This window comes from Echeneis naucrates, chromosome 5 (assembly GCF_900963305.1).
Source record: "Echeneis naucrates chromosome 5, fEcheNa1.1, whole genome shotgun sequence".
NCBI classification, from domain to species: Eukaryota; Metazoa; Chordata; class Actinopteri; order Carangiformes; family Echeneidae; genus Echeneis; species Echeneis naucrates.
The window spans coordinates 13,379,487-13,449,663 of record NC_042515.1 but is presented as its reverse complement, the minus strand read 5'-3'; the positions used below and the strand labels follow the sequence as shown (position 1 = coordinate 13,449,663).

At 40.4% G+C, this 70,177-nt stretch overlaps 2 protein-coding genes across 3 annotated transcripts; both read right to left on the bottom strand.

Moving 5' to 3' along the window:
* Nucleotides 1-17,281: 17,281 nt before the first annotated feature.
* On the bottom strand, nucleotides 17,282-19,960 carry LOC115043781 (PAK4-inhibitor inka2-like). 2 transcript variants are annotated; one of them, XM_029502478.1, is made up of 2 exons: nucleotides 19,815-19,960; nucleotides 17,282-18,416 (listed from the first exon to the last, which is right to left on the bottom strand). In XM_029502478.1, the coding sequence occupies exons 1-2, from the start codon at nucleotides 19,830-19,832 to the stop codon at nucleotides 17,421-17,423; spliced, it is 1,014 nt and encodes a 337-aa protein (XP_029358338.1). In that variant the 5' UTR covers nucleotides 19,833-19,960; the 3' UTR covers nucleotides 17,282-17,420. The 2 variants fall into 2 exon arrangements, with proteins under 2 accessions (XP_029358338.1, XP_029358339.1); XM_029502479.1 differs by lacking the exon at nucleotides 19,815-19,960 and adding an exon at nucleotides 18,917-19,146.
* A 3,870-nt stretch (nucleotides 19,961-23,830) lies between these two features.
* Nucleotides 23,831-67,624, bottom strand: LOC115044287 (guanine nucleotide-binding protein G(i) subunit alpha-2). Its single transcript, XM_029503275.1, has 9 exons — nucleotides 66,724-67,624; nucleotides 35,791-35,833; nucleotides 32,886-33,027; nucleotides 30,081-30,241; nucleotides 27,354-27,482; nucleotides 25,348-25,477; nucleotides 25,065-25,218; nucleotides 24,570-24,784; nucleotides 23,831-24,473 (listed from the first exon to the last, which is right to left on the bottom strand). The coding sequence occupies exons 1-8, from the start codon at nucleotides 66,839-66,841 to the stop codon at nucleotides 24,594-24,596; spliced, it is 1,068 nt and encodes a 355-aa protein (XP_029359135.1). The 5' UTR covers nucleotides 66,842-67,624; the 3' UTR covers nucleotides 23,831-24,473; nucleotides 24,570-24,593.
* Nucleotides 67,625-70,177: the final 2,553 nt, after the last annotated feature.

Sequence of the window (70,177 nt, the reverse complement as noted above, 5' to 3'; positions counted from 1 at the left end):
TTTGAATACATTCAAATTACAACTTTCTAATGAGAGAATAATTCCAGTTTGTTTGAGCAATTTTTTTTCAAAATTACTATCTCTACTTCAATGAATGTCTTTATTGGTAAAACTTTTAAATATATATGTATATGATTAGCAATACCTCAACCTGAGAGTGGCTCAAGTAGTTCCGTTTGCATTGATGCAGAAAATGACTCCACAGTGAGAGCAACATTTGCTGTCCAGGTATCACCCAGTAGCCACCATCATTCCTTATGGGTGCTGTAACCAGGATTACCATGGTGATAACCCACAGGTCAAGGGAAGTGTGCCAGGGCTGGGACCCCCCACGCTGCTGGCCGGGTCCTCAGGGGCCACACTATTGTTTACCTCATGTCATGTTAAAGTGGCTAAATGGACCAAACAGAATGCAAATTCAAACAAGACAAAGTCGGTAAAAATTCCTGAAGTCACATGACTGTGTGGGAAGAAATTGGCACAAAATACTGGTCCAATGGATGATGAGTACAGTGCAGCCACTGTCACTGTGTAGCAGTAGATATAGTGGCTCACCTTGAATAACGATAGTGCCAGCTTCTGATGCAGCAACCTATAATTCATTTTTGCACAGATTATTTGCAGCATTTAGCAAAAAAGACCTCTATAATTTGACTCTGTTATGATTTTCTACTCACAGCTAAGTATTCTTCCGTGCTGCTTTTCTTACTTTGACTTAACTGAAGACACTGAAAACACTTTAGACTGATATTTAATCTCTTGTCTCCACCATCTACATGTGATTGTCCATTGCCATTGTGGCACTGTCTTTCTCTATCGCCAATTCTCATCAGAGCTGTTTGCTGCAGTTCAGTTCAGTTGTATACATATCTTTTCTGCAGCCATGCAGGTGGGTGCAGCCTCACCTTACAAGATGCTCTTAGAGCCAGGTATCATGAGGTGCATCTTGGAGAACCAAGGCAGATGTGGGTGCACTGTAAACTGCAGTTAAATCACTCAAACCAACTATCCTGGTGTGTTTCTATACTTGAATCATGACACAATACTGTAATCATGGCACACACACACAGACACACACGCACTGTAACCCAACAAGTACAGGGAGAACCACAGGAAAGAGGAGAGAACACATCTGCTGCAGGCTATGAAAGAGAAGGCTTCTCCAGCTCTTTATGTGCAAGAGGGAGTCTGTGTTCACAAAGCCGCTAACATGTAGTCATGGAGCTCTAAATAGAGGTTAGTGGAAGAGAGGTTTCCCTTCCATCATTTTTTATTCACAAGAATGCCACACTGCCAAACAATATGTTGATTTTTGGCTGGGGCCTAAGGGTGTGTGCTGCAAACCTCTGGTGGGAAAGAATGTGCCCTCTGTGTCGTTCTGCATCTCGGCTCTTCTCTATATTTGAACATGAGAATCTGCACTGTGGTGAACCAGATGCTTTGTTCTCAGTTCAGATAGGGAGGCTCTGCTTGGTGTGGCTTGGTGTTTAAATCTGTGGGAGAGAGTAGCAAAGCCGAGTGGGATCTTTCAGACTATGAAAGTATGCTATACTTTTCCTGCAGAATTAGTTTTAGTCAGGATAAGAGATGGAAAAACAACATCTCATTGTCCCTTATCTAAACCAATATTGCAAACACTGATGCATTTGTATCAGTTACAGAGCCCTTTATAAATAAGATACATCTGTTTAAAATAACAGTGTAAATGCCAGCAAAACATTCAGTTCAGTTTAGCAAAGTGTGTTTATGTAAAAGTTACTGAACAGAAATCCCGATTTACTGCACTTCCTATTTTCATTCCATATATTCTCTATCATGTATTTACAGCTATCTCCAGCAGCATCCCTGTGTGGACATGCCAGTGGATACGACTGTGATTTTGCACATAGTGCCAAGGAGAGCGGCACAGTGCCTCACTGCATTCAAAAGCTTTTCACACCTGGGTGTTGGAGAAGGGGCAGGTTGTCACACAGCTCAGTGCAACACAACAATGAACAGCTAATGAACTGTTCAGCCTAATGTAGTTCTGCACCGGGCCTTATCAGAAGAAAAGATCAATAAACAATTAGAGATACTATTTTTTTTCCCCCACAGGGTTAAGGTTTATTTCACTGAAAAGTCAGTTTGGAAAAATGCCTGGATCTTTCCAAAGATTAAATAATAAAAAACTAAAAATAAACAATGTGTAACTAAATTGCATAATAGTTGTCAAGATGGCAGGTTTTGCTGGTTCTGTAATTTTTGCATCCTCTTTTAGATTACAGACTAAGGAAATTTGATAATATTTTATATATTAAAGTGGATTCATTGGTCCCTCTTTATAAGTGTACTTCCAAAGGATATGGAATGTATCCATGTAACAGTGTGACCTGGAATTATATGTCTTTGTGGTCACATTTCTTACCACATACTATTATTGTTTAGTAAAAAGGAGTAAAAGGATCTCCAGCTGAAACTGTAAAGTCAATTAGAAGTTTTCTCAGGTCGGTTTAAGGTCACATGTTCAGCTCTTTCAACAGTGGACAACCTAAATCGTAATCATGGATGCCAAACGATGGCTGGGAACGCCTCGGGATCCCCCAGTGAGAGCTGGTTGGTGTGGACGAGGAGAAGGAAGTCTGGGGCTCCCTGCTGAAGCTGCTCCCCCCGCGACCCGACCCCGGCGATGGATGGATGGATGCCAAAAGGTAGAAACAGATGGTACAATATACTGATATAGGGCAATTATACTTAAAGTTCGGAGTAATTGAGCTTTAATTTAATGGATGCCAGCATGATATTTTGACCTGGACTCTCTCCTAATAAACACATGAACACAAAAGCCAAGGAAAAACACCAAGCTGAAACCTTCCTTTGTAGGTTGCAGTCTGGTGCCAATTATCCTGATTGCAGCAAGCCTGCTGTGTGAAGGTGATTACATCCCAACGCCGAAGCCACACACCATCAGCTATGGGACCACATGAAAAACCTGAAATCAGAGATGGGTAATGAGGGAGGTAAAGGGAGCTGGGCACTGGTGTGGTCCGGCTGTGATTCACTCAACAAAATAAGACTTCAGGGTTCAGACTACTGAAATCTGATTCCTTCTCTAAATGGTCCACCACTTCCAGCAGCGGAAAAGCTGAGTACTCTCATTTCCCTGATGGTTGTACGAAAGTTGTTTTTGTGAGGAGGTTGGAGTTACAAACTATGTGGAATGTGTTACTCCTGTCAAGGAAAAGTCTAGTCATCTAGAAAAATAACTATGGGAACACAGACGTTTAAGCTGAAGCCAGTGTAAGAATAAAAGTGGCTCCAGAGGCAGCTGCATTAACAACTCAATAATAACCAAGAAGAAGATCTCCAGCCAAGGGGCGAGTGCTAAGTAAAGGGCTTGCTGTCATGCTGTTACAACTGTTGTGTATAGCAGCTTTAACTGAGTGTTAAAAAATAGGCGTTTCTTTACATACTTTTAATTATATGGACAGTTTGGGACCCCGCTGGTGGTGCTGAGGTACACTCTTTTTAATAAACCCCTTGATAAACCACAGCTGTCACGATCATCCAAATACAGCCTTGGAAACATAGAATAAAATATGACACACTTGCTATTGTTTGGACAAGTTGCTGTAAACAAGTGCCCATATAGAGGACCATCAGAAGTTCACTGTGCTGTTTACACGTGGCAGCTTTCTTTAGTTCTCTCCTTATATAGACTTGGCTCATCAGCTTCTTCTGCTGCAGCGTCTCATTCCGCCCTGAGCAGCAGGCAGTTCACTGGCCTGACAGGGCAGCTTTCAGGGTCCACAGGGTCACTGGATGCAGGCACCTTTTAGCTCGATTGAGCCACTTTGAGCGAGCCTCTGTTCTGTGTAATTAATATTGCCACACTTTCTTCTCACATTATTAGCAGCTCAAGTCAACGCTGCCTGCAGAGGACTGTGTTGTAAAATGCCAAGCCACAGTGGGGACCAGTCTGTCACAACTGACCCTATTGATCTTCTCCCAATTACTGCGACATCTGCTCATCACTAATTGAGAGAAGTTTCATGCATACAACCGTCAGCTGGTATTGTGCCAGAGTGTTGTAAAACTAATTCTCTCAACAGCATTAACAAGGCAGCAGTGTTTACTAACAGCCAGCATGGACGGGGTTATATTACTCTTGTCCATATGGAAACTCAAATGGACTGTTAATTTTCTTACCCATCATTTCATTCATAATACACCAGATTCATTGAATTCACCAAACTGAGAATCCACTAACTTTTATTTCAGAAAATACACCTGAGCATATGGCGTACGACCGGTCTACTGTACTGTGTAGCACGCGGTTGTTGGAGATCCCAGAGAGCAGACTGAATGGCACACATCACCTCGGGGTTCGGGGGTCAAGAGGAGCCACACTTCCTGTAGTCTGCACGGTCAAACCCCTGCTGACTGCTTTACTGGCTCTCTCATTGTTCAGATTTATCATCCTTGCCAGTGATGTGGCCTCTCACAGAGGCCATTAAAGACCAAAGAGCATCACCCTAAACCAGATGTTTCACCCAGCGAAGCCCTCAGTGCAGACTGTCACTGCAAAATACAAAATGCATCAAAGAATGATGGGTTCATGAACAAGGGTTGGAAGTCACTTGCCAACAGTAAAACACGTCCAGGTATATAACATTCTTGCTCTGCTTTTCATTTGTAGCCAAGTCCTTCATCAGAAAAATTCTGAATAATGTAAATTATAAACTAGTACATGAGGTGTGCTTTAAATCCCACCATCATGACCTCATTGCTGAACAAAGCTTTTAAGTGGTTCGGTGATATTTTCCCCGTGGTGGTAACATTTTTGAATAGCTGATGAACCATAATATGTTAATCACAACATTGTGAACAGGCAATAAATGAGCAGTGGCAGCATGCTGGAGAAAACTACAATTAGTAAGGTTGGGTAAATTTGAGAAACAGACATTACTGCATTATTCTCATCTTAGGCAGCAAAATTCTTAAAACTCACCAAATATAATATGTTTTCCAAACCATGGAGCTCAACTTTTTTCTTAAACTAATTTAAGCACTTTGGAATGCCATGTATAAATGTATAAATCAATACTCTTTATACTTAGAGTTGTGTGTGAAATCATAATCCTGTTGACCACATTCAAACCATGCAGGGGCCACCCAAAAAAATCACTGAATCCAAGTCACATTGCCTAAATGAACACAGTTCCATATTACTGTGCTTCAGGTTTTATATAATAGGAGAGCAGTTTGCAGGATGCTAAAGATAGGGGCTTAATTCTTGAGTATGAGATGCTTAAAAAAGCAATCCACACCTCAACAGAGCCAACAAGCTTTAAGGAAATATTTTTTCAACCTTAGTAGCTCATCAGCTTCATGAAGTAACATCACCTCCCCATCAGGACACAGTATAGATGAGCATGCATGCTACACATAATTTAGCTGTCAGAATCCCGTGTTCATTCTGTGGAGCAGCTTTTTGTTTGTTGTGGCTGAGACAGAGTCAGAGGAAACAGTGATAGAAAGACGATGAAAGAGAAGGTTATAGCATGACGGAGTGGGAAAAAGAGTTTTGAGTCTGGTGTGGTCTGGTGATGTGACATGAAAGCTTTGTGTTTCTCTGGATTCAGGGCCAGAGCATCACAGCGCCATCGCTGCCTGCTGGGATGCATAGGCAGAGTGAGACGGAGTCTTCTAATGTGATCACATCAACACTATTAGGAGAGTGCATGTGGAGAAAAGTAGCAGCACACAAAGCACCATAGTATTCACCGCTTGAGCCTGACAGAAGAGTCTTCATGCCACATGGTCATGTGATAATTACATTAGCATCTAATCAAAGGAAGCATGTGCTCTGCTGCCAGAGCAGAAGATGGGCATTTATGCCTGTGATGACAGCGTGGTTTCTCATTTTTTCCCCACGCAGGAAGTGAAGAGGTGCAGTAAACAAGCAGCATCATCCATGTTCTTTGAATTTAGATGTAAAACAGATTTTTGGTTCCTCTCTGGAAAAGTAAGAAACCAAGAGAGATAGGTTTCCAATGAGTCAACATTTTACTGAGATGATGACATTTCCCAAGTGAAAATCCACAACGAGAACCAGCTCAATTAACACTTTTGTGTTCCACAGCTGCTGTCTGATGCAGAGTGTGACTGACTAACCATATGTGTGCAAACGGACAAACAACAAAGCATATCGGAACAAACTACCGCCTCAAACCTGTATGTTCTGAGATGAATTATTTCAGAGTTGGCAACAATGTAGGAAAAGGCTTCCCTTCTTGCCAAAACACGTTTGATTGTTTTATCTGTCCAAATACCAGGTTATTGTGTTATGGGGGATTATGTGCTGTAATTTTCCCCCATTGTTCACAGTCTTAACATGAAACTAACTGGCTTCTGGTCAACGCCATGCTTCTATAATATGCATCAGAGCAGTGTCAACCTTCTCATCTAACTCTTGGCAAGGAAATTAATGAATGCGAAATCATTCTTTTGTAGAAACACAGGGGTAATAGCAAAAATTGCAGGTTTAGTAAAAATATCCAACTGTTGAAATATAATTAAGACTGCAAACGCTCATCTGGAGCTGTGAGAAAATCCACTCCTGGTGTATCCAGCTGAACTTGCAGTAAAAACATCAAACACAGCATGCTTGTGGGTTTACCACTCAGTAAGAATGTAAAAGTTAATTGCAGCTGAGCCAGTCTATTTGATCTGCACCAACTGACATGCGTTGCTCAGCCTTTCAGGGTGTCTGCATCACTGAATGTCAGCCAAGAGCACGGCCTGACTGAACTGTGTAAACACAAGCATTATCTCAGGTTTATTTGCACTAGTTTGGCCGATGTGTGTGGTTGTGTTAAATACAGAAGGTAAAAAGGCAGAGTAGATAACAAAAATGGAACATAAATCAACTCCTGATTAGATCACACTGAGTTTATGTGATTAATAATGCTGATAATATGATGCAGGGAGCGACGAGGGCTGTTATTTGAGCTCGTTCGGTGCTGAGTAGACCCCAATGGGAAAATCAATTGTCATTTATACTATGCAGTGTCTAGATGAAGACCAAGAGGCCTTTTTCCTCGCATATTTTATCATGCCTCAGGTCTGAGTCAGAGCTCCACTTCCCCTGTCAAGACAAATACATTCACTTTTGTCATTTTTGTTGTTATGGGTCAGGTCACTCGCTGTGTTAGGGGGAGGGTTGATGGCTGTATGGTGGGTGGGGGGTGACAAGTCACAAGGGGCCATGAGGTGACAGAGCTCAACAACAGAGTAATTAGCAACACAGTGGCCAGTCTGTGTTGTCAGACGTAAAAAGCTGCTGTACTGTTCGACCCTGCAGCTACACAGACACTGAGGTGCCATGTGTGACCCTGGCTGCTGCGGTCATAAAGTGAAGAGGTCTCAGCGTCATTGATCACACGCAAAAGTCAGCGATGTCTGTCACGGAGTCTTCAGTGTCTTTCATGTGTTTGATTTTCATTCTGTAATTTTTTTTTTGCATGACACAAAATAATTTATCGTTTTTAGTGTTCCTCCATCAATCTGTAAGTAATTTCAAATCTCAGATAGATGTAAATATGTGAAATTCAGTCAAATTGTCTGGTGAAACAATAAGCCCATCAGTGCAAGCAGCTTGTTTTCATTATTAAGGGAACTCTACTGGACAGAGTAATTATGACAAACAGGAAACACTCCTATGGGTATGGCTACCCTGTGAGTACAAAATTGGAGGACTTGGCTTTTAATAGTGCCAGGAAAAGATCAATGTTCTGTAAGGAAATAATGCTTCATCAAATCCATTTGTGATCACAATGTAAACATTAAAACAAGACCAAAAGTCACACAACAGCAGCTCTGTGAGACTCTGCGTTGTTGCATATACCCCAAAGTCACACTTTACTAAATGTAAAGATTGTCTTGCCAACATGCTTACAACACAATGGCACACCATGGATATTGTAGGTGCTGACATTTTGTGTCAAAACTAATAATTAGCATTAAACACAAAATAAAGGTGAGACCAAAGGCTCATCCATTTTGGACAAATCCAAATTTAAACCTGGTCTACTCATTATGACTTACCCTCAGAGGCCCATGAATTTATAATATTTCATGTACTAGTTTTTAGATTTATATTTCAGTGGGAATCCAAGGGTGGGATCAGCTATAATTACTAACCACAGGAATCAGCTTCACTGTGGAACATATCCATCGGATCTCACATTGAAATCCTCAGGTATCATTGAACTTTGAACTTAGTTGCAGAAGTAAAGTCAGATATTTTCCCATGCTGCACGCTGCTTGCTGTTTCCCTCCTTAATGGAGCTGGTTCAGCCAGTCTGAAGTCTGATTGGAGTTCCCACAGTGCTCTGCCTTTGATGGGAAAGTGATCCATCCCGTTTCTTGACTCATCGTCCACACCGTGTTGTCTTTTATCCCGCCATTCACAGTCCTTGGTTGGGGACAGAAGGTGCGGCAACAGCAGGTAGAGGAAGAAGGCAAGTTATTTAAAGACTTGTCTGCAGTGGCAGTTTCAAGTTGAGAAGCCTCAAGGCCAGTGAATATCCAACATGTTTTTTGATTTGAGAGGCACCAGGAAGTTTAACTCCTGTTAATGGCTATGAATGGAAATTAGAGCTTAACTGTTTTCCGCTGAGTAACGAAGGGCTCCATTTCCCAGGAAAATTCTTCCTTTGACACTTCTGGAAAAACAGCATCAATGCATCCTCATGATGTTCAGTTGTGTTGGTCTGTTCTTTCTTTTATGTCAGTTTCAGTTCACATCTAATAAAGGACAATATTACCACTGTCATATGTGCGTCTACTTATGAATGTATGTTAACACGTTGATGTGCTTTTTCCACACAGGGTTTCCCCTGCAGAAGTCATTACTTTAGATCACGCTCAAATGCTGCTGTCAGATGAGACCAGTCAGGGTATCCAGCATCAGTACTCACTTCATTACTGCTTGCAACCATCTGGATCTCTCATTGAAGTAACGTAACTGTAGATGACAAAATTATCAGGAAAATGAAACTAATCATTCAGTTGAGATAGTTCTTTGGGAACATAGTGACTAAGCTGTACAGTTAAAACAATGTTTTTGTGAGATGCCACCCAACCTGTCTTTTGTTGTGTCCTATTAGCTAACTACTAACAGCCAAAGTAAGTTGGTGATGAAGCCCTGAAATTCCTGTTATGACCCTGGAAAACTGGTTGCTTTCCTGGTTTCATTTTTACTTGGTCTATTCGTAGTTACACAAAGTCGTGTTATCCCGATGGCTTGATGCATTAAAACTGGAAGAATATTGTAGTGTATATATTATTCTTCACTGACTTCAGTTTGAATTAAAAAAAAAAAAAACTCAAAAGAAATAAACCTTGAGTTGTGATTGTCTTGTTAAACTTTATCTAACTTGGTATTAAAAACTGATATATCCATCCATCCATCCAACTTCTACCACTTTTCTGTTTCCAGGTTGCGGGGGTGCTGGAGCCAATCCCAGTCAATGTTCTGTGTGAGAGGCGGGGTCACCCTGGTCACCAGTCCATCACAGGGCCAACACACAGAGACAGACAGAGACCAACAGCCACTCAGACCTACTGACAATTTAGAGTCACATGTTAACCTAGACATGCATGTCTTTGGACGGTGGGAGGAAACCCACGCAGGCACAGGGAGAACATGCAGACTCCACACAGAAAGGCCCCAGGCCGGGAACCAAACCCGCAAACTTCTTGTTGTGGGGCGACAACGACAACCGCTACGCTGCTGATAGAATTAAACTTAAAAAAACAAAAAAAAAAAAAAAAAAAAAGAAAAAGGGCCAACCAGCAGAACATCAATCTTCTGCTTATCTTTGCAGTAATCAGTGCTGAATGGACTAAAATGGGCCTAAAACTATCAGAGCAGGACAAGGTGTGCACTCTGAGCGGTGAGTGTCAGCTGAGTGGGAGTGAGAGGTGAAAGGGGGTGAGCTGACAACTCTAAGTTTAATATTTGACTCCATCAGCCGCACGGAGGCAGTCACTCAGCCATGCGGTGTGCATTAGGACCGACAGCTTTGTTTAAAATCAACAGTATTCCAGGTGTGGCAGACAACCATCTGGTGCCTGCAGCGGCGGCCTGACTCCAGAGGGCTGTATGTTGACACAGGGGCCACCAGGAGGATACGTCTGTCTGCCAGCCACTGCCAAACTACTGCTGTGCTGCGGTTGATTTGTAGAGCTGTGATGGAAAGTGATACTTTACGTTTTGGTTCAACACAATGGTGTTATCAATAATTCATTGCATATGTCAACGTTAGTTAGCTAGCAGTCACTTTATAACCACTCACAGTGGTTGATCATCAGTTTGTTTCCTCACCCAGCATACGATGAGCTCCGTCCACAGGAAGTGTGTCCAGCACACAGCTGCAGAGTAATTAAGAGATACAGCAGGTTCATTAACGGTGCTGCTGGGTGAATATTGTTACCGACGATGAAGCTCAGTGAACTTTTGATGAACCTTTGATGAAGATAAAGCTGGGCCAACTGTTTACCTCAGTTTCCAGTCATGCTGTAAAAAGCAGCAGTGCAGCTCTTCTCATTGAGCTCTCAGGCAGAGCCAAAAAAACATTTCACCACAATGTTCACCATTTTCTGTATTCACAGAAAACCGTGAGGCATCTGTGCCCTCACATGAGCACGTTATTACAATTTCTGACCTCCTCTTTACCCACATGATGAAATACAATCAAACTCACATGCAGCCAAGCTCAGCTCCTCTGTTACATGATTTGAGCAGGAACTATACAACACTTGGGGAATTAAAGCACAAATTTACTACGCAAAGCTGAAACTGCTTTAAAGTAATAAGTGAATCTTAATAATGGACTGTATGTGGATCTGTTTTAATGGTTTCTTGGTGTGTCTACACCACAATCTGTGTCCACAATCTTTGGAAGGAGGTTAACAGTGAGGTTAATGCTTGGAGTCGCACTGCAGTCACTCCTGCATATGAGAAATAAGTCTGTAAAACTATAAACAAACAACCCGTGGGGTATCGTTATGTGATATGTGTGACTCCAAGGTCTCAAAAGACATTTTCTGTCATTTTTCTCAACATTTCTATTTACATTTGGGCTGTTCTGGCATCCATCAGGATGAGAGGTCACTAAACAAGTTCAGCCATCATAACAAATTATCCATAGCCAGACACAGTGTGAGAACAAGTCAGCCATGACCAACTGGTTAGACAGCACAGTAAAAAAGCAAAGCTTCTCAAACAAACCGCACATCTTAAATAACAAATACCTGCAGGGGTCTATTCTGCGGGGGACAGTTGAAAATGCAAATGGTTCATCATTTTTATTGCAGTGAATTGAGAAGACATCATACAACAGAGGAGATGAGTTGAGGAGGGGGCAGCAGGAAGTGAAAATGTCAGACAAAAAAAGGCTCGGAGGAAGCGGGAGACTGAGAGATCTTTGAGACCACACAATGTCTGCTTTCTGTCTATCTCCTCAGTGTGGCCATCTTGAGAGGAGAAGGACTCTATTGTGTGAACATGTAGGGAGGATTTTCTGTCAGGAGCAGCAGAGCAATGGATTGCGCCACGAGCATGCTGTGGAAGCACCACAGGAAGGCAACTTATCAAGGTCACTCCACTGACCTTAGTTTCCTGCCCATCGTAAATGAACAACTGTGTGATCAGGCAGCTTGAGGACTTGCATTCTGATCACATATTGCTGATTTTCATGATGGCCTCCTCTGCGAAATGCATCTCCACTCTGGTATTTCAGTCCATTTTTACTTCTTGCCTTACGTCTCCTCGTAGAGCAGGATTTATGTCAGTTCTTTCCACATCTTCTTATCTTTCCACACTTTGAATTCACCCAAACGCAAGCCAGGAAAGTCCACTCTCCCACACCGCTGAAGTCTATGATGCTTCCTGTGTCTGCAAATTTTTGGGAAACAAAGACTTCACCTTGCTTTGAAATGTCACTCACATGAGATACTGTCTGCCAAGAAAGATGGAGCAGATATGAGGGCAAGAAGGGTCAGCTTTCTATCAGTCATTTGCATGCTTCGATAGAAGGTCATACCCAGTGCACTCTGGGTAGAAAGTCTCCCTTATGCCTCAAAAGGCAGTCTGCATTTTTCTGCATTTTTCCGCATGCATTTCTCTAAATAGGGCTACATACCAAATGGCCAAGGTTGCACGAGGTCTTTGCCAAGACATTGGAATGTTTTAACTGAAAATAGTGTGTTTTGGAGACACTGGGTTTATTTTTTACTCTAGAAATACTTCAACATCTAAAACATCTGCACTCTGGTTTTTGGGTTCAAGGAGGTTCCCCAGAGGAGATTGTGGTTTATTGACTGTGTCCCTCTGTGTCAATTGCATCAAGGTTAACTATGTGACAGTGTTTGTGTACGTGCAAGGGTGCGTATTTCTGTTTGGTAGTGAAAATGTGTGTTTGACTTAATCAGGCTGTTGGAGGTGATGCCTCTCCAGTATGACTCTAAACACATGTTGGGCTGTGAAAGGACTGTGAATGGCCAAAGACATTCTCAAACTTACATCCACAAACAGCAGAAGCTTCATGTGGAGAGTTGGTCACCATGTGTGGTTTTGGCATCTTCCTGGCTTTGTATGGAAACCTCCTTTGCGGTAGTTGTGTCAAAGAGTTTCATGAAGATTAAGCTTTATCTTTAGATTGCCTCAAACTGTTTCCTTTTCCAAATGGATCTTGTGGGTTCCACCTTTTTTTAGACAAAGAGGGGGAAATTGCTGTTTTACAGGATTGCTGAAAAACAAGGCGCTGCCAAAAACAGAAATGAGTTGATTGTGCTCAGAAAAGCGGGTCTTTTTTTCCATTCTCTTTTCTCTTTGTTGTCTCTGATGTTCGGCACAATGTGGAGATGCCACATTGGCAGCGAACTACAAGCTCTGCAGAGGCCTGCGCTTGCTCCACTGAGCCAAATGTAGGTGAAGTGGCACATGAAGTGACACAGGTTCAGGCAGGTCCCGAGATACAGCAAATACAGAGTAAGAATAGGAAGCAGTGAATAGTTCCACATTCCAGAAACACTGGCTGTTTATCAAAGCTTAAAAATGTGCAGCCCAGCAGAAGAGCGCTGCACCTCACCTCTTTGCTTTCTGTCACAGAACAGATTCACCAGAGGAAAAGGCTCATGGAATTAGATCAAATGTTAGGACTATAATTATTCTGAATATAATTATTATTTAGTTAGTTTTATGTATTGGTATTCTGTCACAATTACTGTGTAAGCAAAAGTGTGATGTGGTCAAATCCTTCTTTCCTTATGTAGAAACATTTAAGAAAAATGGAACCAGTATTGATCAATTGGTCAAATACCAATTTATATACTAATTTATTACATTTTTAGCCCCTAAGGAGACCTTTTTATTTATATTATAGGTCTCTGGATTTGCTTGTGAAACTGTGTGTTGGACTGAACAGAGGAAGTAGGGTTTGACCTAAGAGGCTCTGTTTAGTCATGAGAACAGAAGCAAAATCTTCTGGGATATTTCGTCCTCGTGTCATCCTGTCTGTTATGATTCCCATGAACCCCCTGTTCCGGTTTATAGTAAGTAGAGAAGGAAAGCAGCTGTGTGGTTTCTAAATAAAGTTGTATGATGATTCTCTGATTGCCGGTTCAAAGCACATCTTGTAAAAGCAACACAGCAAAGAGGAGGGTATTCTGATTTTAGGTGGATTTGAGTAGGATCAAGCACATTACAAAAAGAGATTTACATTGCTGGGGGCTTTTATTATTCTTATTGAAAGGTCCAAATTGTTAATAATAAATCACATTTTGATTATTCCTTTTAATTCACAAAATTTGCATCAGTAGCATACATTAGAACAGGAACAGTTGTGAGTTAATGAAGATGGAAACTCTATTTTAATCTTGACCAGGTTATAAAGGCGAGGGGGGGCGGGGGGGGTTGAGTAAGAGCAGGATCTCTGCAAAAGCAGACAGGCGAAGGTCTCATATTAAATGGTCTTTCTGGTTTTATTTAGCTAGCCATGTCCTTGCCAAAAAGAAAGAGAGAAAGAAAACAAAGAGGGACATTAATCACATTCATGCTTTGTCAGACTGCAGGCTAAAAACCCCCCCACTTCACTTCCTGCCACACTCAGTCCATAGGTTAGCAGCAACAGCCTGTAGTGTGTGTCTGCATGTGAGTGTATATGTCGTCACGCACATCTGAGTCCCTGTTCGGTAAAGACAACAGTTGTGCTCTCTATCTGTGATGTGCAGTAGAGCGACTCTAACTGCTGTCTCCTTCTCTAACAGATCTGGAAGCCAAATGTTGCTTTTAACTTAATTCAGGTCAACTGACCTTTTTTCTACAGAGAAAATCTCCCAACTATCATAGCACAGTGTAACTCTAACAGCCTTGCAGGCCCATTTAAACACAATTCTTTATTTGTGGTTTCTTTACACCGTGCAAGATTGAAAGAAATCAAGAGGATAGAGCAAAGCTTGTCTATTCATTTGTCGTCTACAGGCCAGTATCTCAATATCCGTGTGTCACCATTTCCTTGCTATCACTTTTAAACCAACGTTTCTATCTACAGCCATTTCCTGTGTCTCCAAATTTTTCAGAGGCATTAAACGTAACCACATTGGTTCCAGGAAAATGGCTACTTTATCCCACCTTTCATTGTAATGTTTAAATTCAGCTGCAGATCTGTGTGGTCAGAGCGAACAGCCCTATGACACAAAGAGTGGTTCCAAGATTACACAGCTCCCTGTCGCTGATGCACTTCAGACAATTTTCTCCCACTTCATTCAACAGGAATGAAGAAAAAGAAAGACTTCACAGAGCAGTGAGCTAATTATGGGACATCTTAATTGCCTTATGCTGAAAATTAGATTAGAATGACAGCAGCCTGCACAACATCCTGCAGTGACCTGGGAGAGTCAGCCAACACAGATTTCCACAATATATCGTTCAATAATCCTGCAAGTGGCACAAATTCACAGGTAGAAGCTCTAATCAGAGTTTCAGTGAGGAAGGCTGTCCAAAAACTCAGCCAGATGACTCGTCCTCTGCTTGTGCTTGCTGATAATTAAAAGACGGGTGATGGGAGGGAGGGTTGAGTGAGTTCATGCTCACAGTGGAAGACAGGACTATCAGTGAGGGCTAGAAATAAAATCCTCAGTAACACTTTTAATTAGCAGGAGACTTGTTGTGTGTCCACTGTGTTAGAGGCAGCCACCCTGTAAGTTTGTTATGCCTCATCAGATCTGCTTTAAATCATCTTGGGTGCCAGAGTCAAGGAAACTGTTTATGGCAGCTGCCCTTGAGGGAGTCTGCAAACAGACTGTGGATAGCAGCCATCATTTGTTTTCAGTAGATAGAAAAGTAGATTATTTTGAGTGATTCTTCCACAGTCGCGTGATATCTGCCCCTTGTGAACAACATCTCTCTATAGGCAGTTTGAGATTGGGAAAGGTGACGGACTCAGAGTTATGCCACAGTCATCGTTGCCTAATTATAACAATCAAGGCTTGGTGGGAAGATTAACATTTAAATTTCAGGCCTAAAGCAGTATGGATAAAGCATGCTCCCAAGAGTGCAAGAAAGTGAACTACTAGATTATTCTGCAGGTGGCATGCAGACAAATGTTGGAACTGTCTGAAGACAACGCATGTAATGATCATGTTTGGAGCTGCCATGAATACCACAGACCTACATTGTTATCACAGGGCTAAATCCATGATTTCCCCGGGACAAGCTGTGTGTTGTTGCTTATAAACACGTGAATGCTTATTGGCTCCTGTTCCTCTGCAGCTGTTGTCCAAAAGCTCTATGGTTCGACAAATTACATGCGAACCGCTCCATCACATAACAGGAAGCATTTTGCCTTTCATACCAGGTGTTATTATGTCTTCTTTGGAAGCAATGCAACATGTTGGAGCATCTGCAGTGAATTATGACACCACGATAAGTTTTGAAACTGAATTTTGCTGCAACAAATTACCCATTATTTGCAGCAGTGTAGTGATACTTTCCTACGCTATTATTTAGCACGAAATGATAGCCCCGCTTGCTCACATGTGCAGATCAGTGGACAACAGTCTGCAGACAATTTGATGTCAGTTTGGTGAATAGTTTGAATTATGTGTTGGATCAGCTTCCTCTTTTCTTTTGATTCATTCCTTAAATGGTTCGCTGTCAGCTGGGATAAGTACTGATAAATGTATCCAGCTACACACATCTAGGAACTGCTGTGTTGAGCAGTGTGCTGCAGTGAAACACTTCAGAGGCCCAGATGGGCCACGCGAAGACAAACAACACCCAGTAAGAACCATCGCTCTTCTTTAGTCTCCCGTGTCCTTGATATCAGACATGATTGGTGAGGGTGGCTCCAGGGAGCATGGGAAATCCCTTTTGGAGAAAAGTAGTATCTTTACAATGTCTGGCGGTATTTCTTCCCTGAATTGATGTTGAAGCTGATATGTAAAGGCAAAGGTTAAGTGATCGTTACCTTATCTTGGTGCTTATGTCACCTCTTTGTATCAGCGTGTTTTTTACTTTCCTCAGTAAGCCTAGAACTAATAGTGCCATTAACTGATGTGCACGGTCCCACCTGTGAGCTCAGCCAACAGGAGGTTAAATGAGGCAAAGGCCTCTTAGTGAGCTGCCGTGCTTCATGATGTAGAAAGGAGAGTAAATGCAGGCTCCATCTGCAACCAGATGCTTGGCTCTCTGCGAGGACATATGGGGAATTACCTCAATGGGCGCACAACGCTCTGTGTTGATACAGCCTCTGTTTCTGCCTTGTAAATAGCTTTGTTGACCCAAAGGATTCAGCTTTTTGCTGAGTAAAAGCAGAACTGTTCTCTGAGCCCTTTGCTGTCTGAGGGGCAAAGAGTTTTAAACTGTTCTCCAAAAGTTGAGTTGCTTATCTCAAATGCTCTTATTTTTCCTGAAATGAAAACGTCTGCACTTCTCAGATATTACGATGTTTTCAATTTATTTTTCAGACTATAATCCAACTACTCAATTACCCCAAAACTATGCATTTTGATGTTTTCTAATGAAAACAAATGAACCAACATCTAGTTTGTGTAATGCAGACACCAAAGCCCTCCTTTCCAATCTGCGCCTCCAGTGAAGAGTCATGTAATGAAAGTCAGATGATTGTGGCAGAGGATTCCTTCACATGAAAAGGTGTTCATATTTGTTCCTAGAGGGCAAAATCATATCAATCTAAGTCACATGCAAGACACAAGACACAGATATGAGACTGTGCAGAGTTCAAACAGAGAGAACATTTTATTTCCAATATCTTCATCACAGAATATAAAAAGTGAAAAATTGGTAGAAAAATAAAGTGTCTCTGAGAGTTGTCCATCTGCCTGTACTCTGCTTTACATACAAAAGAGATGCGTCAGATGTAGCCAATGATGTCTTTGCAGATAATTGGCTGTCGGCTGCCTGACTTCATGAGCGCAGCGAAGCGGTAAAAGTCTGTGTCCAGCTCATTAATGCCTGAGAGTGACTGGTGGAAAAAGGGGGCTTTTGGCTGCGATGCCACAACAGGACAGGACAGGCGTTTTGGAGCATTTGCTGTTCTATTTGCATGAGAGGGCTCTGTGGATCTCATCTTCACTCGGTCTTCCACGCTCTTAGAAAACCCAGCTAGTTTCCTTCTCATGTTCATGAGGAAACCCCTCCCCACCCTGTGCCTTGAGCCTGGCTTCAGTTCAGAGGGTTCAGGGCAATCTGGCAAGTCCATCCAGTTCTGTATGAGGTCTGCAAAGCTGTTGTCTCCCAGAACCAGGGGCTGCCGGTTACGCCCCCTGCTCAGTAAAGAGTTTGTCCAGTCCTCTGGGTCGCTGACCTCAAACGATGTCCACGTCTCCAGACAGGCGTCAGAGGTGGATTTAGGTCTCACCCGTCCACTCGGTGCTCTGTTTGTACGGAGGCAGGCCGAGGAGGACACACGCACATTCCTCGTGCGCCTGAGAACCACCGCCTCATCCTGCCATGATGCCTCTGAGTAGCCTGAATCAAAATCCACACTCTTCTGACTGCTGGGAGAGCCCAGGCCCAGTCTGAGCCTCAGGCCCAGCTGACTGACTGAGTCGTCCTCCTCCACCTCTCCTTCCAGAGGACTGGCCAGGCAGCAAGCAGAGTCGTAGGTGCTGGCTGTGCTGGCATCAGAACTCCGAAGCCGCGTCCGCTGCTCTCTCAGCAGTGCGCGCTGCTGACACGCACGTGCCACTGCAGCTGCCCCGGCTAGCTCGGGGAGCTGTTTGTTGATGGGAGCGAGGGGGCGTCTGGCGGCGGGGCAGTTCTTCCGCAGCTGTTTCAGATCTTGCAGTGACCTCATCATATACTGCATGTGCTCCCGTAAGCAGTCGCTTGAGTCACGTAAGCAAAGCTGAGGAGACAAAAGAGAAGAGTCAGTAAATCACCCACTGTGGTACATCAGTGGAAGCAGTGAAATTCAAAGCCTGTTATGAACAAAAGATGATTAAATGCAGAGGGCTTCATGGGCACACTCAGACGAGCTGGAGCGTGAGCTACAGTAGAACCTTTCCATTACAGCCAATGTGCTCAAAGGCTTGTCAATAAACACAATCAGTCTGTTAATTCACTTGACCACACCAACAACATCAGTTAACGCCCTTTTTTCTTTGACTTAGAAGTGATTCAACTGCACGCCCAGACATTTGTTATTACAGTGATCTGCACGACTGCCTAACCTCAACTATTTATCTGCAGTGAGACAACTCCACTGCCAAAGTAAAAACATCTGCTCTGTATCAAGGAGAGACCAGGGTCCTGTGGATCGTGATTTAGTTCCAGGGCCCTGTTTCTTTAAGAGTGCAGCCAACTTCCCTATGAAATTCTCCCATAACATACGAAGGAATATAATACCCCGATTTCCTGCCTGACTCAGTGCTGATTGGTCAGAATCAGCCAGTGAGAGACGGTGGCTCACTCTCAAACTCAAACAGGGCAGAAGAGATCATGTGACGGTCTGCGCGAGAGTTTAAGGGTAGAAACTGAGCAGAGAAAACAAACAAACAAACAAAAATAGAAACACAAGGCCTAAAATTCTTTATAAAAATGGGCATCGTTATGATTAACATACAGAGCAACACAGACATAACACTGATTTCCAGATGAGGCCAAAAAAAAAATAAACAAGTAAAATAAAAATCCTCACAGCAAGTCAGATGCTGCTGTTGATAAAATATGAGAAGGAGCTGACAAAGAGGTGACACATGTAGGAGCATCCATCACAAGCCAACCTAACAGCACACCTCTTTCCTCCACCGAGGCCCCCGAACTCACCTCTGAACCTGTCTGACCTCTCTGCTGAGTCTACTCTGTCCGTTAAAGCATCTGACCCTGCTGTGTCTTCTCATATCGCTGTTAGATGTTGCAAGAGTTTGAGGAAGGGCCCAAAGAGTCACACGGTCATGAACGAAGCAGTGAGTGAGTGTATGAAATAAATATATTAATGAACACAGACTGATGCAGTTTAAAAGAAATCACAGGCATGACTGCTGAACAGTCATCAATGTGCCACATGAGCATGTTTCAGGATTAACTGACATTATTTATGCAGCTAATGTGTAAACTCGTGAACGTATGAGAGCAGCCTCCTGCTGCTCAGCTCCAAAGGCATCTGTTACCTCCATATGTTGGAGAGATCCTCTATTCAAACAAACCGCAGCTCAGATTAAGTTCGGGAAACTGAAGCATGCCGGGCCGATCGAGAATGAAATCAGGAGCAAAGATTGAAGAGAGAGACAGAGGAGGAACTCACCATCTCTTTTCCTCTCATCCGCAAAATTCAGTTCCTGCAAGATAAATCAGAAAGCACTTTGAAAACAGGTCCAGACTGACAGAATCAACTGTGAGAAATCACAGGAAGGTGCCCATGAAGCAGAAGCAGTCCCTGCTGGTGTCTGGGCTCAGTCCGGACTACAGATGTGCTCAGCAGATTTCACTCCTGTCGGACTCGCCTCCTTTTACAGCTGCGACCAATCAGAGCGCAGGAAGCTCCGAGCAGCTGCAGGGACAGCCCTGATTTCACTCCTAAACACTGAAACCCTCAGTGATGCTCAGAGACCCGAGGAGACTCTGGCAGGCAAAAGAAGCAAAGGGCGAAACATGAAATCAGTAATAAATGACCTATCTATGTATAAATGTGGTCTACTGCTGGTTGCACAGTCTTGGAGGAAAGATTCACTGCTCTTTTAGTTTTTTTTGTAAACACAAATTGTCTTTTGAAAGCCAAAACAACTTCATATATAAGATTAAGTGTTTCTGGAGTTTTGCATTTAATTTATGAAGTTATCATCTTGAAATAACTGCAGATGATAATTTGCTAATCAAAACGACATTTTATCCCAAAGGCCACGCTGCTGGCTTCAGATATTTACTTTAGACTGTTAGAGAACAACACTCACATTTTAAAAACACTGCGGTGAATTTTTGCACAGTGAATGAACCGAAAAGTGATTCACCTTATGATCTACAAACTGGCTGCTTGTTATTTTAGTAACCATCGCCTGCTGTGAGCTCATTTGTGAATCACTAGATCAGATGTAAATGCAGTAATCTGCACTCTAACTGGACATTGACTCTGCATTGAGTCTGCAGGCCTGACAGTCAGCGAACACTTCACTTTCCATTCACACCATTCAGTGAATGGGTGTTTATGTAAATTTGATGGGCCAGCAGAATTGTCTGTGTGTTCATTACTGTCAGAGAGTGATCCAGATCTGATAGGTGGCTGTTCAAGTGCAGATTTATCTCCTCAGCAAGTTCAGCATTAACATGTAAGGGCACTTCTGGCATGTCCTAACCTGCTTGACCAACAAGACCAAGTAATATGAGTAGGACCATATGAAACATATGAGTGGATTGAAGACATTTAAGACATTGTTGGCCGGATGCATAAAAAAAAAGATAAAATCACCCAGTGTTTCTTTTCCTGTTGAATTATTTGGATCATCTCATAGCTGTTTTCATACAAAGCCCTCCAGTAAGCAGGATAAGCTGCAGCACAGAGTGCAGTCTGCAGGGTCCTCTGTATTGTGTGCTGCCATTTGTACCCACATCGTGCTTCTAAAAACAAAAGAACAACAACAAAAGGTCCCTTTCAGGATGGAGCCATGCACTCCAATAACCCCCAGCCCACACACTGCAGCATGCATTAAGTAATTACTGCTGCTAATGGAAATGTGATTATTTCAATCTTCCACTCAGTATCTCTGCTTTTCCAAATGCCTGATGGATCAAATCATTGTAGCAGTTTGCGAACACGGTCCATTAAAGTATCCAATCAACTGGCTACTTCACTTCTTCACAGTACAGATTTTCTAATCATGCCAATGTTTTGATATTTGGCTTCTGTGGGAACTTCAGTTCAGCTGCTCAAATGACCCGATCTTAGCCATCGTTTCATTCCCAATCAATTGAAACCAGAACATAATCAGACGGCCCAAACCTCGAGTGTGCAGAAAATCGAATCAAAGAACAGCCTGGTTGAAAGAGCAGAGCTGCACTGCCCTCTAGAGCTGATGGCCTTATCGAAGATGAGTCAAGGAATTTTTGATGGATAAATATATATCCCATTAAAAAATTTCAGTATACAATACATATTATATGTTCCTTCTATTTTTATATAAACCTAAATGTATTTTTATTTCTGTGATCTGTGTGGTAAGATTTGAATAAAACAACTGGACTTTTCTCAGGTTCTAGTTGTAGCAATAAGTCTATAAGACTACAGAACTGGATCTTACAAGTCTCTTTACATATAACACATATTTAATTGGGATATAATATTAGCATTGTATAAATGTTTTCAACATCAGGTGCCTACACTCATTTATTCAGGTCTAAGCTTTGTCCTTGTCTTGGAACTTACTACTTTTGATTTAATTTCACACTTTTATTGGTATTTAAATATAAATGGTGGAGAGTTAATTGTGAAACAAAAGAAAGAAATGATGGGACAAAGTTTTGCAAAAACAACAACAAAAAAGAAGTGAAAACTAGATGCTTTTGTCAAGAACATGAGGTGGATGAATGAGTTTACATCCAGGGTGTTAACAGCTGATACGAACATACAAGTCAATGAAGACATTTGGCCAGTGACATTGATTCTTGACCTTTTATTTTCCATGATTAACATTAACTGTATTTTCGTTTACATAACCTCTGCGCTCCTGTGACCATGGGTTGTTTTAGTCTACACTCGCCTGACCATTCCCACTGTAGAAATGCATAACAACTCTGTGATGTTGCCAGTTTGCCTGATCTACATTTTTGCAGCTCTCTGTTATTCACTCAAAGTTGTTCTTATTGGTCAATCACTATTCTGCAGAGCGTCTGTAGGAGGCCGGCAGGATGAGTCTGGGAGATCCCTGCAGGGCCGACAAGCTGTCATAAAGCTACTATAGTCATCACTGATTAGCCTTCTTCACTGTGTGATGTGGATTAAACCAAGAACAGCCTCTAAAATAAATACTGCAGACTGAGGAAGATGGATCTGATATGCATCTGAGTAAAAATCCTCTCTTTGAAGCTGAAGTTGGTGGGCAAGAACCTGATACAGCTGAAAGGTACAGACCACAGGGTAACTACAACAGACAACTGCAGGGACTGGCACCGAAAAAAATAAATCTGATCTTCCATTTGTTGCTCACTTCCTGCTAAATAGTGAACTCTTGTCATAGTTCTTAAGTAGTTGATGCTGCCCATGTGTCCACTAGATGGCGCCCTACACGTGTCTGAATACAAGGCTTCTGAAAGAGGCTGGAGTATGCTCAATAAACCTGAAGCATCAAGGGAAAAACATTTGATGGCTCCAGTCCAGTCATGCTTATTTGGTCAGACGTACATTTCTCAAAAGCCACAAATTCATGTTATCTGACTGAGAGAACTTCATCCTTCAGTGACAGCAAATGATATTAATGTTCCTGAACAGTCTTCAATTTGACCTTCCAGGGATCGATGATTTATCATAGACCAGCATTTTAAACGTCACCTTACCTGTGTGCAACAACAGCGACTAAACCAGGTGCAACTGACAGTATCCAATTCATTAATTGCAACCTAATACTACAGTAGTTAGTTGGAAAGGCATGTTGCCTCCTGGTTGAGGATGTGGTCATCAACTCCAGTAAAATCTGCTCCCACTCAAGCCCCCTTTGTTAGAAGATTCATTGTGATAGCATCTTTTGCCTCACTTCAACAGCCCAGAAGACCAGCCAGACTCACTTTCAGCACAGTAATCGTGTTTTTTGAAAAGTAAGGATTATTCGAAACCCGAAGTATTTGCGTTGTATTCAAGATTGCAATAAAATTCTCATCTAACAGTGCTGGCAAACACGTGAGGCTGTCACACAAAGTCTAACAATGTCACAATAATACAATAAAGAAGTAAAAAAACAAACAAAAAAAAACAAACAAAAAAAACCAACCGAACAACAGCAAAAAAAAAAAAAAAAAAAAGGGAAAAGCAATGTGCAACATTTGTGTGATCTCTACTTTTATTTAAATTAAACCATATAGGACTTTGAAGCATTTTAATATTTACCAAAAACACTAACTTTTTTCTGAATTAGATTTTCGTCTCTCATTAATAATCACTATATATTCATTGCTGCAAGGCAGAAAAACTGGAAAAGGAAGCAGGTGCACAGTAGGTCAGACAGCACTGAAAGCATATCTAGAAAATGGTTGTAAACAGAACTCAAGGCACACACATACTGCAACAGACATGGTAAAGGTACTATAAAAGTGAGAGGATGTTAGGTACGCACATACTTTAAATATTCGTTAGAATTTCATTTCTGCCTGCACGTGAAGCTGTTTTTTTTTTTTTTTTCCACTTTTATTTTTTTTAATGTTTTGTAGGAATGTTAGATAATTTGTGCAGATTACAGAGCTAATATTTGCCATGTTGAGTCATGCAGAACAATATGTGGATTGGCTATGAATGATGAACTTATGTAAACATTATATAAAAAGCACTTTCCTTTATCAATCATATTTTCTGTCAATGCCTGTGCTTCAAAAATAAGCTTCATGTGATTAAAAGTTTTATAATTTTGCACATCAGAATCTCTAAAAGTAAAATGAATGCATTTATATAAAAAACTTTTCCTTTGCTTCCTCTAGTAATTGAAAACAAACAAGAAATAAAGAACAACAATACAAAATAAATGTAGAATTTTTTTTTTTTTTGTTTGTTTTTGTTTTTTTTTGTGGTCATAGCCCAAAGAGTTAACAATACGAGCAACTGAATCAGAACTGGTTGAAATTCTGCAGCAGGTCTCGTGGCGTTTTCAGTCTCTTAGGTGTCTTTATAAAAAGCTGATCAAAGAAGAAATCATGGTTGGCCAGTGCAGTCATTCATGATGCGAGTATATTCCTCCGTCTGTATGGTCTTCAGGACTGTTCAAGTAATCTAGGGCAGCAACAGAAATACAATGAAATCAGTCATTTCTGTGGACTGGCTGTTACTGAGTCACTGCCTGAGAATTATTCATCTGAACAAACTCACCTTGACCCTTTCTCAAATGTGTATTTAGAAGAGGCCACAGTCCTTCAGGTTGTTCTTGATGATGACATCAGTGACTGCATCAAACACGAACTGCACGTTCTTGGTGTCAGTGGCACAGGTGAAGTGGGTGTAGATTTCCTTGGTGTCCTTCTTCTTGTTCAGGTCCTCAAATTTAGTCTGAATGTAGGCCTGGGCATCCTCGTACTTGTTGGGGCCTGAGGAAAACAACGGAATAAAAAAAAATGTGATACAATCATCTACTGAAAAGGTGAGGCGTTTTCACTTCTGTGATCCACGCAGAGGCTCATAGAATCACAGAAAGGACTTCTTATTTTGCACGAGTCACACAAGCTGATAATTGAGAAGCACAGACTGAGACTGCACATTTTGTTTCAGGAAGACCTACTCATGACATATTCATAGATTTTTTTGTTTCTCAGGTCTACAAATCATACTGCTCTGGTCAGTGTCTACATAAAGCTGTTCATACCGTACCGGAGTACTCAGGGAAGCAGATGGTCAGAGGGCTGTTGGCGATCTTCTCCTCAAACAGATCCTTCTTGTTGAGGAACAGGATGATGGATGTCTCTGTGAACCACTTGTTGTTGCAGATGGAGTCAAACAGCTTCATGCTCTCGTGCATCCGGTTCTGGGTGTGGATATAAGAGAGATTATTAGAGAGCACAACTAGGGCACATAAAGGAAATGAGCTCGCAGAAATCCGCGACCTCCCGGCCCACTTTAAATGATCCTGGGATGGGGTACTGCAGTAACTCACCATCTCCTCGTCCTCAGCCAGGACCAGGTCGTAAGCACTCATGGCGACACAGAAGATGATGGCTGTGACTCCTTCGAAGCAGTGGATCCACTTCTTCCGCTCTGACCGCTGGCCTCCAACATCGAACATCCTGCACAGAAACACACAGTGTAAACAGGCTGTTTTGATAAGCAGATAGGGCTGTGGGCCGGAGACACACTTTTTCCAATGTGACAGACAGGCCTGTGTCCTGCGCTCACTCATCTTCCTCTTCTATTTTCTGGGCAGAACGTTCGACGCGTGACCTTAAACTCTCTTGGCATTTGTTAGGATTTTGGTCCAGTGGGTTGCTGTGGTAACAGCCAGCCTCTAGATAGGTGGAGGCATTATGGCAGCAGATTCTTCAGATTAACCAAGATGGATGCTCAAATGGTCAGAGCCAGTTCTACAATTGGGAGGAAGGTCTTCCGCCTGGAGATTAAGGCCGAGTTTACACATCTATTGCTTGTCACGGTGACACACATTCTTCGTGACACTTCACTCTTCCTGCTAAACTATTTTCACTTTGCAGAATTTGGCTCATTACAGACGAACCTTGACTCTCACAGAGAGCCGGCTTTGGGCTGAGTCAGCAGAGCTCATTATTACAGTGACACACTTTAGACTGTTTACCTCATGTCTTGCACTGCTTACATAAGCTTGATATCTCACAGGAGCGCTGCACTGAACAGACTGCTGAACGTAAATATATGGTGCTTGGATTTGGTTCCTGACTTCCACAAAGAAATAGCATCTATCAAGACATAACGAGACTTGAATATTACAGCCAGACACACAGCAGACACAGAAGCACAGTCCTTCATTTAAAGTGTTTTCACAACATAGTTTGAGTGGGGCCTTTTTCGATATACATCTTTGGCATTTAAAAGCATCTTCCCTTTGTTTTCAAATCCTTTGTGGTGACTATTGTCTCCATCAGATTGGTGTGTGCCTGTGTGTGTTCTAATCTAGTCTAACAACAATAAATATGATTATCTGTCACCATGCACAGAATTATGAACATTTACTCTGAAAGAATAAGACAACTTCTGAGAAACATGGCTGGAAATGGTTGACAGTTAAAGTAACAAAATAAAAGGGCTAATAATGACTTTGTATTTCCCAACAATGGTGATTCAGTTACTAAACTCCCACACATAAGCGTGTTGTTTGCGTGGGGTAACAAAACAGAATACTTTGTGTTTTCACTCATGGGCTCCCCATTACGACGTTATCTGGTTTCTTTCTGTGACATTTATTGACTTTCCAAAAAAAAACCAAAAACATGCATGTACCAAATTTTGTGAAAAATAAATGACTCATACATGCTCACCAACTGTGAGACTGTACAAGCTTCCAATGATGGTAAAATTCTCTGCATAGGCAGCTTAGGTTTTTACAAGAGCAGTTCCACACAGTTTCATGTCTGAGTGTCTTATCTCCTTACAAAATGATTGATGATTCATAGAAAAAGTTTTGCTATTTTTCTCTCTGATGTGTTCATCATTGTGTAAATCCTCATCAGCAACAGATTGCAGAAACTACCAGAACAATGAAGCCAACACTGTGCTGATGATTTTAGGTGCGGAGCCTATTTAAGTAAAAGCTGTCACCTGCTGAGTGGAGGCTGACCTTGACCCCATCCTCATCCGCTCTGATCACTGTAGTTGCTACATGATGGTCTAAACAATTATAGCCTCACTATGTGAAACAGCTCAACTGCTTATTTCTATTTCATGCAAGTGTATAATCAGAGGTTGTTGTTAATCCGATGAAGGTGACCCACCTGGGCCATTACATATAACACTGAGTCAAACCAAACAAGTGAGTGAATTAGTGCTTGTTGCCTTTTGCAAGGCAAGTGAAATGTGGGCTGCACAATATAAAGTGATTAAAAACATTTATTGTTGGTCGGAAATGTAAAATTATAATCTTAGAAATGTTACGATAAAATCAGCTGATTAAAATGTGTGCAGGAGAACTCTTACTTGAAGTGCAGGTCCTTGAAGGTAAAATGTGTCTCCACAATGCCAGTGGTCTTGACGCGAGTACGCAGCACATCTTGCTGTGTGGGGATATAATCTGGTTTGGCTATCCTCTCCAGGTCATTTAAGTAGCTGTCGGGAGACAAAGTGGCACAGAATAAACTTCAAAATAAGGACCTATTCACTCACTGAGCAAAAGGATAAGCTGTTGTCATTAAGATGAAGTGTGTGGGAGGATTGTTTCAGGTTAAAAGTTCATCTGTTCTTTCATACACACACGAGAAAAACAGAGAGACTTGTGACAGCCCAGTAACAGCACTGTGCTGTCGCAACACAGTCGATTTCAAATTCATAATCACATCACATTAGGAGCCAGTTTAGAGCCACAGAAGAACACAGAGCTTCTTTACTTTCCCTGACTCTGTGAAAGTTCAACATGTTACTGCATTTTAAAACATTAAGCAGTCACGAATTATTAACGTAATGCAACTGGCATGTGTGTAAGATCCGGCGACATTTCTTCTCTTGCCAACTGAAACACATAAAGCATGGCAAGTATTAAAACTTTCAATGTTGATCCGTGCTAATAAAGATGAAATGATGTTGCATGGACACTTTTCAAACGTCAACACAGAAGACATTAATTCTGATGATCCCTGATCATCAAGGGAGTGCAAACTGAAGGCAACGAAGCACAACTCACATTTCAGTTATAAGTCATTATTGATGAAGTGTTTTTATTTTAATTATCATATAAAAAAGGTATATGGAAGTTTAATATAGGTCCTTCAATTTCAGTTAGGCAGTACTAAGTACATATTTTGGATTGCTTTGAATCTATATAGAAGATGTGGCTTGTGCATGTGTGCGTGTGTGTGTGTGCGTTCTTGCTTGTACATGCATGTGGGCAAAATAAAAAAATCTTGCTCTTACTTATTACTCTTGGGCCAAGATGCCTCCAGCCTGAAACAAGCACTAAATACATGCTACAGTCTACTGCTACACATTATCATGCAAACCACAGAAAACCATTTTGTTTCTGTCAATCTCTTAACATCATAGTCAAATGTTTAAATAGACTGCTTTATAACAAAGCATTGGTTGGATCTAATCCCTTAAACGCCTCACCCCAAGTGGAGATATTAGAGTGCTCACACCTTCACTTCATGTCATGCGTCACACAGAGGTTTAGTAGTACACCAATCAGATATGGAGACTGCTCGATTTGGCCTTTGGGTTTATAAGACTGGGAGATTAAATGAATTCAGCCTTCTTAAACTATAATAAGAAAAGGTGCTCAAAAGTAGTGTGACAGACTTGGAAAAATTACAGGCACAGCAGAGAGTAGAGTAACAACAGTAGACTGTCTAAAGGCAGCACATATTGCTGCACATAGAACAATTACAGAGCATTGTGTTGTCAAACAAGCAGATGGGAAAATGTCAAGCTTGTTTCCACAAATGATTGGGTCCATTAATTTCAGAGTGGATAATAGACAGTGCATGTTGCCTTTTATCAAACTTAGAAATAAAAGACTAATTTCTGCTAATGTGAGCTGCACTTTCTGTCTCTCCAGCTCTCCCTTCCTGTCGTTGGCTCTCACTAGTGTCAGACTCGTTTCTACAAGGACCTGGTGAAACATTGCACCTCATATACTCCAGGTCCCCGTGCCTTTGGTCATGATTAGTGACGCAAAGGTGCAGATGTTGTGATTACAGAGCACTGGTGAAGGCAAACACAGAACAATCCCAGTGGAAGTTCAATACACTACATACACTACTCTTTATTCTATTTAAACAACACTCCCCTGACAGTTAAGAGACATATTAATGCGTCAAGTTTTCTGTAAAAACCTGGCATATCAGATTGAAATAAATACAATAAATTCCTGTTGCTGCTGTTGCTGTCGCCGCTAGCAGGCGGCTGGTGATGTTGAGGCTGTTTTCTCTGGATTTCCATTTAAGGGCAGTGGGGGTCCCTGAGGGTCAGGGTGATAACCACCTCTCACAATTACCTCTGGCTGTCCCTGCCATTATACCGGTGCATTAGAAAAACACAGCCAGCAAATGGAGCCCTGAGGTAATTAAGAGCTGTACGGAGGGGCTGAGCACTGTGTTGCTGCAGATTGGTGGCACAACAGGTCTTAAAAGCAAAAGACGTTGGGTAAAGAAAGCTGGATCAAATAGTAGCTTCAGGATATTCTGAAGCTCGATATATATATATACTGTAACTCAATAACACGATAATGATTTTTTTTTTTTTTTTTTTTAACTTCAATTGAAAAATAGAACTTCAATAAATATCCCTTTCATTAGCAATGCTGGTTATTTTCCACAAAGAAGAGCAGACACATTTCTGCTTAGCAGGAAAACAGCTCTGCATCATATTCTACCAAGCTCCTGTTGGACCAATGCAGCGACATATGTCTGGCTCCAAAGTGACCCTCAGTCAGTCCACTGCAATCATCTTTTGAGCAGCTGGAAATACTCTATGCATTATAATCCTATTTCATCGTAATCTTTCTCAAATAAAACATTACCCATGAGATTTGCAATTTCGACATTACCTCATCCAAAAGGCAACGTCTCTTTGTAATTCCATAGTACTTCTCTAAAAATGCTGAAAATCCAGCCACCGTGCCATCAGAGGTCAACTCTGTGTAGTTTTATGATGACACACAATACTCCACACTGTAATCTTGATGTTAATTTATGTTATTAAAGCACTCACTAGGCTGCAGAGTCATTGAGCTGGTACTCTCTGGCCCGTGTGAAGCAGCTCTGGACGCCATTGTCGGCCCACAGTCGTTGGATGATGTTGGCCAAGTCTTCTGGCAGGATGCCCTGCTCCTCTGCTGCTGCTGACAGGGCAAACAGTTGGCGGGCATCATCCTGACAAGTAAAGACAGAAACGCACAACACAAACACAGTTGGATATGAGTATGTCTGCTAAAAATGTAATTGTTCTTCACTAGGAAAAACTGTTGATTTAGCATTTCTTTTTCTCCAATGGCCATTATTCTAGTGCTGCTGATTAAAGCTGCTTTAAATGCATTTCATTACCACAAAGTGTGAAATACCAAGAGCTTAGAATAGCAGCAAATGGACTAAAATGATATACTTATAATATTTTTACTGTTTACTTCTAAATGGCAGCTCCACCTACCCTCAAAGGAATAGCAGACAAGAAGTGGAAAATTGTTGTTTCTTTTGTGGATAGAAGAAAGGAACTACCTTTCCATGTTTGCATGTCACAGCCCTACACACAAATCTGATAATGTTTTATGGCCAACTTTTGACAACAGATATGACACAGAACACAGATTGAAATCACATGGATGTCCATTATGTGTATACTTGACTCGTGTGAATGTGTCACTGTGATGAATGCATCCTTTCATGTTTAGGAAAAAAAAAAACACATGAAACAAATAAAATGGCAGATAGTGATATAAATGGCAAAAAGGCAGGGGAAAAATATGGGCGCTATCTGTTTTAAATCTCCAGATTATATTTTCGGAAATTATGTGTAGTTTTACCCAGAGCTGTGATGGGTCAGTACGGAGGTGATTACAGAAACTCACTGCTTTAGGATCTCCTGGTTAGCAATTACTTACTTCACCTACCAGGACTGTCCCTCTTTTACCTATTTCAAGACAAATATCTGCACATTCGCATGGCACAACTAACACAAATTAAAGTTGCAGCTTTACTCACTGACAGCATGAACATGGCATCCTAAATATCTAAAGACACCTTTATTACAAAACTCTTGACGCTGGACAAAGGTTTACATACTTTTTGATACTAACTTCCATGTGTCAGATAACCATCTCTCAATCCTCTAGCACAGTTGGAGGGCAAAAGCAAGCAAGAAGCCTTTTACTGAGTACCATGTGGCTGATTCCACTCTGTGATGCAACACAAACCCGAAGGATGTAAAAATGCTTCTAACCTGAATTGTTGGAGGGGCACTTCTGAAGCTTAAGTTAAGAAAAATAGCAGCAGAGCAGAGCAGAGCAAAGAGTTAACTAAAGTTAATTAAAGTACACTAATATGGAAAATAGTCATGTGATCCTCGTTGAATTATCATCAGCTGATAATTTGGTTAGTTTTTCCTTCATAATCATTCCTGGCAAGTGATGAAAGCAAAATGTTATTTATGTATCAATGAAGAAATCAGATATAATACAATAAACTATTGCTGAATGTTGACTGCTTATCTTCTCGCCAATTTCATTAAATACTTTTTATATAATCAAAGGCATGCAAAGATACCCGAGGATACTGCATTAGGGGAAGATGTAACTCATAAACACTAATTCATGAATCACTGCAATTTGCCCACCGAACCTGTCATACAGAGCTGCCTACCTTGGCTGAGTCACATCTGACATACAGCAGGCATAAAAAACAAAACAAAACAAAACAAAACAAAAACTTAAATTAGAATAAAAAAAAAATTACTTAAAAATTCTCTCCAAAGTAGAGAATATTGGGGTTATAAAAAAATTTCATTGCCATAGAATGTGCCCCCAATCTGACTGTGGCAAGAGAAATACAGTACAGTATGTTGCATTACACTGAACAGCTGGAGTACGTGAAAGGCGTAACAAATCCAATAGCCTAATTTTCTCAGTTTATTGAGTCAAATCTTTTTGGATGCACTACAGCTGCCTCATCCCCCATTAACCAAATATGCTTACTAAGGAATTATCTTTCTTGTGGACTGTGAGAATAGGATATGTAATGAATGCATACACAAAAACAGTCAATTTCTCTTTTCATTAGTAATGCTGAGTTTTCATTTTCTGCAACCTCATTAACTTGTGGTGCCTTGATGAAAACCACTTCAGTTTTCTTTCAAGGCATGCATGCATGCATGCAGCACCCATACTCAGGGACTGACACCCCCCCCCCCCAAAAAAAAAAAAAAAAAAAAAAAACCCAAGCACAAACAAACCAAAAAAAAAAAAAAAAACAGCACTGCAAGAGACTGTCTTAAGCGTCTGCTCCCCAGAGATGATTTCCAAGTAGAATCTGCCACACTGCACCCAAGATATTCATGAGCTACATAAGGTCTACTGCTGCAAACCATCAAAGCGAGATAGGATGATTGGGATGGAGGCAGAGCAGAAGCTCAGTGGTGATTAGTAGAGATGATATCACTGAACTGCATGCAGCTATATTACACTAACCTTTAATGGGTTTTCTGAAGGGTTGAGACGCTTAACAGCTTTCTACTCTGGAATTATGTTACTTTCAAATTGCTTTGGCACAATATGACTCTTCAAAGTGCAATGCATATAAAAGTAACTGTAAAATTTCTCAGATAATGCTCATATACCCATAGAGCATTATAAAATGAAATAAAAAAAAGGAATATTTAGCATGAGTAGAGACACTCCGTAGCTGACTTGTTTTGCTGTGATGACAGCCTTTCAAAATTTATTGCTCTTATTCCCAAAATCAATACACCTTTTGCAAGATACAAGTAAAAGGTGATTTTTGGTGATTTTTACTGTCTGAGACCTACCGCTCTGGCAGTTTCCTCATAGTCGATCTTGAGATTTCCCATGGCTTTGATGATGGCCATGATGGACTGGATTGTGTTGCTGTAGACAACTGCTCTGTATTGTTTACACTCCTCTTCTGAATATCCAGCCTCATGGATAATCCTGAACAGAACAGACGGAGAGAAAATCTTAAAAATAACAAAATAACCAAAAGGCTAATGCACCTCTGTCACTTCTGACAGAGAACCCACAACAAATATAACAACTTATTGAAAACAGTTGCTCGTGTAACATGAAGATTATCTTGGCAAATCATTTTTATGGATATGAAAACTGCTAGGTTGATGTGCTGGGAAAAGAGGTTCTTGTACAAGAGGTTCTTGTATTAAATATTTATGCTCTTTTGGAGCAGTGGAAAGAGAAACAAAGAGAAAGTAGCACATGGGAGAAAAACCATCGGGCAGAGACAAAACGAGAAACCAAACAGAACCACCTCCCCCTCATTGGTAGTCCAATGTCCTGAATGGGACCTTATTGACATGCAAGTGAGCCCACTGTGAGACACAGTAAGTGAAGCACAGCCAAAAGGACTAAAAGTCCACATAGCATAGCAAAATGCAGAGGCAAATACAAACACACAAGGTGCAACCTTTGTGCTATAAGGACATGTTGCATTTTTTTTTTTGGGGGGGGGGAGATAAATCTATTTATCTAGTTCCCCTGGCCTACTGCTATACTTGCACACTTTTGCATCGTTACCCGGTTGGCAGAATTATGAGAAGGAAAATCCCTCTCATCGCAGAAATGAAATCTATAAATTATCCGTTTTACAAAAGGGGATAGGTCATATTGAAAGCCCTATTCAGCAAAGTTTTGTTTGCTCTCTATGTTTTAAATGAGGGTAATTAGTAAAACTACTCAGTCCTTCACCCACATGAACAAAGACAGCGGTGTTGTGTTTTTAAAGAATCATGGGAAAACTACAGGTGCTGCAGCTCTTTGCGGGTAACCAGATCTAGTGCTTCAGTATGCCCTCAGTGGCAAGCCACTGATATTTTGAATGAAATAAATTTATGTGAATTATAGTGACTTAAATTACTAAATGAAAATTAACCATAAAACCATAAATCCTGACAGAAAAATAAACTTGGAATTATTTGTTTATTTGTGTTGCATGTTTAAATTAATGTGTGTGTGTGTGTGTGTGTGTGTGTGTGTGTGTGTGTGTGTGTGTGTGAGAGACAGAGAGGCAGGAAATTGACAGTTCTTTATGTAAAGCTATCAGAATCAGAATCAGAAAGTACTTCCCCAAGGGAAAATGGCTTTCGTCAAAGATGCTCCCATTCAAGAGTCTCAAGAAGTAAGGAAAGTATAAAAATATAACAGCAATAAAAGAAGCATAAAAACAGAGATTTCCCTTCATGTTCACTTAGAGAACGGTATCTGAGTGCACCTGAGTGGGAAATTGATTCAGTGAGCAGAAAAAACACTGAAGGATACAAGAAACTGAACAATGGTCATATTTATTCTCCAATTTGTTCTGTGGAAATGAACATTTAAGGGTTAGGGTCTCTAAGTGGGGAGCGTTTCAGAGAGACAATTACAAAGCCAGGGATGCTTCAGCGCAAACACAGCAGAGCCCACAGGATAAGACAGAGCATGAAACAAGTGCTGGTTCTCATCTTAGTGTCTTGTCTTTTATTTCATTTTCTGTGTTTACTGTTTGGATAGAAACTTATTGGAGAATATTGCAGCTTCACCAGTTGCCACCGACATTGTCAGCTAATGCAATTTCAGCTGTTTCTTAGAATTTCAAACAAAAATTGTTGCAGTTCAGTGATGCGTGAAGGGGAAGTTCATACTGTGGAGAAATGCACTTTCAGTTGGCAGGTACATGTGGAGAGTGCTGTACAGTTTGGCTCAAGACATTCTGCACTCTAACTGGTCTCCCAGACTAATTTAATCAAGTCCTTAACTATTGTTCATTTCCTCCTTAAGGCTGCTGAGAAATGTTTGTGGTCTCATTGCAGCCTTTTGCTTTAGAGCCAAAGAATGGCATCATCATATTAGTTTGCAATTATCTGATGGGGCACATCACTGTATACAGTATGAGCTGGAGTCTAAAGGAAGATGGAAAGGTGTGTGTGTGTGTGTGTGTGTGTTTCTCAGGTGGGTAGAGAAATCTGATATTTTCCCAATAAAAACTACAGTGGAGGGTGACCTAAAAAAAACAAAAGACAAACAAATGGAAAAACCTACAACACAAGTCTTTGCATCTCAGTGTGAAAAATGGCTATTACCTAGCCAATGAGATAACACATTACATGCCAATAAAGTTCTACATTTGACCAGAGCACAAATGTACTTCCACTTTCACAGCAATTTGGCTTAATGATAGACTTTGCATACAGACACATTTTTTGCTCTTCTTCAGCAGAACTTTATCTTTTGCTGCAGCAAAACCATGTCAGTCTTATAAAAGCTGACAGATGAAATCACATACTGGTACTGATGCTGAGCTTTGTCCCAATTTATATAAAAAAAGAAACAAAATCAGCTTGCACGAATATAAGAAAATAAACGTTTCCATCCAGTGCAATTCAAAGGCTAGAAATTGGACTTGTCAGGGGGCACCTAAAGCATTTCTTTATGGGGCAGAACATCGGGATGATGGCGTGTGGAAGGAGTGTGGCATTCATGTTTGTTTCATGTATTCATTTGAAGAGAATTGTCTCATTTGCCTAAAATAGTAATCATCATAAATGTTTACATTTTCTTTATAGTGCTGTAAAAAACACATTTTTATATATATATATATATATATATATATATATATATATATATATATATATATATATATATATATATATATATATATAGGCAAACATGTGGGGAGGAAAAGCAAAACAATTAGCAGCCACTCACTTCATCTGCTTCACAATGGTGCTCTTCCCTGACTCTCCAGCACCTGCAGAGAGAACAAAAACAGGCAGAGGTTAAAAATACGCTCCCGTTAGCTCTGAAATGTAAACAGGCAGCCAGCATGGCCATGTCACATCTGGACCTTTGCACCCCTCCCTTTTACCTCACTGCCTTGGCAGTAGCTCTGCAACATATCTATGTCTCACTTTCATCCAGAGCCAGTCTACTGTTTATGCAGGGATTCTACCCCTTTAGCTACTACGTAGTTAGTTCTTTCTGTAGTATGAAATCACATGCTAATAGAGCGATGTCTTAATTTCCCTGGTGAAACATCCCAGACACTCTCAACCTCTGAAGGAAGGGAAAAAAAAAAAAAAAAAAACCACCTGTCATCCTGTTCCTCTCTTTTTCTTCCAAGACAAGTCACTTTATTGTGGTTAGCATTTTAATGGAAACCTCTTGCACAGACAGGATATGATCTTTTCTTACCCAGTGCTATGTTTACCCCAACAGCCTGGAAAGAGCTCATCTGCCACAAGGAATCTAGCACTACACACAGTGACACACACACATACACCCAGGGGTGCCTGTCAGTGTACTCTCCATTTGAACTTGCCCAGGGTGAAGTGTTTCTGGGATGACCCTGAAAAATACACTTACTACACAGCATGCAGCACACACATGCACAGTGTAGCCCCTGGGTAGGAATGGTCCAAGATAGTTTCCACAGACAGCTGTCAGCTCATACTCCTCCATGATATATGAGCTCAGATGGAGCAATCAGGCCATAAGCAGTTCGCCTTGAAATAAAGACTTCCTACATAATGTGTGACTCTAAAACTGAATATATGGCCATAGCTGTAACTGAACTAAAAGGGTGTGACTGAGTGAGCTTGGACACAGGGGAGCAAATACAAATCGGAAAAATGTAACTTACAGACTAAATTTGATTAAATAGGCGGTGTATAATTGACATTAATCTAATGTTAAGAAAGATATGAATTAACATGCCAACAAATAGTCTAATATAGAGTTCACAAATCTGGTTGACCAGGCCCAAGCTAGCAGGCTGATGTTTCACCACACCCACACCCACACCCACACACACACACCCACACACTCTTTCTACTCTCCCCACCACCCCTCCTGAGGGTACTTGGCACATCCTTTGGAGTGTGTATATTGGACCTGAAGCTGCTAGCAGTTAGAAATGAATGTTGATTAACAAATGGATAGCAGGTATTTTGTAACAGCAATGTGTACCATACTTAATTAACTCAACTCAGCAAGAGTTGGAGATTGTACTGAGATTTTTATGCAGACCTGCAAAAAACAATCAAAGAGCAATAAATGTTATCTTCAGTATTAGTACTTAAGTTTACACAACGTACATACACAAGTCCTACAATGCCCTATTTGTCTTTAATATTTCATACTTAGCAGCTGGCAGTAAACAGCTGCCAACAACTGTACTAGCACATGTACTTTAATAACTTTAATAAGGATGTTTGCAGAATCGCTACAGGACTAGATGTGCTTTGTTTTTGCTAACAAAGCCTTAACTGCATAAAGCACACATACACAAAAGGGCATGACAGCTTGAACTTCTGAGGGATCATAGAGGATTAATTTGTCATCATCATTGATGATACATGGGACAATCACTGAAGATCAGGGTATTAAGCATATGTACCTGTTGGTTCTGTGGGGAGAAGCTGTGGCACGAACTACAGGCCTGAATACAGTCAGATTGATACCACTGATCCTGTTGCTATTACACAACATACTCTGGTCTAATATTGCATTAACGCCACTATCTCCCTTTGACCACTGAGTACGGTGGCTGCCGCCGTGTAAAACAGACTACACACTGACCCTTTTAAAATGCTCTTTTGATGCTTGTACTTTCCAAAAATTGTTGAAAACTTTTTATGACTCAGTCTTGAGCAAGCAGTAAACAAGATCTGTTGGCCTTGGTGAAAGAATAGACTATACAGTCCCCAAGTTGAACAAACCAATTAGCTTCTTTCCTCTGTTTTTCTGTTTCTGAAAAATGTACTGAAGATGGAATGAATCCTGCAGTAAATGTATTTGTATTTTAATATGTTTAAGTGGGATTGGACTTCACAGAGCAGGAGATGAGGAAAAGCTGTGTTTGCAGGAAAATAAATACTGTTCACTGCCTAGCAACCGGGCATCGTGTTCAACAGTTGTGGTCATCTTTGACTCATGGTCGAAAATTAATAGAAAAACTGGAAAGCCAGCCCAATCTCCTAGTCCAATGAATGAGATCAGTTAAAATTCTGTATGCTCCTCTCACACGAAAGATGCAGAAGAGCATCAATGGGTGCATGCTTGCACATCTTTCTGCACGTGTTTTGGTAGAAGAAAGTATTAAAATGCAGATATGTGGCACTGGGAAAAAGAAGCAGGGAAAATCTCCCAGTTAGACTCAGGAAATTGCCTGATTACTGATGGTTTACAATGTGACTGGCAGACAGGGAGGGTGAGAGGTGCCAGGGGGAGGCAGCGCCAGGATTAACTGAGGTCCAGCTGCAGGGAGACAGAGTGGTGGCGTGTGTGACCCATGATGACTATGATAGACTGTATTCACAGGTGGTCTGTCATCATCAGTGACACCATCAGCTCAGCCTACAGATGCACTGAGTGTGTTCAAGTCCACACTCGTGCTTTCCCACTGCACATCACAATGGCAGATGCAAACAGAAATATGAACAGCTTTAATCAAGTCCTGGTTGGTTTAAACAAGAGATTCCAAAGACAAGTGTTCCTGTGTCTAGGTGTACCTGGTGGTTTCATTCATTTAATTGTTAGAGAGCTAATAAAGGAAATTAGTCATGAGACTCATCGATTTTGTGCCTGGTACTTCATGTGAATTCATATAAGCACATCTGTAATTGCGTATTTTAGTTCTTTGGGGATGAGCCGATAGCTGCTCAGGAGCTCCTGGGCATGAACAACAATTATTATTATTATTATGACAAGGGAAACTGTGTATTCCCACTATGCAAACAGGTGGTTTTAGAGGTCGAGTACAATTATCTGGTGTTGGCATGAAGCTAGAAGCTAAAAGCTAAAAGCCCAGCAGTAAACATGGGTCAACATTACAGCTATGGACAACAGCTGGTGTTTCAATGGCACATTGCTTGGAGCAATATACCTTGCTAATACTGACAAATGGCCTCCTTTGCTCACAATACATCAACAATATTTGAGCTACCTGAAGCCACAATTGTCTTTGGAGATAAAAGTGATAAAGTGGACAGAGAATTATCTACCATTTTGGCCCAGTTTTGTGATAGATCTTTAAGTAAAACAGTTGCTCTATTTTCAAAGTTATGATCACAAAATTGAAAAATACTACTGACAGCTGGTTTGCACAACCAGCAAATATAGGACAATCAATTGCAATAGGTATCATTTTCGTTTTAGCTGTGAAATCTACATCCTAAAGAGTTTCACTTTTCTTTTGTAGAAAAAAAGGATCTGTGAGAACTGACAGAGCTTTATCTACTCCCACATGTGACCAGTGATAAAACCCAATGGGAGAAAGAAAAGTGCCAACCAGTCAGTCTGTGAGAATTCCTGGCATGCTCATAACATCTCTAGAGTTTGGCTGTTCAGTGAAGCATGACAAAAATGACAAGTCCAGACATAAAAGGGAGAAAATATAAAGGGAACCTCCCACTTTTTGGGTCAAGAGTGAGGATAAGCAGCTTTAAACACTCTTATTTATTCATCTTTATGCATTGGCCACATATTGCATCAGCATTTTACAGCCACACCCTCATCAAGTCTAAAATGAAACAGTTTAAAATGTCCACCTCCAGTATTAGCATTACTCGGTGTGTGAATAAATGTGCATGTGTTAGCAGCAAGTGTGACCCATTCTGTCAGGACTCGGAGCAGGACACAAAGGCAGCAGTGTGGGCTCCTGCTAGCTGAGAACACAGGCCTGCTGTTGATGTTTAGGCAAGATCCATTTCAATCAGCGCTAAAGCTTCCACAAGTTGCTCACTTTGCCCCGCCTCCTCTCAGTCATGACAACTGCCCTTACCACCCACAGTAAATTGCTTTAGGGCCACCAGTGCGAGAAAATGCTTGACAGGACGTGAAGGAAGTAAAATTTCACTGCTGATGAGAGAACATTTGCTCAACTGTGAAATTAGTTCAGAAAGGAAGCACCTGAAATCAAACAATATTGACAGGTCTGCAGGCCCTGAGGAGCAGGAAAAACTCAGTTTCACAGCTTTGACACAATGATTATGTTATGAGAAGAAGCCCCTGGAGAAAATGAATTCACATTCCATGGCAATGGAAACTTAGAAAATGCCATTTGGGAGTATACGACAGAGTGCACGTGACCGTAATGGTCATTAATAGCGAAACAGCTCTAAGGAGAGAGAGTGAACACATTGCGATGTGACAAACATTTACAGATGCAATCTAGAAAGAAGTTGCGTCCCATTTAGAGTTCTGTCTCCCATTTCGTTTTTCCAACTCCTAATGAGAGTTGCACCAGTGTTAAGAGTCTGTGCATTTTAAAGACCAGCAAAAGTCAATGCAATTGATTTCTGCATGCAAGCCCCTTACAGGCATTCGCTCTTGCAATGCTATAGTCTTGCATACTGCAACTGTGTACTGTAAGTGTTCATGATATTGTGTAGACATTCTGTAAGAGTGGGTATATTGATATTACGTTCATTAACTACTAATTCAAATAGGCTTTTCAGTAATGATCGCAGTGCAATGCTGTAATTGCGGCCATCATTTGTACTGAACTTTTAGAGACGTGCAGACAATTTATTGAAAAATGTATAAAGCACTGGCTGTGAACTGAATTAATGAATTAGCGGCATGACTCGATGAGACAGTTATGTGACTGATTCTTATACTACTACTGAGAAAGTGACAAACCGAAAGTCGAATGACACTGCAGAAAATGAAAGAATATTTTCATCTTAATTCTAGGCTCAGCTATCTGATAAATCTATCATGGGATGGCCTCCCCCTCTTTTCTTTCCCTACTTCAGGGCAGACCTGTTAAATAAATCAATGTCTGACCCCTTGGTTACAGGCTGACCCATGAATATCAAGTGTGCGCAGCCTAACTCTGAAGACAATAAAAGCAAACATTGGATGTCATGGGGTCTTGAATCAATATTCACTTAGAGAAACTGAAACTTAATGCCATTTGGTCAGCTTAAATTAGATTTTTCCTGCTTCCTTGGAGTGTTGATAAATAGTGGTTGCAGTGCACACAAGGCTAGTCCCATAGCAGCTAGAGATACACTGAGATTCAAACAAATAGCAGAATGAAGCCTCATAATCTCTCTGGTAATATGAAAGTAAAAGTGATGAGGCAGCTTGTGCTAATTCAAAGATGATGACCTAAGTGATAAAGGAAGCCATGGGAATTTAAAGAAGAAGGAAAAAAAAAAAAGGTAGAGAAGATGGGGACGAGATCAAGAAAATGGAAAACAACACTAGAAGTGCTGAGGTGGCAACACAGCTGCAGCAGCATAAACAAAACAGCCTCATCATACTGGACTTTTTGACACGCACATCTTCTGTGACAAAATGACCATTATCACATCTCCATCACTACATGGCCGTGCTCTTGCTTTATTTTATAAGTAATTTCCATGTCTCAAACTATTCCTCCCACCGGCCGCCTACTTACCAACCCTGAGTGGTCTAATAGTGCCTGTTCTTCTCAGCTACACATCATGTAATGTGTCAATCTAGACCAGAGACCAGGGGCCCTCAGAGACACATGTGCCACTTCCTGTTCTCAGAACCAATTACGGGGTGGGGTGGGGGTGGAAGACGCTCGGATGGATGTGTGGACACTTGTGAAAGCAACACACATACACACAGATCTGTCTGTTTGAAAGACAGGGACGGAGCGATTCAGTCTCCTCCAACAGATGGTAACAATGCTTCGGGCAAAGAGCAAGTCTGGACAGCACAGTCACAGCTGCTGCCAAAGCAGAAAAGGATAAGAGGCAAGAAGACGAAGTCTGCTTCCCCTATCTGTACTGAGGGAATGTGACGCTAGACTCATTAAGGTGGTGGAAGATATGGACATTATGTGCAATTTATGCTTATTAGATGACTATTAGATGACTATGTGTAAAATGCCAATTTCTTTGACCAGTTAGTATAGTGACAATAAAATATTATCTGTTAAAAGGCTTCTAAAGAAAAACATTATATTGATGTTAAAGCAGCTGGAGTCAGATGAAAAGATAAAGGCTGCTACCAGTTTGGGAGATCTTAAACATTTTGGAATGACCAGCTTCGATCCTGGTTAGGATCAATTAATCATCAATTCTGGATTCATAAAGGGAAAGGAAGAGGAATTATAATTATATATATATAATTCATTACTGAACCATAAACATGCAGAGAAGGAAGCAATAGAGCTTGATGGCAATTGTGTAAATTTATTAGTCACAAGGGGACCACACAGTCAATACTTCTCCCCAGCAATTAGTAGTGTAAACATTAACCAGTATAAATGAGGAAATAAAGTGTGAAGAGGGAATGGACAAAGACAGACACATATATACAAATACAAGAATTTATGTGAGAAAAAGCTTAAAAACAACACGCTGTCCATTAATATACGACTGAAATGTGACGAGTGCTAGAAGACGATATGCAAATAATGAGGACTGAGGAAAAATGTCTGAGAAATGTTTGGAGAAACATTTTAAAAAATGTAAGATTCTGTCAGGATTTAAGTTTACAAGAAGTACAATGTTCGACAGGCCACTGGGAGCCCTGGAACAAAATGTGTTTCCCTCCTTCCTCCCTCTGAGAGACGTTGTGAGCAGAGCACAAAGACACAAACAGCAGCTGGCTTTGACAGACTCACAACTCCCTGATCGTTTTCTCTAGACTCCTTTACCCCTTTGATGTGCTGTTACTTTCCCATTCTTAATCAAACACCTAATCAAGTGACAAACCTCCTTTATAGTCAGAGAAAACTAAAATCTTATTTCAATTTCTCTGCAGTAGTGGCCAAAATCTGAGCAAGAAATACTACAGGCTCCCTTTTAGCCTCTAAGGTAACTCAATGGTTTGTCCTATTCATCAATCTCTCTGTCTAAAAGCATCTGTCGCATCTTCCATGGCAACAGTTACTTCCTTTAAAGCATTTTTATGCATGTAGCAAACACACACACACACACACACACACACACACACACACACACACACACACACACACACACACGCACACAGCAGAACTGCACAAGAAATAAGGAAATCATAAGTTAATATCTAATTTCTTGTGTTATAAGATATTGGGACATAGAATTGGAAATGAATGGGGATGATATCTGTAAATCACCTGCTTTCCAGTCCACTGGGAGATAAGACAGGGGCCTAATGAGACAGTGGTAGAGGTCAGAAGGGTTAGGGTTAGGGTACAATAAATTGAAGAGCTGTTTGCAGTAGGGGAAGTAAAGGACAGACAAGACCACTGTGGGGTTTAGAAAAGTGGGAGCGTTTGAAAGGCACAGATGGGAAGCTGAGAAGAACAGAACAGTAAGAGATTAAATTGTAACAGACAGGAGAGAGGATAGCTGCGGTGGCTGGAAGGTGAACTCGGAAATAGATTGGGCCATCATGAATTTGAATCAGCCGACATGTATTACAAATGACTCAGTGGCGCTTAAATTTGCTGATGAGGAAAAATAAATAGGCGAGGTCTCTCCTGCTCTCACTTATTTCATGGCTTTGATCCAACTGTCTCTCCAGCCTCATTTCATTTGCGCTGAATTCTTGTAGTGAAACCATTTGACAGAGCACTGAACAGGAGTTACAATTAGCCACACTACAGCGCAGTAATCACAGCCCACCAGATGGACTGAATCCATAATTTATGCAGATTTACAGTGTTTGCAGGGATGAAGGAGCAAGCATTAAGGTGCTGAAGTCTGCAGCCTACAGAGCTTTTTGTAATGGGCTGCAACATCTGGAGCGGGCTTCCCCTGCCATGATGCTACTACGATTGTAGGAACTGGTATTCGGTATTTGTACTGATCCGTTGGGTACAGGGCGTCTGGTACAAACAGACGTGTGCCGAAAATATTACGACGATAAAACAAAGCAGAATTTCTCGCCACTCCTTGTTTCCGCTGGGTGACTGAACACTACTGAAAAGCCCCGTATGTATTGAGCCATGCTACCAACCTTACTTAGCATGTAGCACAGACCATCCTCACCGAGCTGGAGCTACCCAAGTTTGACTAATTAATCTAACTAATGACCCTGTCTGACGGTAGTAAAGACAAGCCACGCAGAGCTATCTGGCTACTCGCTTGTTTTTCAGTGTACAAAATGTCTACATTGAAGAATTAACCATGCAAGTAAGACTTCAATTTTTTTTTCAACTTGCATAGTAAAGCCAAAGAGGTTTTTGATTTAATTGAGCAGTTTGAATGTGAAATTGAAAACTCTTACATGCCACAGCTTTAATTTATTATTTTTATTTTCCTACCTAGATCATACCTATTTATTTAAAAAGAACCATCCTTTCATTTCAAAACTGAGGTACTGAACTCTGACTTTAGCTTACTGTTAGTATTCAGGGATTAAAGTATGTGCTAAAATGGTTGTACAACTGTTATAACCAGTGGACTTGGCCAACTGCAGTGTGTGACAAGCCCAGCTGCTGTTTTTGGAAAAATGTTCATAATAATTTTTTATATTTGGCATCATGTACATGTAACCTGGTACTGCTAAAGACTTTTGTGAGATTGACACAGAAACATGTTTCCATGTTTAATTAATTTTCTCCAGCTGTTTTCTCAGCACAGCTGTGGTGTTCCTGTCAGCGATGTAGCATTTACTTAAATCAGATAGGCATATTTAGAAACAGGAAGAATGATTTGTCTCCTGGAAGCCATGGTGCATGTTCACATGCTTGTGTGTTAATGTCTCAGCATCTTTTCTCTTTTTTGATGCCTACTTTCTTTTAATGTAACCAGTTTACAGGCATCAGATGCGATCAGGTTTAGGATTGCATTACATGACCTCTGACAGGGGGCTGCTGCCCTAGCTAGAGACAAAGACCTAGCTTACCATCAAGAGTACTGAAAGACAATCCCTCTGCATAAACACACACACAGGCACACACAAATTCCTACAGGCACACTATCCATCATCTGCAGCAGCACCCAGAAAATGCTTTAGTACCCCATGCAGATGTACAATCTGCTAAAATAAACAGAATACACATAAAACTTGAGCATTCCTTTACAAAGATAAAGTACACAAAAATATTTATTCTACTAAACAAAGTGCATGTGATTTTTTTATGTCTTTAGATTATGGGCTGTGCTTCATTCACTTCTGTGGAATACATCACTGATATTCAATTGTGTCAATGCAGTTTGGGTGATGGGGAGCTGTTTGTAAAGAAACTTTACACCCTAGAAACAACTGAAATCTGGCAGCTCTATGTCAGCAATTTAGTTTAGCACGAGGCAGATTTTATTTTAAGATTTAGAGGCATTACCACCAAAACTATGGAGCAAAACTATGCTTCAGAGTGATTAGACCCACTTCATGCTGTATGCTTGTTTCACCCAGAAAGCATTGCCACTTAGACAGCTCTAACAGGAGGAGCTACGCCACAAAATCAATTATTTGAGCTTCAGTCTCACTTCAAGCTGCAAAAAAAAAAAAAAAAAACGCAAGCTAACACAAAGGTTTTCACGGACTTTAGCAGCCTTGCAACAGAAGCACTTAGCATTGCATGAACGTACTCAACAGATCCCTCACACTGGCATGTTATTGTGGGAAAACGCTTTTTCATCCCTTCAACTGGCAAAGGCATACAACGACACACAGCATGGTGGTCCTGTGTTCATCTGCTGCATTTTGGACTGTTTATGAAAAAATTTTATACCGATGCATTATACATACTTTCATTAGCAGCCCCCTCCAGCACTAACCTGTGTACTCACATTCACATGTTCAGGCGCACAGAGATGGAGGGAAAGGGGTTCAATGAATTATGGATTTCCACATCAAAATATAAGCAATGAGCTATGGGAGCTGTTTTCTCACTCACAAAAACCTGACAGCAAGGAAAGTGTAAATCATGCTCTTAATGAACTTAAAAGCTAAAGTTAAATTACTTTAATTCATATACATGGAAAATGAATGGATAAATTAAGGATGTTTCAATAAAACTGATTTGATAATAGAAGCGAATAGTAAAAACACCAGCATTTTTTTAATGAGCACTATATCAATAAGAAGGACTGCAACTTGTCTACACTAAAGCATTACTTTCTCTTTTCCCCATACATACTCTTTTCCCCTATTTTCCCCATACATCAAGGTTCTTCGTGGATTCTTAAATCTTTTTATTTTAAATTTGAAAGAGACAATCTTATTCAGTAGTTCTGATAGAGAGAAACATTTTTGGTGATGGGAATGTCTAGCTTCTGCTGTGTGCCTGAATTGTTAAGCGACAACTTTCTGTACCCTGAGGCTTTCCTTCAGTTATTTTAAATGTCAATATTGTCAACCACTGTAATTATGTAAAGAGTATCCAGTAAGATAATTTCATTACAATAATACAATAAATTATTAAACTGTCTTTACAGTAGCATGTAGGTGGCATTTATGTGGCTGCTATTACAGTAAATCATTTCTATTTTACAAAGATGCTGATGACAAGAAAAGAAAATCAATTAAGATGTTTGACTGCAGTTAACAACATAAATGAGACTTTAAACTTGCTGAGACAGAGTCTAGATTTCTTAGCAGGTGACACTTGACCTATTTCTTTGACATTTCAGTCAAAACAGTGTACCTTTTGAAAAGAATGTCAAAATTCTGGTGCAGAGAGAAGTTATTTCCACATAAAGTCGTGAATTTAGAGGTTCATGCACCTTTGTGTGGACATGGCAGTCCAAGAGTCACCAGCCTCCCAGTCTGGGTCGGCATAATTACTCCAAACTGAAAGGTCATCGATCAAAGAGCAGACGAGGCAGCCAAGGCTGCCTGCGATGACTGGCCTTCTCATAACCCTAAAAATCAGAAGCTGTCCTGGCCTTGAAGCCTGCAGACATGAAAGGTGGGACCAGACCAATGCGCCTGACATGGCCAGAGCAAACATCGACCCTCAGCAATTCAACAGAAATTTAAATGAGACTACGACTTTGATTGCAGTTCTGACCTGTTCCGTTTAACCTTTGCAATACATCAAATCTGATGTAATCGTAACTCAATTGCCTATATATATATATATATATATATATATATATATATATATATATATATATATATATATATAGAGAGAGAGAGAGAGAGAGAGAGAGAGTTTTTGCATGCATGTAAATTTTATTTTTCTACATGAAAAGAATGTTTGAAACCTAATTTGAAATGATATAAATGTCAATGGGATTCTGAGTGAAGATAAAAAAAGAGCCAAAAGAGGCCTCAATTAAGCACATTAAACAGGCAGGAAGTTTATTCCTGCTCTGCATCACTATGGCAACTTCAACTTGCAAGATAAAAAAAAAAGGCACAGGAAATGAAAGAGGAGGGGTGAAATGGGAGGATTCTCAACGGTTCACACAATTTCCTCAACACTCACAGGCTGAAACTTGCTTTGCTGACTACTTTCATTGAATCAAAGAATACATTTGACTTCTCACATCTTGGCATATATAATAGGTTTTACAGGCATATGTAATACATATAGCTGTTGTCGGTTTAAACTTTGAATATATTCTACCAAACTAAGTGTTAAGATATTTCATGGTTTGTCATAGAATGCCGCTAACCTTCTAGTTTTAATCTGGGAGGCTGAACAGAAACGTTACCAGTGAGATAATAAATTACAAACTACATTTGTAATGTACAAAATTACATTTTGTCTGAAATGTTCTCCATATAGTTCTCTTGTGTGAATGTAATGCATATGAAGAGACCCTGTTATAGAAGAGAGAAGGGAAATTTGAAAAGCTGAGAATTTCTCATTCGCATACGGCCATGAGTGTACAAATGAGCAACTGCCTCCTGTCCCCAGTGGAAGTGGAACACTGAGCAGTGGTGGAAATATCTGCAAACCACTTGAGACTACATCCGAGCATCACAAGAGCCCAGCAATAGTCCTGAACAATCCAAATTTTTAACTAGAAATCAACTAAATTTTGATAAAGAACCTTGGGTTTTATAGGAGATAAAACAGCTGGATTACAGCTGAATAGAAAGTTGGCCTTGTGGTAGATTCAGCTAAAACAGAGAGCCACTGCCCCAGAAAAAAAGAAAGAAAAAACTTGCATGGCTCATTCATAATAACCTTTCACAACCCTTTTTTCAAGGTTGTGCATCCGTTCAACATTTGTCAAAGTGAAATTCATTGAATTAGACTCAATCTTTCACTTTTATCAACTGCTTGTGTTTCAAATACAGGTCAGTTTGCCTTCAAAAACAAGAATACTTCTGCCATTTCTGAGATTAAACCATTTTTGCTTCAGCCTCAATACTGATAATGTGTATTTGCATAGGAAAGAGATATAGTCGGGTTTTATTTGACAATTTTAGACGGAGAAGTATACGCTCAAATGACCTCCCCACTGATGACAATTCATAGCCAGAAGAATACTGATTTCTCAATTGGCCAAGAAAAAAATCTTGAGTTGTCCTCACCAGTCACTGGATTGGACAAGCAATTACTTGTTAGCCTGTCAAGGCAAGACAAAACAGCAGGGAAGATAACTGGTGACACCATCTGTGCTGGCCCACAACTAGTTTTTCTGCTCTGAGGATTTATTAATGTATTAATAATGTACTTATTAATAAATCAATCCATTTGTTTATTAATATTTCAGTTTGATGTGCCAAACAGACACTTGACTTCCATCCATAATTCTCTCAGGATTGAGTCCAGATAAACTCAAAGTAAAAGTGCAGTGCTTGCAGCTCAGTGTCCTTTAGGCTTTATGTTACAGGACCTGTTGAATGTTTTCTGTAGCTTCTCCTTTAAAGTACGAGGAGGTAGAGTTGCATTGCTGCACTGCTGTCAGGAAGCAACTGAAAAACACAAGTTTCAACATGTCTAAACAGTGTCTTGCTGAAAATTTGATGGATCTTCAGTAATGAAATATGAATGAGCACTGAACTTGTGTCAGCTCCAGGGGTGGTGTTGAACAACTTAGCCTGCACCTTGATCTCCCTGGTGACAAACAAACTTCATTTCATTGATAATTCAAAAACTGATCAACAATAACTTCTTGTTACTGATTTGCAATCTTCTTCCTGGTCAGTGCAGACACTCTGGTTTATTTTGATGTAGGTATTACTGCATCTAAATCTGTGAAATAACGGCACACCATTAATAACAACTGGTTATATATAGTGCTAAGTTAGATTATCTGACACCTTAAAAAGGGGTGTGAGAACTGTTTATGAAGACAGGCCTCTGCAACATCCTAACGTGTTGGCAACTTAACCAACAATAGGTATCCATTAACGTGGGGAATTTCCTTAGACATTTAAACAGACATGTAAACAGTGACCCAGACAAAGCTCGCAAATGTGGCTTTTTTGGCACATAAGGTTTGCTAATTAAAACAGAAATTTTCAATTCACTGTGATTACACACTGTTCATTGCGACAAGTACAGTCGGTCTGCAACAGACATATGCTGTCATTTAGCAACGTAAAAGGGATGAGCCATAAAATCCATGCGCACAAAAAATTTTAAATGTGTACTAAACTCTGTGTGTGTGTGTGTGTGTGTGTGTGTGTGTGTGTGTGTATGAGACTGAGTGAGAACTCCACAAGAATACGGAGCACTACCACTCTCACAGAGAGCTCTTTGTGCTCTCTTATTGCCCCTGAACCAGCAAGTCTAACGCAGCCCCGTTGCAGCTTTGTTTAGCTTGCTTTCCTTTTGTTTATTCCACTTCCTTTCAGGCTCCCCTCTCTGCAGCTGACCAGAGAGATGGCCCTGCACTGCGAAAGAGTGAGCGAGAAGGACACAGCTTGGGAAAGTGAGACAAGCAAACAGGCATACAGACAGCATAGCCTTCGGTTTCAAGCAGGGCCCTGGTAACTAACATATTACCAGACATCCAGTTGACGAGTGTATGACTGAAATGACACTGAATAGTTGTGACATCAATCTGAAAACTCCTAACATGACTCTGGTCAACAGCCCCAATGAGTCCGTGCCAATAAACACAAACATGCAGTTTTGTCCACTCTTCGCCTAACAGTCTATTTCTGGAGGGGTTGTTGCTCAATAGCTGACAGCAGGACATCAGAACTACGTTGATTTCTTGACTTTAACACAAGTGTAACCAGACTCTGCAGTGATGGCCAAGATAGAAATGGACAAAGCAGCTTTGCACGCACGTTAAATATATGCAAACAAGTCTGACTGTCATCTGGTTGGGCCAGTCCTAACATAAATATTAATTTGTACTTCTATTCCACTCTAATGAGAGATAAAAAAAAATTGGCTTCAAATCCACTCAATATGTTCACTGTCATAATCACTTTAAAGTTTGTGAAACTCCTGGGAAATGAATAATGATCATCATAAAAATCACTATACAAATTTCTCACACACACACACACACACACACACACACACACACACACACACACACACACACAGAAGCCAATGGAAAATAGGGACATTACTTTTTTTTTTAAAGTAACACATGCAGGCACACAGTCACCGTCATTGTCGTCAGTGACATCCTCCCAGCTGGGTATAGAGCCAAAACAGACCAGTTTGCTTTCAAAACATACTCTGCTCCAGTGATAATCACCATAGTAACAAAAGAGCTTAAAGCTAGGCCTTTCCACACAGTAACAAATACAGTTCACTGAGGCCGACACGCACAGGACTGTCAGCAAGCATTGGGCCAAAGGTGACCAGATAAGGGAAATTCATTCATTAACGCTGTTACACTGGGAGTAATACCTCAAAATCAAAAACATTTAATTGACACCTTGGTGACAAAACCCTCTGGCTTCTTCCAGGAGATGGAACAAAGAAAAGAAGGACATAAGGACAATGACATTTTTTGTCCTTTTAAACGTCACACTAAAAACTTGCATGAACTTTGATCTTCCTTTTGATCGCTTGAATCTTGATCATGGAGAAATATCACAAAGTTGTTAAAATATTGAGAGCTGACTGTGATTATTACTGATTCAAACCCTGGGCTTGGGGTATATCTGTGTGGTGTTTCCATGTTGTCGTTGTGCGGGCTCCCTCTGGTTACTCCTGCTTCCTCCTGCATTCCAAAGACATATGCATTTAGGCTAATTGGTGAGCTCACAAGTGAGTGCATGAACGGTTGTATTTTTTTTACATGTCAACCCTGCAACCCCTTTAGAGAAGCAGAATAAATATTGGATGGGAATATAGGACCCTTTTCAGGCTTGAATACTATCAAAGGCCCTCTCTGATTAAGAATCATTGTCATTATTCGTTTGTTACTTCCTCCAAAACTTGTCTTTCATCACATGTTCTTCCTTAATCTCAATCAGTCAAATTAAATGTGGTTTTTGCTTCCTTTTCATGCAGTGGAAATTATGTACAGTGTTGTGTCTTAGCATATGTTGATGCTGAGAGTTTGCAAATGCAATGCAATCATTGTGAAATTTGTAAAATTAAATTCTAAAGATGTGAAACTAGGTCTGAGTTTCATGGTGAGGAGTGAGCACAGATGCATAGTGGGCCCCAGTTCATTACACCACAGCCTGTTCGAGGTATGTGCTTGTACATTTAGTCTCTTTTCACCTTGCTGTTCTGTAGAAAAAGTTGCAAACAAGACTTATTAATTGTATTCATTCTCACAATGAAGTTGAAAAATAAAATATGCCAGGAAAAAAAAAAAAAAGGAGGAAAGTTGAGATCTATTTGATGACTTTCAATCGGGAGTTGGAGCTCCAAAAACCATGGTTATGCTAATTTTGGAGTAGAAGGAAGTTCATAAATTATCTTCTTTCAGATAATTTCAGATTGTTCAGTGGTTTGTTTGGGAGTGACACTTTGTCTCTTGGCTGGTGTATCACAATTTCTTGTGCTTTATGATCCTGCAGTAAAGTAGCACAGCGAGGTACAATGTACAATGAAACGAGTCATGGTATAAAAATTTAAGAGTCCACAAGGTCAACTATTTAAGACCAGAGAAAGTACAAGGCTGTGCATCCATTTCACAATACTACACGTGATCTATCTGCTTATCTGCGCATTACAACTTCAAATGAGAAATTGAAATCAAGCTCAGAAGAACCGGACCAAGTCTGTAACAATGTTGGGAGTTTTCACATGTTAACATGGTGGAATGGGGTCTCTTCAGTTATTTGTGTATTTATTGTAATAGAAGACAGCAATCCATAGCTGATATGTGGGATTCATGTGGGGAGGAATACAGATAAAAGTCTTTGTTTTTGAATGGTCATATAGATTTGAATTAAAAAAAAAAAAAAAACAAGCGAGAGCAGTGAAGAAAACACACAGTCCAGTCGTTAAAGTCAGCATAAACAAATTATACCCAAACTGCTGAGTCATCATCGGCGCCTTTAATTCTCTTATCCTTTCATGTAAAAGATCACTCTCAGAGCCTAAGATGAATGGCTGGTTGCTATCCTCCTTAATACTGCAGGGCTGATAATATTAGTCCATTTCTATTACACAATGACCTTCAGAAACCTTCTGGAGCCAGAGCAGACCAATCACAGGTGTTTTCAGGGATAGGGATGAAGAAGGTGGAGCTAAATGGCTAGTAATAAAAAAAAATGAATTCAGCTGTCTCATCGTAATCAAGCACAAAATCATGGGAATGAGAGAGGCACCAATGGACTGTTTATTTTGGATTTCTGCTGCAGCAGTTCAGAGCAATAACTCAGTGCTTCTGTGGTCTGACCCTGCTCACTTCCTGCTTTACAGGAAACACACTGCACAGCCCTAGCCCTGCCCTTCCTGTTCCCTGTGCATGCATTCAGACATAGACATAGTCTACCCTGGTTGAAGTTGGCCTCTTCTTCATTTTAACGTTATTCATGAATCTCCACCTCACCTAAGTAGCTATTATGTCTAATTCATGAACAGCATTGGGAAAATGTGCTTTAACGCTATATTTAGCAAGGCAATGGAAAATAGGACTTTGCAGCTCATAAGAAACATTGGTAGACCCTGCACTTTGCAGACTGCAAATCCAAACTACCTTTGCTCCTCGACCACAACATGACAGTGGGCCAAAGAAAATGCAAGGGCACTGAGCCTGGAAAACATCAGGATTAAACATGTTCCTGGGCTGAGCTGAACTATAATTGAGAAGTGACAATGTTAACAAAACAGTTCTCCTGTAAAGACCAGAAAAAGCTGTCTTTAGGATCCACTGGAGAAAGCAGGGAGACTTTCCCCCCAGGCTGGTCTGGCCCAGAATCTTCTATTGTCTCAATGCCCCCTTTCCCCACAGTCTTTAATCAAGTTAGGGAAGGGGGGGGGCTGGCTTTTTTCCACCATAGGCCTGGGCCAACCATAGAAAGTGCTGAAGAATGAAGATTTACTTTAACAGATTGTAAGACAATGTCTCAATCTAAAAAAAACTGAGCCAAGTGGAAACCAAGAATCCGGGCCGTGTGAGGAGAAGAATCAAGCCCAAACCTATCTAATGAACCTGAGCTGATATTTTTTGCTGTTAGTTTCAGGCCTAAATGCTTGCAGTGCTTCACGGGGGCAAAAAGAAAGAAAGCAGAAAAACAGGAAATCAACCTGCTGCAACTGGCAGTGTCTGTAGGCAGGTTTGAGTCAGTGCATAGCTCTCTGTCTTTGGCACTTTCTTTTCAGGGCAGACTCCGAAAACAGTGATTGATAAGCAGAGATACAGAAAGGCTCTGAACCTGTCTGCATCCGATGTTTGACTGGCATCTAGCAATTCACAGGAAATAAAAAAGCCAAATTCACATAAAAAAAAAAAAAATCACATCAGACTATTTTAGTCTATCTCTCCAGGCACTGGAATTAAAAGGGCATGCAGGTACAATTTAGAGGAGAAAGACCTTTGGTGAAGCTTCCTGCCATGTTTTCACATTCAGCTTAGCACAGCTGTCTGCTCTCTTCAACTTAAGTGGCATGGCTCAGCCACTGACTGACAGCAAAACATGTAGCACGGCAATTTAACACTCCAACACTTTGTTATCACCTCTGCTCCTCTCCCAAAGCTCCTTCCTCCACCATCCTGTCCATCATTCCCTTCGTTCCTATTCACGTTCAGTCAGGAGATGACTAAATGTGTGACTTCCCTTTTCATTAGTTTTCTTTTTTTTTTTTTAGTTTGTTCCACACACTACAGCCTTTTTGTCCTTTCTTCCACTTTTGAATAAAGGGAACCTCTGTCTGTCTCCAGAGGCTGTTAAGAAAAAAGATTCAGGTCTCAATCAGCACACGACTAAGGAAAGCTGAGTTGCAACATCAGACCACCGGCCCTTATAAAAAATAAATAAATAAATAAATAAATAAAAAAAAAATCACACAACTTCCTGACCACTCTTGAAACTCTAAAAGCTTGTTTAAATTATAATGATGATTATTTAAAAAAAAAAAAAAAAAAAAAAAAGCAAACCACAAAGGAAGGAATTTAGATTAAGTCCCCGACAAGAGAACTGTCACTGTAGGAAGCCAAATATGCCAATAAAGTTACCCCCCTTTCAGAAATATGACCAATGAACATATTTAGAATTTGCTCTCATTTTTCTGCATTGCTAAATTCAATAGCTTGAGCAACTAGCAAACTATTTGTGGTTATAACTGTCCCCATTTTCACTAATACCTGTTAACTTCGAAATCATTTTCACTTGGCACGTCTCCCTGTGCATAGTACTTTTACAAATGCATAGTTGTATGCTATTTAAAGATCGTATTAAGCAATAAAAGAAAGAGTGAAGGCAAGGAAAGATGTCTTTTTTTTTCTAGCAAGTTATAATATACATCTGTCTGTCTCAGTGTCACAGATTCTTCATGGCTCTAATTTCATTCAACACTCCAGTGGAGCTTCAGTCTGCTCATTCTTGGTTTAACAGAAATAGTTAACAGTGAGCCTGGCCCCACCCTCCCTCTGTTCTCCTACTCAGTATTCCCTGGCTAAAAAGAGCCTCAGTGTGGGAGCGCGCTAAACTGAGGCCCCACAGAAAACCACATAATTACAAATCACAATAAAGCCCTCAGTGCTGTGTCCCTGCCAAAGGCTCAGCTGCACTCTGGTCTGCTCCAACTTCAAGCCTTTGCTTACAGCTACAATCCCCCTGCCCCCCACCCCCAATCACTTTCTTTTGGTCTGGTAACCCATGCCTTTTCTCTCTGTCTCCCCTTTCTCTTGCCACTGCAGTAAATTTTTCTCCCCTGTCTTTTACACCCATCTGTCTGTGCGACAGCACACCTTATACAGTCTACACACTGTTCATCACTTCTTTTTCAGAGCCAAAAAGGGGGAAAAACAATGGTATCATTTCACCATTAGAGATGGTCTAAGTTAGTGAGCCCACACTGAACATTGATCCGAACTATAACAATAACAAAAAACATTTAACTGTTTACTACTAATCCAGTATATGCAGATGTTTGTATATGTGCGTGTGAGAGATATCATTGCTATTGTTGTCTGCAATGGCTCAAATTAAAACCTTTTAATCCATTTTAGCAACTACGGTTACACTATTTACCAGAAATAAATTTGTTATTGCTGCTCCAAATTAGAAGTTACCAGTGGTTTTACAGTGCAGCATTCTGGGAAGGCTACTGTTTTGCAGCAGAGGGGAAGGACAGATTTCTGGGAAAACTCCCAGGTGTTTAACACAGACGTAAAGCTAAAGTTTTAAAATAGATGCAGTATCATCGATCTTGTGTAGTTTGTGATACTGATACAGTATTATTAAAATTATTTTTCATATTAGTATCTGAAACCTTATATCTTAATATCTTAGTACGGTACCACCAATAGACAGACATCAGGTATCTAAGAGCTGGGCTAGTAGTTATCAATATAATCATTATTAAATAGTACAATATTAGTATACAGTTATGGTTATATTGGTTGATATATATGGTTATATTTTATGGTTATATTTTATCAGTGCCTCTGCTTAACAGCTGTTCCATGAATAGCTGTAGGAATATGCTTTAAATTGCAATACCTGAAATAGCATCAACATCAAGTACAAACTCAAAACTCCGCTTTTATTAGTGAGGGACCACTGACCAAATACAGTGTAATACAGAACTAAAGCTCCAGCTTTTAACAGAGCTAAGCCAATCAATAAGCTGTATTCAAGTGAAGGGCGAAAATCTCTGCAGTGAGTTAAAAGTTAATTATGGTTGAATTACTCCTTTAGGGCAGCAGTGGAGGTGTGGCATAAGGGTCACCTTAAAAGAGCACTACTTGTAAACTGCCAAGCTCATTAACATGAGATAAAGGAAAGGGCAGAATAACCATTGCTCATTGACAACTTCAGCCCTGAGGTTATATATATATATATATATATAAAAAGGTTTTTGTAAATGTTGTAAATTATTGTGATAACACTGGCACAAGTATCATTTGAACCACCATGAACACCCCCCCACCCCACCCTTTCCCGTCTGTGGGAAGAAATTCTTAATAATGTGGATGGGACTATCATATGCTCTACTTATTAGTTTTCCTAACCTCCGGCTGACGAACACTTGACAACTGTGCACGGAAAAGAAGGGGTGCAGCTCCTCCAGCCTTTGGCACAGTTGTTGCAATTTCAGTTTATTTCAGTGGAAAGTTCAAAAGTAGTATCCTATCTAAATTCTATTAAAACTGAATCCTAATAAAATTGGATTTAGTGGAAATTAAAAGTGAAGCCCAAAGTAAGTTATTATACAAGTTATTTTACTCAGGTTCTTAAAAATCCTATGAAAAACAGCCCATTTGACTTGTTGCATGCTGGAATATCGGCAGTGTTTCAGTTGGTGTGTTAACACAGTGTTACACATTACTAGTGAGATAATTTGATGAAGACGAACTTTGCTTGAAGGGAACCAATAAACTAATTCCCCTGGGAATTTCCCACAGTTATGAGCTCTTCGATTTTCTGCTGAACACTGAACAGAATACAAAATTCAGGGGGAAAGGGGACTTATCCTGAGCATAAATAATTTTCTTCCTCTACACATACGTACGTATATTTCTCTACACCTGCGCCTCTACTATAAGTTATAACAGACATGAGCTTTGGTTCTGGCCATATGCACTTTCTCACGTGTGTACACACATTCACACACGCGCACACTTGCACGCAGCAGCAGCAAACTCTGATGCAACTCTGCAACTCTGATTCAAAACTTGTTTTCTCCTGTCAACATGGAAACTCTTAAAATACATTTCTTCTTTAAGTCTTGCAATACCGAACTCACTTTAGTCAAACTAAGCAGTGTTTGTGACTGAAACACTAAAAGTGTTGCATGCGGATGTTTCTCTGTGTTCCTGTGGAAATAAATACTGCTGTATATAAGCCATGAAATACCCTGCAAAGTTTCAAAGGAAACTCAGTTGGCACATCTTTCGAAAAAAAAAAAAAATGTGAATGAAGCTGAGCCATTTCACTACTTGTTTTCAAGTTGCCGAGTGACTTCCCTGATGTCAAATGTGTGAAGAAGTTTTCCGTGAAGTTAACAGCGCATTTGTTGTGTTGTTGCAGTCTTACACAACATGCTAGAATTTCTGCAGCTTGTTTGACTTTTTATTTCCTTTTTTAAAGAGCCATTCTGACAATCAGTTTGTAATACATAGTCCAATAATGATTTCATTTGCACAATATTTCCACATGCAGAGTCTGTGTGGGGAGGACACGCAGCAGCACATTTTGACATGCAAAACAAACATCACCTTTTCATCACTCAATGTGTCACAGCATTGCCATTAAGTGACAAGATTTTCTATTTCTGTTGTCTTCTGATCACTATATTTATTTTCCTCTTTGTCCATAAATCATATATCCATCATGGAAAAGTTTTAAAACAGATTTTCAAGTTGAATACTAGTTTGCGTGTCGCTTTCGAGGGCATGCCAGTCTGCCTCCCACATATCAAATTATATACCACACAAAAGTACATGCATGCACACACATACACAATTTACTAGTGACAGAAACCACAATGCATTGGCTGAATTTCTTTTTTTCTCCATCCCAGACTCATTCCTCCAATGCATCTTGCTGCTTTAACTTTTTCTGAGGTGGAAAACAAAATAACACTGGAAAGCACAAACATATTTTATGGTTCTACAGCATTCTTTCCAAATTTTTTCTTCTAAGCTTAAGGAGAATGTTGAATGATGCCAGTGGTGACTGTGTACTATGTGTAAAAGATAAGTTGTAACAGCAACAAAGTTTCAAAACTCTGATCATTGTTAGCAGACTCAATGTGCTATTGGCCAATTAAAGAGCATGCCACTTTTCTTCTCACTCTCAAGTCTTCCAGGGTCATTGCGACATTCAGACACAGACATGAGGGTTGTTCATAAGGCTATCATTTTGCAAGGAAAAAAATAGGGAGGGGGGGCCTTTTTTCCCCCACTAAGTAGTGCAGTTAGATTTGTTCAAGGGCTTCACTGGGGCAAGGGCAAGCAGTGCAACATTAACAAAATCAGAATCAGAACCCAACAACTGACACAGGATGGGTGTGTTTGTTTCCTCAACCAGCTGAACAAAAGACATGAATGTACTTCCATTTTACATGCAGCCATCTGAAAGAGGAAGTGACAAACACGAGGGGGGATGCAGCTGAAACAGGAAATGACATCAATTCCATCTGCTACGCACTTGAATACCATGATCAAAAATTGAGAGTGAGAGAGCCGCTACTTCATTACATCTGGGACAAAGTAGGCACAGTCACTTACCTGAGTGTGTTTGTGTGAAGTACAACTGATCATCATTACCAATTTTATTAGAAGCACGAATTATAGTCTAAATTTACAATCCACGTGTGCCGTTCTTATTTCAATACTGTGAAATCAGTGGCACCCATGAAAGATTGTAATTTGTAGAAGAAAAGGAAGCAAGAGTGGGTTTTGAAGGTGAACAGTGTTTTTGATGTAATTTCTCAAAAAAGAAACTGTATTTCCTGCAAAGCCCGTGTCCAACTGATTTCACAGCCCCAACTCAACTATTTTTGTGCTATTGATACTGCTGAGGTCATTCAGCTATGAGTGTGAATGGAGCAAGAGGAAAGAGTGCCAGTCTCCACAGCGCTAACAACTGCCTGTTCCTGAGCTCTGTATAAGGCATGGATGTGATACAAGCCTCAACAGAGTGAGGACGAAGAACACACTGCCCCCGATCAACACAATCATTAGAAAAGGTAATAAATGTGAGGAGTGCTCATGAATATATAAACAACATTTTAAAGCTGAAAAACTCTCAGATTAACATGATCCAAGCCCGACAATGAGTATAGTTTAGTCTCACCTACAACATTACTATATTGATTTGGTTCAAAAAAAAGTGAGAAACACCTACTAACCTGAAACTGACTTTACAATTGATAAAATATTAATTTAACAACGACTTAAAAAAAACAAAAAACATGACAACAAACAAATATAATTACAGGTAAAAGTTCAAATCCCAAGGAACTGCATGTATTTTATTTGTCCAGTTGTCAATAGTGGAACGCTAAGAGCAGGCCATACAAGTGAAATAAATTGACCTCTTGGTTACAGTCTTGACAGCCCAGCTGTCACAACATTAGCACCCTGAGCCCCCTGGGAAAAAAATATTCCTTCCTTCCCTTGCCCAGTGTGACATCTAAACTATTCCCTCTATCTATCACCTTACCGCAGACCCCTGCTGCTCATGTTATGGTAGATACCTCGCCTGATGCGCTTTCTCTTCAACACAAGAGACATAGGCGGCAGCTGCAAGCACACAGTGTGACAGAAAAAGTGAGGTCCCATGCAGGAGTATCGTCTTACATACGGGAAAACCAAAGAAAAGTGTGGAAGGACACAGAAGGAGGAAGTTGCATGTATTTTCATCCTGCACTTGAGGGAGAGTGACAGCTCCCCTTTCCTTTGTATCACCACATCACCACTTCAAATCACAGCAGTGCACCATCACTCCAAACAACACCAAGATATAGTCATCACACCTGTTAACGACACCTTACAAGATGATGTGGTTCATCTTCTCGTAAGCTAATAAGACTGCGTTTGCTCATCTCTCACCTGAGTTTTCAATACCACACCGATTATCTAAATGGCAACTTTACAGAAAGAACAATGAAGAGAGGAGGTCATGTCATATGGCTGCACAGTGACCACAGGAAGCAGAGATGGCAGTGGTTAAGTGAGGCTGTGACGCTGCTCATAAATAGATATTTAATCTACCTTTTTTGTTAGATATGAACTGTGGTTCTTGAGCTTTCTAGGAATTTTTCGAGCTACATTTAACTAATCCTCTTTCTTCTCTTTTCATCCTCCCCTCACCACCCAACCCACTGCTGCACACTTCCCCTTAAAGGTACAATGTTTCAAAGAGTCCCAGCCTCCACTGGTTTGAACATACAGGCTAAAAGCTGAGAGTGCAAGACGAACCCCAAGGGAACCAGGAGCACCAGTCCAGAAAAATGACAGGATAACCCGATGAGGTTGGAGGGGAAGTGAAATGAGCTCATTTCCTATAATGGTAAGAAGAAGGAAATGGATCGTGGGAGGGGGCGAGGGGATAATGGTTTACTGTATGTGTATTTAATGACATGGTCAGACAAAGAAAACCCCCGCCTGTAGCTCCCCACTCCCTAAAGGAACTTGAAAACATAAGGATTATAAAAGAGGTGAACTTTGACATTTCTGGTGATACTATGAGAGAAGGGCATGAACTTGGAGAGTGAATTGTGTTTTCAGAGGCCTAACTAAAATAAATATCTTTACAGGGAGCATTGTATGAGTAATACACAATTATGTCAATCACAATGGGACGTAGAGTAGAACATAAAGGCGCTTTGGCCCCAGGGCACATATGTGTGAACATACATGCACAACAGTCAGATACACATGACACACACACACAGACACACACAAAGCTCCTCCTCTCGGTCAGACAGCTTTTGATTTTGCAACAGTTCCTGTCTGTGCTGGGGTGTCTGCATGACTATATACTGTAGTAGTTACTTCCCCTCCTACACATAATATGAGTGGCGAAGGGCATTCACACTGATTTATGCTCATGATCTGGCTCTGCATCTTCAAACTCTGCTGTGACCACAACCAAGAACAAACCTGAGGGCTACACTGACACCAGAAACTGCATGTACGCACATGCACACACACACACCACATACAACCATTTCACACAAAAATATTGATTTCTGATACTATTGAGTTTTTATGAGGCAGCAGGAACAATGTAAGAATGAAGCCAATATACGAGCTCTCTTTGGTGGCGGGGATTGAAGCAGTGGTGGAGGATATTCTAAGCTGTCAGTACTTCCAGAGCAGAGAGGATAGCACAGTCTAGTCCCTGTGGACTCTAACTGAGACACACAGTCTGCAGGAGCGGGCTTTATCTTCAGAGCTCTCCCTGTAATTGCAGGATAATCAGACTGTTCACATACACATTCACAGATCTGCTGTCCAGTGAACCACATATCTAACTGGGCTGCACTGTAATGCAGACTGTTGAGTAAACAAGTTCAAGTCAACCAAAACACAGACAGCGGCTCATTTAATACATTTTATAGAACTGGCACATTTTGCTCATCGTGCCTGTTGAAAATATCAGTTCCAATGCAGCTGTTCAGTATCTGATGCCCAGGTGATATTTCTTCAGGAGCTGTGAAAGTGTCATCTGCTGCCAGAGCAGGCACACAGTCAGAGAGCTGTTTGTACCTCTGAAGCAGAGCAGCTTGACCTGTTTCTTTTCCCCAGAGATATCCAGGTATCTATAGTCAGCTTACTGTATTTGTGCATGTAAGCACACTAAATAAAGCTATTCTATTGACTTTTAGGTGCCCAGTGTCTCAGCAGTGCTGACCACATGGGTAGACCAACAGCAGAGCATGTCACTTTATTAACAGTATATAGGTGACTATACTGGAAAGGTTTGAGCTCAATTTGCTGCTAAACTGTAATCCTTTCATTCTACATTATACCATATAGAAATATGCAATTCCTGTGGATTTTTGGACAAATATGTTAAACACACTTCTATTGGATATACCGTTATTGCACCAACTGGAAAAGCAACATTAACTGAATTAGAGAGACTGGCCTCTGCTTCCTATCATTGTACTGTCTCAGTAGCTGCAGCTAAGGTTTCCCAGCTCAACTCTATTTAGACTGATGGGTTTAACAAATAGTAGCAGTGGCTAGGCTGGCTAATCTCGCTCTGATCAATACCTTTTAGAATGCCACGTGTGCAGAAAGTTACCATAACGAAAAATTGAGGACAAATGAAAGACTTTTTTGACCTTATACAATTAGACCTCTTAATGTATTTAACTTTTTTCTTTCACTGCAACAGGAAATATACTATAAATTATCCTCAAAATGTATTAAAGTTATTGTAAAAATCTAATTTTTAATGGGACACTCGGAACAGGCTGTTAGGTGTGTATGCATTTATATTACCAAGCTTGTTCTGTGAAGATATACTTCCCACTACCTTAATGTACTTCTGTCAAATGACTGCCTAAAAATATTGTTAAAAGTCATAATGAATTACTTGACTATCTAAGGCTTTCAAACATCCTTAGAAAGATAAATTATTTCAAGACCAGACATTTATCTCACAGTGTTGTTTTCAAACATAATTCTGTGTCATGTGTCGCTGCAAGACTAGATAAATGCCAGAGAAATGTATTTCTGACATGAATGGACAGGCTCTAATTTCATAATGCTGGTACGGCTGACATACTGATCAGTCTAGGCTGGGCAAGCTGTGCGAGAGTTGAACAAAAACACTTTCTAGAAAGATTTTTTTAATTGCATATTACAATGTTTGCTATGCAACATCTCATAATTGAGCATTAACACAAATGAATATAGAAATACCACTGGAAGAGTATTATTTTATTTTTATTATTTATTTTTTTAATTTAGGAATTGTAATATCCAGCATTGGGTATTATCTATACTGCTTTTTACTCTTTGGATTCCAATTTTCCAATCACACTCCAGTGTTCATCGCAGGTCCATGCAGGTCCATGGCTTTTAGCTTAGAGGGCAAATTAATGAGCAACCATTGTCACACACACAGCAAAGCTCAGATCTAAAAGAGGAAGGGAAAAATGACTGCTTCGCATCATGTGCTTTTTCCTTTTTGTCTTTGATTTTAAACAAAGTCGCCATGTTAATAACAATGGTCAAGGTGACCATGTTAGAATTAGACACAAGAGACTGCACACAAATAATATATTCTAAGTCTGTAACCATTAATAGTGCAATTCCCATCGCATGGTATAGGCTATGTAATGTGGCTGCCATCCTCATTTTAGGTTAACCATCTGATGCTTTGATCATGAATAAAACCAGCTGCAGGCTAAACACAGTATGTCTGCCTTACATTGTTACATGTGACAGCCGTACTGCAGTAACCACATAGAGCTGTGTGATGGAATCCAATGCAACACTAGCAACAGCTAAGTCATAAAGACAGTCGTGCAGGCTTTATATATCATGTCATAAAAATCTGCAATCCTCAATGGAAGTAAATAAGTGCTATCATATCAGCTACTCAAAATAGACCCATTTCTTTCTTCTTGAAAATCTAAGTAACAATTTTTTTAGAAACAGCCCATTTTCTTAGTTAACATGTCAATAACATTTTACTATTTACAGTTAAATGTCTATAGCTCCCTTTTTCAATGTGCCCTTGGGTGCATGCATGCAATATTTACATAACAGAATTGACTGTCAAGCCTCTGAACAAATGTGTTTATGTACAATTAATACTGAAGCGTGTATGTGTGTATGAATCAAACATACAGTTAATCATGCAGATATTTCCTACTACAAGGCCGGTGTTCTCATCACAGTCGGAGCAGAAGGCTGCCAAAAGGAACTTTCATTAGTGCTGAGCTTAAAAAAAAAACAAGAACATCAACTAAAGACAAAAAAAAAAAAAAAAGGTTTTCGATGAGGAGAGGATTAAATGTCAGTCAAAGGCCAGAATCAGCAAAGCCTGTGAACGGGTGTTTCCCATTAATGAAAGCTTAAGCCTCAACAGTATGAAGTCCTCTCTGCTACATTAACTAATAGCTTTCTCTAGGGACAACTAGCAACACAGAGCAACCTACTACAGCCTTCCTTTTTGGGAAGGTGTAATTAGAGAAAAGCAGTTACCATGGAAATTTCTAATTCCATTTCTTAGTTTACACCAGCTAAAAAAAGAACTTTGATGAAACCTTTAGTGATTAGAGCTCTTGAGGTCGTTAAGGAAGGCGATGCTTCTGAGAAAATTCAAAGAGACCCATCGTGTCTGCCTCTGGCAACAAGTAGAAACAAGGTTTGCCCTTCTGCCTTAGCCACACATCTCATCTTGTCGTCTGTCGAGTTTGCTTTAGGAAGGAAATGGGCTTACAGCTCAGGCAGTTAGGCTTCATCGCACACCAGTAAGCAGCCAGTTATATCTGTCCGATGAAGGAAACAGTGCGACTTTTCTCAGCTGTTCCAACAGATACTATGGTGGCAGATTTGAGTGCTAATAAAGCGTACCTGGAGGTGTGATGTGACACCTCTGGAAGGATGTCACACCTTTGTCATATATATTGCTTCTGAATAGAAACAATTTCAACTGTGTTTTTAATGAGCAGATAAAGCACAATACAATTAAACCCTTGTCATTAAGAGGATAGCGAGCAGTGAAAATACAAAGGCACCGTAAGAGAGAATCAAAATCAGTCCAAATTTGTTTTGTGCAGTCTTAGAGGTAAGAGGAAATGCACAAATGCATTTATGATTCAGATAACAGGAATGCAAATTTTTCATTTTAAAGGGCAGAAATCCTTAGACATTCCAGCTTCATATCCGGTTGCAGCCATTGCATGTGACGTGTTTTTCAAATAGCACAAGCAAAGGGAAAGCTCTTACTTGCATGATCTAAGACTTCACATGAACCTACAGTTCAGATTCAGACCTCTCCTATAATTCCTCCCAACCCTCACACACTGCAGTGGATGATAATTACTGATATGAAACCTTCCTCACTGAGCAGAGTGTGCAATTAGACTTCTAACCAGGAGCAGAATTTAACAACCGGCCATGTCTTCAAAGTGTAAGGAGAGAGATACAGCGTGACTTCTCTGCCAATTTATGCAGACTTTTCTGTTTTCTGTCAAGAAAAATGAAGACATCTTTTTTCTTCATATTCTGTGATCACCATGCTTCTGCTAGATGTATTGGCTGCCAAACATATTAAATAACCGCCTTTATGTTAGATTTAAACATCTTATTAAAAAAAAAAAAACCCTGAGGGACAGAAAAGTGAAAAAAAAAAAAAAAAAAATACAATTAATCCTGTAAAATGAAGTTACCAGGTGTAAATTACTGTTCCAAAAGACTTTGAATACAATAATCAGTTTAATGAAGAGAACAACATCTACTTCTCATCCTGTTAAGATTCCTCTGCTCAAGAAGATCAATATCATTTTCAGCCTGAGTGTATGTTCGGAAAAGTACCGTCAATAAAATCACTGTACATCTCTTTAAAAAATGGCTCAGTGTTAGTTTAGAAAATGGCATTGATTTACTTAAGGCAATAACTCAAGATTATATATAAACCAATGCTATGAAATACATCACTGGCGCAGGAGTTCAATGATCTCAACATCCAGTTCAGAAAAATTATTAATAGAGCCACTGTTAAGATTTTCTGCTTCCATTTTGCCATTCATTTCACTGCAGGTGTGCTTGTAAATTTGCAAGTAAATATTCATGAATCCTGCTTCCTTTTCCTTCTGCATCTCTGAGCTGCATGTCAGGTGAGGTTTTGAAGCTTTAGGGACCCTTTTTGCCAGGAAGAAGCAATCAGAATGAAATAGTGGCTCTATCTAAACTGGATAGGAAGTAAACTCAGCTTAAAAACTCTTTGAGGAATAATTTTAGATTATTGTAACAGCTATTCTTCCTGTAAATGTATATAGCCAGGCCTGATAAAGAGTAACTCTCATGTTATCAATCAGTGCTTTCAATCGCATGTTTTCTTCCTCTGTTTGTGTGTTGTAAGTATGGATGTGCTTCCTGTAGCTTGTGCTGGGAACAGTCAGGGCTGTTCACTCGCTATCCAAACAGCAGCCCACTCATTATCAACCAGACTCTGCCATGTCTGACCCCTCAGTCCAGTCCTACTGGAAGGAAACGACTCCAAATTTAAACAGAAGAGTGGTAAGATGTTGGCTGCTCTGCAAAATAAACTTTTTTTTTTTGGCAATCTAGACTGGGCGCATGAGCTCCGTGGTACTCCAAACTTTTCCAAAGCATTCCAAATGAGGCCCATGGGTCTACATCAAAGTAGATCCTAGATAGGACACAGGGACGTGCTACTTTGTCCCACCTGTGAAGAGGCAGATGCAGGTGAAGTTCACAGGTTTGATGCTGCACTCACACAACACATGCATTTACTGCTGCTGTATTTGTCTCTCCAGGAGGCGGGTAAAGGAAATGGCCCCAACAACTCTCAGAGGTGTTGCTCTAACAGCATGAAGGACAAGGTCGAAGGTCAGGAGACACATACAGGGAAAGACACAGGTTAGCTGCAGATAAATACGCCTGCTTGCTGACTTGTAGTCTCTGGCGTGTCCTGAGTCACATCTGTCTTTCCTAACGTTGCATGATTAGTTGAGTGTATTGCACATTTGCAGCCTCAGTGTCAGTGTTGTGACGGACGACTCACCCAGCAGCAGCAGCTTCACTTCTCTGGCCGCCTTCTCTCCATCTTCTCTCAGGTTTTTATCGATCATCTTAGACCTCTCGGCCGCGGCTTTATCTTCCTGACTAACTGTACAACCCATGGTTCCCAGTGCGCGCTTCAGGTCTGCTGCTGAGTGGGAAAGTATCACCTGGGGTAAAAAAAATAAACAAAATACCGACTCCGAAACCCCCTTATTTAGAAGAAAAAAACCCACAAGGGCTGAAGTTGAGTAACTCGACTTCCCCTTTTTTTCTCAACAGCGGTGACGAACGTGATAAAGTCCGTTCATCAACGACGGGGAATGAAAATCATTAAAAGCCAAAGGTTTGGTTTGTCCGAGGTGAGGTTGGGTTTTTAAAGGCAGCAAAGTCCCCCAAAGGCTGGCAAGTATTTCAGTCGGTAATGTTGGTCAGCATCGGTGCTTTCTGCTGAGAGTGAAGTTGTCCAGCCACCGGAAAAAAAAAACACACAAACACACAAAGCTTAGGCAACTTTGTCGAGCACGGTTGACTTTTTTTTTTTTTAGCTAACTGGGTATTTCCTCCAGCAAAACATCTGAGCGGAATAGACACGAAAGCTGGCCACGAAGTTAAGCCCAAAAGAAAGTTGAAAAAAAAAAAAAGAAATCAAAAATCCAAAAACCAAAAAAAAGTATTCCAGCTGTTGAAAACCGAGCACACGGATTCCTGCTGCCAGACACTCACTACCTCTCACAGGATGTTTCTACTTGTTGTTATTGTTTTTCTTCTTTAGTCCAGCCGTCGCTCCGTTTTTTGTGTGTCCACGTTGAGATTTGTAAGGTCTGAAGCCACACCCGGAGTCACCGTGAAGTTCTCACCGACCGACAGCGACACAGCACCGTCACCTCTGAACTCAGCGGCGCCGAGGCCCACCTCCACCGCGCAGGAAAGACACGCCCACCCACGGTGCTCATGGGAAGTGTAGTCAGGTGGTCAAAGTGCCGCTGCACTGTCGACAGCTTTCACCGGGGTTTATAAAAAAAAAATAAGTAAAATAAGAAATTTACCTGTTCAACCCGGTTTAGCGTCCAAATCAGTTGTGTTGGCTTTAGGCTGGCCGTCTTATTTTATCTCCTCTATTTTTCTTGATTCATAGATTGTTTTGTCGGCAAAAAGGTGTGAAATGGTCAACCTGCCTGCCATGTTCATCTGAGCAAATGAAGACATTTTAACATTTATATTTCTTGTTTTCAGACCGCTCGAATCACATATCTAAAAAAAAGTAATACATGTTTAATACTCACATCCTTTGAAAGTAATCCTGCTTGGCTTTTCAGTGAGCACTAAACAGCAGAAAATGTGCATCGGTCTGCTCGGTCACAAATGCTGATAATCCAAATTGGTTTATGGAAAAAACTGAGGCTTTTGACGTTACAACTGAGATCCGAAATAAGCGTAATTCAACCTAAAAGATTCATGATTAATAAATGCTCACTGAAATCTGACAGTTTGTTACGCAACGGTCCACAGCATCCATTCATCCATAGCTCTATGCTGTCCCCTTGTGGACTATCTCCTGGCTTTTGTGAACTCTCCTGCATTGTTTCATTAGGACTTATTGCCGTATTTGTAAAGCTAACAAAAACAGTGTATAAAGATTAAATAGACAATTGCACTGACAGAAATATAATTACATAAGTATGTTAAACATTACAGGATGAAAATCCATAAACAAGTTAGAATACGTGTGCATTTATTCCTGATAAATATTTGCCTAAAATATTAGGTTGTCCTGTGGCTGTCATAGGGTTCCATTAAAAGCTGTTCTTATTATGTTTTCATCCATACAAAAAATAAAATTCAATATTCAAATGCTGCCAAAGTACTGAAAAAGTGAAGCCAACGTCCAGTTTTCCTGATTATCCAGACATCCTGATTATCGTTTCAAAGAGACAGTAACAGATGGAAGTTATGTTACTTCATTATCTTTATTGCAACATTGTTTACAGTACAGTACTGCCAGCAACATATTAAAATATATAGAGATACAAGAAAATAGACATGAATCGAAGGACAAAAAGGTTTAAAAGCACTTTGAAAATGATTACATTTATATTTTTAATTAGACTAATCATTGAATTGCTATTTACATTATACAAACTAGATATGCATATAGAATATAAAGGGTATACATTTATATACATTATTTATAAATGCTGGCCGATGTCGATACTTAATATGTGACTATTCAATTATACACATTTCAATAAATCACATGAAGAGGGCGAATAACAACACTGAGGTCTACATACAGGGTCTCAGAGATCATCTTGTATCAGCCACTAACACGGGGAGGCTTTGGCACAGGAGGTAGAGCGGGTCCTCCACTCATGAGAAGGTCGGTGGTTCGATCCCTTGCTACTCCACAACAGATAGCAAGCAAATCCCCCAAATTGTGCTAAGTTGTGAGTGATAGAAAAGCGCTGAATGCATAGAAATAGTGCCATGTGAATGTGGCTTGTGTAATGTAAAGCGCTTTAAACGGTTGACAATATTAGCAAAGCGCAATATAAGTGCAGTCCATTTATAATTTCATACACTGTGTCCCCTCTCTATGTTGCCTTGTGGTTGTTTGTTGTGAGGTTTTGAAGCATTTCATGTCTGCACCTTTGAAAAACAGTTCATGAAACTCGGAAACTAGGAAAAACAAATCAGGGATAAATAAAGCCTGGGTTTCTGGTTCAATAACAGACACAAGGTTATGTACCAGTGGCTGATTCAGATGATGCCCTCTGCATACAGATACACAAAGTCACCCAAATGTCAATAGAATCAAATGCACAATTAAAACAGGATTGTTATATAACAAATTGACAGGAAAATAATTAGCTACTCATACAGCACTCACTGTAGTCTGGAGTAAGATCTTATCTTTTAAAAAAATAATTCAATACAGGCACGTACACCAGGTTCACTAACAAATCCAAGTTAGTGGGTTAGTGTCTGTCAACAAGCAGCAAGGAAGTCAGAAATGACCCAAACTGTATCACTGATGATATACCACTGATGAGAACAGACCGATATAATGATTACAAAAAAAAAAAAAAATCATCAAGAGGTTTTGCATTTTGACTTTCATCACGCAATCAGATTAAATGGATACACTTGAATAAACAATAAACATGAAGTTTAAAACAGTTAATATATCAATGGTAGGAGAGAAATACTTGCTTTATACTTCTGATCAGAGTATAGCTCACATAAACACATACTGGTACTGTAGTTCAAATACAATGGAACCATGTCTTCACTTTTTAAAACAACGCCTCCAACAAAGCATTCATCCATTTTGTTTAATCAAAACAGAACAGAGGAGGAAGCTGGTGATGGCAGGGGCTCACAGGAAAGTTAATAATGTTCAAGTTTCAAGAGATGTTTGAGAAAATGTCCATTTCATACCTCTGATACGTTTTTAA

What these genes read in the sequence shown, in the direction of transcription:
- LOC115044287 (XM_029503275.1), bottom strand. Translation starts at nt 66,841, where the DNA reads ATGGGTTGTACAGTTAGTCAGGAAGATAAAGCCGCGGCCGAGAGGTCT. An exon ending in ACCATTGTGAAGCAGATGAA is followed by an intron (nt 33,028 to 35,790) that starts GTGAGTGGCTGC and finishes TGTTCTGTTCAG; the next exon opens with GATTATCCATGAGGCTGGAT. An exon ending in TGGCTGAGGACGAGGAGATG is followed by an intron (nt 25,219 to 25,347) that starts GTGAGTTACTGC and finishes ATCCACACCCAG; the next exon opens with AACCGGATGCACGAGAGCAT.